Source organism: Pipistrellus hanaki (genome assembly GCF_964339955.1).
Source record: "Pipistrellus hanaki genome assembly, chromosome: 15".
Lineage (NCBI taxonomy): Eukaryota > Metazoa > Chordata > Mammalia > Chiroptera > Vespertilionidae > Pipistrellus > Pipistrellus hanaki.
The window spans coordinates 23768783-23840871 of NC_140517.1; the positions used below are offsets into that span (position 1 = coordinate 23768783).

Here is a 72089-nt window from a genome sequence, read left to right on the forward strand (position 1 = left end):
ACCAATGTTAAAATCTGGTCACCTTAGTGTAATCAATGGCACTGCTTTTGCCAGGCCTCAAGTGCGTTTGCTTGCTTGTTTTTCAGTATCCTCCAACTGTCAAGTAAAAGGCATGGCCCTTTTAGTGTAGAGTAGACTGTCAGTATTTGTGGAATGAATGAAAAGTGAGTAAGGGAATGAATGGATGGAAACGTGATCTTCATACACCAGAGGAGCCCTCTGGGTCTTCAGCGCTCCCTCCGGAGACCCTGGCCCAGGGAGACTCTGGGGCTGGGGCTGGGGCTGCGGCTCCCGGGCACCGGACGTCCCGAGTCCCGCCCCTCAACCACTTCAACAGCCTCCCACCAGGTGAGAGGCCGGGCCCACCTTGGTGCTTTTGATGTTTTCATCTCCCTCCCCTGCGCTTTGCCCCCTTCGGCCCTGCAGCGGGGCTCCGGCGGCTCCAGTGCAGATCCAGGAAAGGGTCGCATCCGCCCCACGGGCGCGGGCTCAGAGTCCACCCTGGGCCGGCGCCCGCCGCGCACGCCCACGCCCACGCCCACCTGTCCGCCGCGCAGGCGCAGCACGCGCCCGGCGCGCCCGGCCCCCCCGCGCCCCGCGGGGCGCCGCGAGTGCGCAGGCGCGGCGGCCGATGCGAGTGTCTATGTGCGGGCGAGAAGATGGCGGCGGCGGGGGAAGCAGCGTGAGCAGTCGGGCGAGCGACGAGGCTCATTGAAACGGGCCGCCATGGCCCTCCGCAGCCCACAGGTAGCTGCCGGCCCGTGCCCTCGGCTGGAAGGGGCCCCCGAGACGCGGCGGACGGGCAGCGGGGCGGGCGGCGGGCGAGCGCCCGCACCCGGCCCGGAGCGAGGCGTGTGGGAGTGGGGGAGGGCGCCGGGACACGCTGCCTGGGACTAGGCCCCGAGCCTCCCGCAGTCTCCGCGCCTCGGCCGCCCGCCCGCCGCCGCGGTCCGCCCCGCGCCGGAGCCGGCCGTGCTCCTGCCGGTAGGAAGCAGCGGGAAGAGGGCGTGGGGGGGGGGGCGAAGGGGTTAAACCTCCCGGGCTGGACCGCGCCGGCTATGGAAACGGGGCCCTTGTCACCCGGAGAGGCAGCCTGGGGGCTTCGGCAGGCCCCTTGGGCGGCGGAGCTCCAAGCACTCCCGTAGCCTCTCTGCCCCGAGCGAGCCACCAGGTGTGGGGATGCCCGGTTTCTCCCCGTCTCCAATAGCTTGATTGACCACGGGGGGGGGGGGGGGGGGGGAGGGGGCTTGGCTTGCTGGTTTACTAGTTTTTACACTCAAATTAAGGAGCATCCTTGGGTTACTGTATGGACCATGTTAAATTCATTAACAAGAAAACTAAAAATAAGTCTCCAGGACTGTACTCTTACCCGCGAGTGACATCTTTTGCACGAATCCATGTCAGCCTGCCTGACACTATGCACCCTGTCACAATAGTATCCACAGGTTAGGGATGTTTGTAATAATCCCAAAGAGGAAAGAAAGTAAAATGCACCTGTGTCGAGTTGAGTTCGAGTCACACTCCTCTCCCCCCCCCCCCATTACAGATACTTTGGATTAAAAAAAAAAAAATCGGCGTGTGTGATTATTTGTCAAATTTGCTGTAGACTGCTGATTTGTTAACATCTAATCCCTAGAAGTTACTGCACTTTTATACCGCCTCAATGTCCTTTTGTGTTAAGTATGGGGGAATGAAACAAAGTAGCCATTGGGTAAACTGGTGGCCGGTAAGTCCCAACCCTTTTCAAGTATTGGCTTTTGTTGCCTTTTTGGAAATGAAGTCGATTTTAATCACTGTTGTAATTAATGCGTGTTGTGGAATTTAAAACGTGAAAACCTTTAAAAAAAGTTAAATCCACAGAGTTGCAGTTTCGTTAAATTATTGGTACTGTAGTTAGTTTGCACTGGAAGTTTCTCCTTTTAACTTTTTGTTCATGTGTACAACTACTCTTTAGTATTTAGTATTGTACTTGGTACAAAAAAGAGACTTAGTAGTTGAACAATTTTTAAAATGTGTAATTAAAAGACTTTTAAGAGATTTGGTATTTGCTTTTTTCTCAACTTAAAATGTGCATGCAAATAGCTTCTTATAGTAAGTATGGACAGGTTCAAGGACATTGTGAACTGAGGTGTGATAGAATAGTCATGGTGTCTGACTTGTGTGGCTCAGTTGGTTGGGTGTCGCTGAACAGCCAAAGGTTACTGTGCTTCGATTCCTGGACCTGGTGATAAGAGTTTTCTCTGTCATCTATGTTACTATCTCTTCCTTTCTTTTTTTGAAATCAATAAAACAAAACAAAACTGTATTTTAAAAGAAAAAATATTCATAGTGATTTTGAAATGAAAAAAGAATGTCAGGCACAATTCACTGCCATTATTATAGGCACTAATCACAATGCAAAATTTATTGAAATGTTAATTAGCAGTGATAATATGTGAACCTAATTGTAATTTTGTTTTCATTCATTGTTCTAGTACTGTATTTATGTTTTATACAACAATATGGCCTATATACATCTTTATAAAATTGGAGTGGCAAAAGTTAGCTGAACATAAATGCTAGCAGCACTTTGGGTTATTCTCTTAAAGCAGTGTTTCCCAAACTTTTGACATATGTGTACCCCTTCTATAATTTTTGTAACGCTGAGTACCCCTCGTACTCATGAGAATGTAGAATTAGGCGCAGCTAAGCTCGGTGCAGTGCATATCCCCACCAAACTCCGGTGCAACGGGTACCCCCACCAAACTCTTCCCGTACCCTTGGGGGTACGCGTACCACACTTTGGGAAACACTGTAAAATTTAAAGTATGGTTTAAATGACATTAAGTTCTAGCATGGAGAATTTAGCAATGGAAATAGTATGATTTCTCTTTTAAAAAATTTTAAAAAATATATATTTTATTGATTTTTTACAGAGAGGAAGGGAGAGGGATTGAGAGTTATTGAAACATCGATGAGAGATAAACATTAATCAGCTGCCTCCGCACACTCCCTTTTGGGGATGTGCCCTTGACTGGAATCAAACCTGGGACCTTTCAGTCTGCAGGCTGACCTCTATCCAATGAGCCAAACCGATTTTGGCTTATTAGTAATTCTTGAAAGAGACATTTTTATTGGAGTCTTCCATAGGAGCAACTGAAGTATATAAAATTATTTATATATAGGATACTTGGAGATTCCTTTTTTCCTTTGCATACTGACAGCAAAATATTGAGACATATACTAAGACTAGTTATGCTATTTAAAGTTTGTGAGTTGATGGTTGTTGCCTCAGTGGTTTCTACAAAACAGCGGTGCAGGGGAATGGTATTCAGGGCCTTGCCCTCATGCTCTGGAGCCCATATTATTGGGACCAGAGTGAACTGAAATCATAGTGAATAATAAGTGGATCTGCCTTGTTCTAAACTCCTCTTAGAGCAAAAGTTAGGATATATATTCCAGACCTTTTTAAAAATGTGGAACTGGCATGATTTAGTAGTGCACACATAGGAAAACTTAAAGGAGAAAATGATTACAAAGCTTAATGGTTATTTACTGCCAAGCCTAGTGACACATTTATTTTATGCTTTCTTTGCTCAGAAGAGACTATTCAAATACTTGAGAAAAGTTGTATCTCTTCTCTACTTGAAGTAGTTACATCAAAGTTATTTTTGTTTGTTTTAGTGTTTTTACAGATTTCAGACATGTGAGTACTTGCTAATAATGGATCTGGTTTTTCAAGTGGCACATTAAAGGTGGTTGATGAGTACATTTCTTATTTTCTGATATACCAAGTAGAAAAATAGGAAGAGTTTGCTTTTGAGTTTGTAATTAGACTTATATTTCTATTAACTGCCACACATACAAAAATCACTGTGGCACAAAACAGGTAAATCTGTTAGCAATGGAATTTACTGGCCTTAGGCCATTGGATTACTGTCATTTGTCACGTTAGTGCTATTTCAGCAGTGTAGATGTTCATTTTCAAAGACTTACATGTGCGTGGACTGCAGTTTTCCTGTTTATTGAATTGATCTTCCAAAAAGTCTTTCTATGACCATTTCTGTCCACTGGCTGGATTAATAATTTGTGTAGGTATACTAGTAATAAAGGTTGTCTAAGGGGTATATTCATAGTGTTTGTTTCAAGACTCAAACATTGTAGAATCTATCATAAACCTAGATGTGGAGTCTTCAGAATGTAGACTTGTCACAAGCTGGCTACTTTCTATTTGAAAGCTCCTTCAGCCTTACCCCAATTTCAGCAGAAGACCTGAGAAACCAGAGGCTGTCAGCCGGTTTCAGCCGTGACATTACATTTAGTCCTTGACTTTCCCCCATATTTGATGATGGTGGATTTTTGTCTCCCCTTTTGTCTTTATGAAGAAAACATTAACGATTCAGTAATTGACATGTGGAGGATATTGTGCAATGTATAAACTACATGGTTTATAAAGTGCCATGGCTGGTTTGACCCTTGCAGCAACTCTATAACATATTATTACCGTTTTACACAAGTAAAGTGAGACTCAGAGAGGCTGTGACATGGCTTTTAAAGTGAGTAATCAAGGACTTAAAAGCAGGGCTTTGAACTTCTAAATTCTTTGCCTGTTTTACTTTACCAAGCTGCTTTTCTAGAAGAGATTGATAAAAGGATAACATTTCATATTATGACTTCCCATAGTAATTCCTCAATGAATGTTTATGATGGACAAATGAATGAAATGAAGATCTAGCCCTAGCTGGTTTGGCTCAGTGGACAGAGCGTTGGCCTACTGACTGAAGGGTCCCAGGTTCGATTCCGGTCAAGGACACATGCCGGTGTTGTGGGCTTGATCCTCAGTAGGGGATGTGCAGGAGGCAGCCAATCATTGATGTTTCTCTCTTTCCTTCTCCCTTCCTCTCTGAAATCAATAAAAAATTTAAATGTTTAAAGATGGAATATGTTACTAATATGTTAATAATTATTAATTACTAAATACTGTCAAGGGATGCATTTTGTTATAAATTCTTATTAAGGCATGCTAGTTCTAAAACATGCAAACAATATATAAGTATGTAAGTTAAAAAATATAAGTCAATCTCTTCCTCTCATCCTCATTCTTCAGTTTGATATGTATTTCTATGTTTTTTTCTGTTAGGACATTTATTTATTGGGTGATTGTTCTATTGTTCATCACACAGTTCTAAGCAGATAGTCATTGAACTGAGTTTTTTGGAGCAAATCTTATCTTTAAAATTACTGAAGGCACCTATTCAAATATAGTTTTCTTAGTTTTGCCCAATTTTGTCAGGGAATGAAGCAGATATACTGGAGGTAAAAGTGGCTCATTGGGACCCAGTATACTGAGGACTTTGGAAGTGCTATAGAAATTTCTGAGTAACAAAATGTCTAAACAATGTTTTTCTTTAAAAGAAAGGATATTTTGAAGACACTTAGCCCCTTAATTATAACAGTTATATTTGCCAGTTTTTCTGTTGTAAGAGAGGTCTGATTTAAATTCAAATTATTGTTGATGGGTCACCACCGCACTAGAAAAGATTACTGAGAGGACTAACCTTTTGTTGGAGAGATTGTAGGTCACCAGCCTGAGTGAATAGTGGGGAATTGGGTAATTACCTTGGGTATATTCCTATCTTCAAAATCAGGTTTTCTTCTCCTCTCCCTTTTGTTTTTATCAAAATAGCACAACGGCAAAAAAGAAAGCACTCTCCTCCCCCTCCCCACCTCAGGCCCACCTCCCCAGAGACAACTGTATTCAGCCATCCACTTCTGACTAATCAAATGCAAAACCAGGCCTTCTAAGGGTAGCATTCCATTTCATTTGGAATTAATTTTTAGGACATCAGACCCTTATTCAGAAGTACAAATGTATGTCTTGTGTGGTTGTTCAAAAATTTTTGGTGGCTGGGCATTAGCAATATAGAGTTGAAAAGGAGAGTTTCTGTGCTTTAGAAATTAACTGAATAGTGGGGAGAGAAATCGGGTAATTGATGAGTCCTGTTTAGGGTGGTAATTCCCGTAACAGAGGTGTGAACACCATAGTCAAGAGCATTCATTCATTCATTCATCACATAGTTATTGAGTGGCTCCTGTGTACCAGGCACTGAAGATGGAGTGATGAGCAAAAACAGTCATTGTCCCTCTTTCAGGGAGCTTGCTGTCTAGTGAGGGAGACAGTGCTCCTCAGATAATCACAGTAATGTGTGTATTATTCCTAACAGAAATGTGTCCAGAAGGAAGGGAACACAGTCTATTGGCATAGCCTGAGGAAGTCAAGAAATGATTTTCCCAGAATTGGTACCTTAGCCGAGAGCTTGAGACCATGGGAACAACATGTGCCTTGTCCCTGTGACTGGAGTGAGTTTGGAGCGTTTAAGGGTCTCAGAGAAAACCAGTGTGTCTTGAGCTCAGTGCTGAAGATGGGAAGTAGATAGCAACCTTGCATCCTTTCTTTTTTTAAATATATTTTATTGATTTTTTTTTTCTTTTTTTTTTTCTTTTCTTTTTTTTTTCTTTTACAGAGAGGAAGGGAGAGCGATAGAGAGTTAGAAACACCGATGAGAGAGAAACATCCATCAGCTGTCTCCTGCACACCTCCTACTGGGTATGAGCCTGCAACCAAGATACATGCCCTTGACCAGAATTGAACCAGGGGTCTTTCAGTCTGCATGCCGGTGCTCTCTCCACTGAGCCAAACTGGTTTCGGCCCTTGTATCCTTTCTTAGAAGATACTGTCTACCTTGAGAAAAACGTGAAGAAGGCATGGTACAGCACATGACTACAGAATCTCAAAATCGGATTGTATTTTGGCTTATACTCTCACTGCCCTATGTAGAATAGACTAGCAGGGTCACAGTATCAATAAGATCAGCAGGAGAATTTTTGCACTTTTGACTAGGGAGGTTGTAGTAGATAAAAATGGCATAATCTAAGAGATAATTGGGTGTATAGTAAAATGGTTTGAAAAAAGGAGAGTCTAACTGTAAGGAGAAGCTGGGAAGATGTTTCATCTTTTCCCACTTAATCTGTTGACCACTTTCTCATGAATGGGATTAACTAAATCATATTTTGAACAAAATTTTTTAAAATTTCTCCAATCTAGTTTAAGTGTGAACAACAACCAAGAATACAGGTTGTAACATTCTGAGAAGTGACATTATCTAATTTTAGCATTGAGTGGAATGAATTGTGGAAACAGAAGCAGCTGAAAAACTTGAAAGTTTTTGAAGATCCACCACATTGGATCTTCACAATGAGATTTTAGTTTTGTTGAAGTTCATTAACTAACTGATTAATTCCTTCTTATCAAACTCACTGTATGCTGTAGTGTTTGCTGGAGTGTTTGTTGGGGTTTGTAAGTTGTAAAACACAATTACAAAAATATACGTAAGGGTGAAAATGTTCCCCAAAGCTACAGATGCTTTACAGATGACTGCTGTGCTCCATATCATGAAACGGGCCTAATGATCAGCATGGGAGCAGCACAGACTCCACCACAGCTCATTTTAACAGTGACTGTCTAATGGCCCAGAGAGTCGGAACTAACTTTCTAATTCACTCTGAAGATGGGTTGGGTCAAAATCTCTTTGGGGATGTGTGTACATAGCCAGCCAATTTGCCATCAGAAGCTCTGCTGCTTTATTTGGTTACTGGTCATGAATTTATCAGCTTAAGAAATCTTTGCCTTCTAGTTTTTCACAAACTGGTGCTAAAAAAATAATTGCTCTTGATTCTTTTTTAAAAATATATTTTTAAATTGATTTCAGAGAGGAAGAGAGAGGGAGAGAGAGAAATAGAAGCATCTATGATGAGGGACTCATTGATTGGCTGCCTCCTCCACACCCCCTACTGGGGATCAAGCCTGCAACTCAAGCATGTGCCCTGACTGGAAATCGGGCTGTGACCTCCTGGCTCAACCACTGAGCCATGCTGGCTGGGCTGTTCTTGGTTCTTATAGAACTCTTGGCTTTTCCATGTAATAACTGCACAGTGTGAGGTAAAGTGCCAGGAATATAAACTTTTTTTTTTCATCTGTGACTAGAGTTCTGTTTAGTGAGAAAGGTAAGGGGGGAAAAAATCTTCTAGTTTTGGCTGGAAGCTTAGCTGAATATAACTTGAACTTGACACAATGATTCTGTAGCAGTATTCTAATAATCACCGCCCTTGTCCTCCAGCTTCCGCGCGCTTTGTGCTCGCAGGCTTTTTGTCTTCGCCGCGAGCACTCTCCACCCTCTTCCCGCGAAATCTGACCTTTTCGCTGAGCAGTGGGGCACTCCTGTGAGGCCAGGTGTTCGCACCGCCTGGGATCCGCGTTCTGGGGGTTTCAGCTGCTTGGTGGTCTCTGCGGCTGTGGATATTCAGGCCTCTGACACGATCCTATCTTCCTCTCAAGATGGCGAGGTTTCCCTGTCCAAGCCTTTAGGTAGCTCCGGGCAGGGAAGTAGCCCGCGTGGGTGCTTGCCTGTGAGGGGTACCTCCGTCAGCGGCCCCCCAGCAGTTTCTTCTGGTGTTCGCTGTCTCCCAGCTTGCTAATAAACACTCACAGCACAAGACCATCAGTTGCTCTCTCTTTCTGCTTCAGGAGAGGGCTCAGAATCCGCCCATGTATTCTTCCGCCATCTTACCTCCCAAGAGCTCCACTTTTGAGACTTGTAGCAGTATTCTAGCAATGATTAGACCTGGACACAGTTACCAGGACTGAGTTTGGAAAGAGTTTGCCTCTCATCCCAAGGTGCATGTTGAACAAATGAGTGTTTTTTTTTTTTTTTTTTTTAATATTTTTATTGATTTTAGAGAGGAAGAGAGAGGGAGAGCTAGAAGCATCAATAATGGAAGAGAATCATTGCTTGGCTGCCTCCTGTAAGTTCCACACTGGGGATCAAGCCTGCAACCCAGGCATGTGCCCTGACTGGGAATCGAACCATGACCTCCTGGTTCATAGGTCAATGCTCAACCACTGAGCCACACTGCCAGACCAAATAAGTTTTTTTACTTTTATTTTTTAAGGTGGAAGAAAGTTAAAGTACATTTTGTTTCTTTGCCATTGAATTCTTCTTGGGTGGTAGATTTGAGTTAGCTCTGTTAATTAGTTCATCACTTCTCTATGAAAAAGGAAAGGAATCCCATGTATGTGGCTTTGAGAGCCCTGTGGACTTTGATTCTGTAGGTGCTTCACCTTTTCTCCTGTGGTCAGTTGGCCATTCGAGGAGGCCTGGAGCCTGCTGGGCCTGTGTTGGCCCCGTGCCCGGGATGGTGAAAAGAAGACATGGCCCTGCTTGGTGAAGGTAACCGGACAGATGGTCATCTAACTAGAGCCCTGCAGGTGCCCTTAAGTAGGAGTTCAGGGGTCCTGAGGGTGATCTGATGGGCCCAGGAAGGCTTTTTTTTTTTAATTAAAAAAAAAAAAAAAAAAAAAAAAAAAAATATATATATATATATATATATATATATATATATATATATATATATAAAATTGATATTTTACAGAGAGGAAGGGAGAGAGATAGAGAGCTAGAAACGTCGATGAGAGAGAAACATCGACCAGCTGCCTCCTGCACACCCCCCACCGGGGACGTGCCCGCAACCCATGTACATGCCCTGGACTGGAATCGAACCTGGGATCTCTCAGTCCGCAGACCGATGCTCTACCACTGAGCCAAACCGGTTTCAGCAAGGCTTTTTTTTTTTTTTTTAATATGTGTGTTCTGGTTCTCCAGTGCTTCCACTGCCTAGCACAGCATCTTGTCTTAACTGTGTGTCAAATGGATAAGTTGACAGAGGGACCAGTTGAAGGAAATAAAACCTTTATTCAGTATGTTCGGGGCTGTATGTGAGTTTGTTTTGTTGTTTCTGGTTCTGGCAATGAAGAACAGGACCATAGCATACAGATCCATGATTAAGAAGAGGTGGGCTGCTAGTCTTATTTCAGATTGATGATAATTTCTGCAATAAGAATGCATGGGTGACCTCTAAGCTTCCTTTAAGATTTTTCAAGGATTCTCTGTATCTCTGTTACGTAGTTTCTTCAATCCAAGTGCCTGACCTGTATTTCAGATATATCTCTCTCTCTTGTTTCATTCTCTGGGCTGTTTTTTTTTTTTTTTTTTTTTTTTTTTTTTTAAAAAGGTAGTTCATAGGACAGTTATTGATGCAAATAAAATGTTTTTACCATAGCTTTCCCATGCCCAGTTGGTAGGCCATGGCAGTGATCCTTTGTTGACATGGCAAGAGCAAATGCCCTTATACCCTAAAATTGAGAGCCAAGGAGATGTCAGCCTTCAGGTAGAAAGCCTGTGTGTCAGTGATGAGCTTGGGAAGAGAACTTCAGTTGGCTCACCTGTTATTTTTATATTTGCCATCTTTTTCACCGTAAATATTCCAGCCAGTGTCGTCATTAATCCACTAGTGTGGTTTTTTTTTTGTTTTTTTTTAAAAATATTTCCTTTCATGTGTTTAAATTTTTAGTTAGTTTACATTCGGTATTATTTTGTGTTAGTTTTAGGTGTATGGATCCATTTTTTTAGTTGTTTCTGATTGTGAGTTGAATCTTTTCTCAGATCTAATTAAAACACAATAATAAATTGAAGGATAAATGTCTTTTAATTCATTAATTATTTTGGAGGCATAGCTGGAGTTATATTTTGCTAAGTAATATAGAAGAATAATTTGTATTAATTGAAAACACTACTTCCTGCTCTGGCCGGTGTGGTCCAGTTGGTTGGGCATCGTCCCATGCACTGAAAGGTCACTGGTTTGATTCCAGGTTGGCACATGCCCAGAGTTGGGGGCTCAATCCTAGGTAGAGGGAGTGTAGGAGGCAGCCAATCAATGATTTGCTCTCACATATATGTTTATCTCTTTTTTTCCCTCTTTCTAAAATAAGCAAAAAAAAATTTGAAATACTTCTATTGATATGTCAGAGTGACATGGCAAATCCTTAGCTCTCAGCATTCGTTTTGCATTCTTTATTTTAAACAGATAGTAATTTTGCATCTTTTACTGCTTCTAAGTAACTTTGGTTTTCATTAACAACCAAAGCATCTCATAAAGGGAACATTCTGTACTTCCTCCTTAAAATTGGAAGGAGAGGTGTGTATGTATAACTAACATAAATACTTCTTGTTAGGCATCTCTAGATTTTCCAAGGTATTTGAAGAGACCATTGGCAAGCAACTCAGAAGAAAATCATTTATGTAGAAGCTCTGATTCAGTGATGCACCTTCCTTTCTAGCAGGTGGCCTTCACAGCCAAGCTTTTGTTGGTTTGGTTCCAGCATATTTCATTAAGTGAGAAATCCTGTAGAACAGATGTGTTTACAAGTTTTTGCCCATGTAGCACTCTGTTTAATGAAACACTGGAGTTTTGATTCAGTGTTGTTGGCAGTAGTTGTACATGTGTGCAGTGTGGGGTTTGAGTAGGTGGTCAGGGGATTCAGGCAATTATAAAGGCTCAGCTACGTGCCAACGATCTGAGGTGGTAATTGAAAGATGATGACACAGAGGCTTAAATAAAGGCAGGCACCCTTATAGTGACAGCATGGAGCAAAATACAAATATGCACAGTAGTTCAGGTGGTGTTGTGTATCACTAGTAAGAATGTTTGGACTAAGGAACATGAAATCTTAAAAAATAAAAACAAACCCAAATCTGAGATCATAGGACAGTTATTACATGTTTGCAAATACAGAGCACTTAAGAATTCTATTTATGTAAATGAAAGATTAATTCTATGGTCATTGGTATTCAAGAGCTGTTTTATAATACAGCTTACCCTCATTTGTAGATCTTATTGTGTTACACTTTTACAATGAATGTACCCATTTTAAGCTTGCAGTTGATTTTTTAAAACATTTTTATTGGTTTTTGAGAGAAAGTGAGAGGGAAAGATATATACATCAATGATGAAAATCATTAATTGGCTGCCTCCTGCACACCCCTAGTGGGGATCAAGCCCACAACCCACATGTGCCCTTGACTGGAATTCTGCAGGCGGATGCTCTATCTACTGAGCCAAGCCGGCTAGGGCTAAAGTTTTCTTTAAAGCTAAATTTCCTTCATGATATTTAATTTAAAAATTAGATAAATATCTTAATTATATTTAAAGATTATACTTAAAAATGAAAACTTTGCTCCTGGCTGGAACTTCTTTGGTGATGGTTAAAAACATTAAAAACCAGTCAGAGCAGTCAAATTAAAATTTTGTCAGTCCAGTTATGACTTCTAAACTACCATTGTGAATATGAAAAGGTTATCATTCCTTATCCCTAGAACTTAATTTGTTGTGGTTTTTCTGTTTTCTTTTTCCTGAATTCATTTGTTCAACAAAGTATTTTAAGCACCCATTGGGGCTTGACAGGGTTGGTGCTGGCTGGGTCTGGATCTAGCCCAATGGGGGTGGGGCTGGCCAGGTTTGGGTCTCCCGAGATTTCAAGGCCCATGTGGGTGGGCAGGGACTTCACTCTGGTTCTCGTGACATGCCCCAGGCTCTGACAGGAGGAAGGTTTTCATATACATTTTACTAATTTTCTTTAATCTCTGACACTTCTATTACAGAGAAAGGGCAAATAGCAATATTAAAATATTTCCTCTAATCCCTTTTAATGTGCATGAATTTTGTGCACCGGTCACTAGTAATAGTATATGTCCGTGAATTTCACCCATTTAAAGTACATTGTTTGATGAGTTCTAACAAATGTATATGTGTAATTAAACTCCACAGTTAGGACAACCATTTTTACCATTTCCATCACTCCCAAAAGCTCCCCAAAGTTTCCCTTGTGCCCCCTTGCAATCTGTCTTCATTTGTCCTTGGCCCCAGCAAAGATAGAACCATGGTTGATCTTTGAATAACTCAGGGGTAGAGGCGCTGACTCCCATAGTAAAATTTTGCATATAATTTTTGACTCCCCAAAACTTAAGTTGTCTCTTGCCATCAGTCAGCCCTCGGCATTTGAGGACTTCCAACCAAGGATCAAAAACAGTACAGGTATTTATTTTTAAAAAAAAATTCATGTAAGTAGACCTCTGCAGCTCAAATCTGTGTTGTTCAAGGGTCATATGTATTTGTTTCGGTTTTCTTTTGTATTGACAGTCTTTTTTCTTTTTGCCCCTCCCCTCCTCCCTCTCCCTCACCCTCCCCTTTCCTCCACCCCCCTTTCCTTTTCTTCCCTTCCACTCCCTTCCCCTCCCCTAGTCTCATCTCTCCCCCTTACCCTATTTAGCACTTAGGTGTTTGTAATGGTTGTGAAAACAGATGGAATCTTCCCTAAAATTATCAGCTGTGTTCCATGTGATAAAAATTCTATATAGCAAGTTATTGAATAATGAGTGTTGTTTCTATTATCTTGCTGTTTAGTACTAGTTTAGCAAGTTAAAATTTAACTGTCATTGTGTAATATAACTAATTCAGACATGAGACTGGAAAGTTGGCTTTTTGTTAAATGAATCAGGTTCTCCAATTTGGAGATGCAGTCTAAAAACAAGTTTTAGCCCAGAATCTCCATGAAAGCGCTTAGAGTATATTAAAGCCAACCTATTAAAAATCCTACTTTGGAAGGTGAGAGGATATCTTCTGATAGGACTTTAAGGATATCTCCTGATGGGACTTTAATAGAATAAAATACACAAACCATGTGAAACTAGACACTAAATTGTAGTACTTTGACATTTGAATCCTAAGGAGGGTCGCTGTCTGTGGATGTGACTTCATTACACAATTTATCCATTTTTGGGACTTCTCTGCCCCAGGAAAGTAAAGCAGAATTCTGCTACTACCCAGTCGGTTGAGGAATAAGCCTTTCTCTGCCTCCCTCTTTCTTTTGTCTCTTTCTCTTTCTTTCCCTCCCTCCCTTTTTTCATTCCCATTTGTAACACTCATTGCAACTTGCAGTACACTTACTTGCACTGTTAGAAAACTAAATCACTGTGTCCTGAACCCTGTGTTTGTCTAATTCAAAGTTTATTCTCATAATTGAGTACATTTCACTGTGGATAGTTGGTGCTCAATACACATTGTTAAATCAACAAAATTCCTGCTGTGCTCTGACTGTTTAAACAATGTCATCCCCAGATGCCCTCAAAACCACCCACATAGCTTTCCAAATTGAAAGTGCCTTGTGACTGTTTAATAGCTACCAGTTAGTACCCATCAAGTATGGGACTGTGATCAATAACATTTAGTAAATAAGTTAAAATGTTTATTTTTATGCAAGTACTGACCTGATACTTTTTACTTTATTTATTTTGAGATATAACTCACATGTAATAGAATTCATATATTTAAATAAGTATACTAGTACATTTCAGTGGTTTTTAGTGTGTTTGAAGAGTTGTGCAACTATCATCACAATCAATTTCACTCCCAAAAACCCATACCTATTAGCAATGGATTCCCCTGCCTTTACCTCCCAGCTCCTGGCAACCACAATCTACTTTCTGTATCTAGGGATTTGCCTTTTCTGGACATTTTATATGAATGGAATTATACAACATGTGGTTCTTTGAGTCTGGCTTCTTTCACTCAGCATCATGCTTTCAGGGTCCATCGAGGGGGTAGCCTGAATTACCAGTAGTGTGAGAATATTTCCAAACCGGTGTTTCTTAGTCTTTGTTAGATCCAGGAGATCCTCTGGAACTGGGAAGGACTTTGGAGGTTGTCTAGTCCCGCATCCCCTCATTTTAGAGATTAAGGCGTTTATTACTCAAAATAGTTTATTAGTTTTTAATATTTCTTTTATCCCAAATTCAGTTTCCTTGGGTCCGGAAACCAGGGAGAAGACTGTATTTCCTTTTATCTGTGACTTGGTTCTGTCCTTTGACCCCGTGAGGCTTGACTTTGGGTCTGTACGCGGGAGTTGTTTCTGAATAGTCAGTCATCTGACTGTCGTGGAACCTGTGAAGTAGGATGCACATGCAGCCAACTGTGTATTGATCACTGCCTTTGTATCTTAATGTTTACCTCAGAGGCTGATCTCCTGTTTCCATGAGTTTTGGAAAACAGAGAACATTGATTGGGTAGCACCCTGCACATGCATTCACACTTCTAGAGACGAAGTTTTGGAAGCTTGATTGAAGACTTAGTATGCTGTACTGCAATGCCTCCTGGTGCCATGCTGTAGTGGTAGTCCTCTATTTCTACTTTCAGAAAGTGGTGTTTCCTGTGGATCTTAGGTCTGTGGAGAAATGCAGGGAAACAGCAAACACCTCTCTTCCTCCATTTTCCTTTGGCGGAAAAATCTTTGCATTTCCTTTAGCACAAACTGATATTTTCAGCTTTGCCCAGCCCTATCACTAGGGTTTATAGGGTTTATCACTGGGCCCAGGGGCTGTGCATCAGGGAGGTGTCTTGTTTCCATCCTAACTGTGTTGTGGACATGCCCTCTTTTTCTCAAGTATTTCTTACATATGTGTTTTTCATGTCCTCCTAGAAAGGATGAGAAAATAATAAGACATGAGAACAGTGGGAGTTCTGTAAGCCTGAGCTGGGGTCAGGTGAACGTGAGGGGAGCTTTCTTCCTTTTGGGGGTTGGTGGAGTGGGGAGAAGAGTTACTCTGCCTCCTAGGCGCACTTCCTTAAGGGGCGTGGAGAAGTTGGACGGCCTGGTGGTGTGTTCTCCTTTCCTGTGGGCGTCATGGCAGTTGGGAAAGGAACACTTGATGTAGCTTTCATGACTCCATTATTCACCTACCTCTGGTGGGAATTGCTTGAAATCTAGATCAATTTTCAGTTTTGCCTTACTTTATTTGGTGCAGCTATTAGAAGAGGAGCATTCCTGTAATGTGGTGTGACCAACAGAGGAGCTTCAGGCACTTCCTATTGTTTCATACTCACAGCACCCATTTGTTGAGCATCTGTGCTAGTTTGTGCTAAGTCCTGCACCAAGCTTTGGAAATGCACTTATTTGTTCCTCCTGTTTAGTTTCCCATGCAAACTTAATTGTCCTATGTTTTTTTTTTTTTGTTTTTTTTTTTAATATATATTTTTATTGATTTTTTTACAGAGAGGAAGAGAGAGGGATAGTTAGAAACATTGATGAGAGAGAATCATCGATCAGCTGCCTCTTGCACACCCCCCTAATGGGAATGTGCCCGCAACCAAGGTACATGTCCTTGACCAGAATCGAACCCGGGACCTTTCAGTCCGCAGGCTGACGCTCTATCCGCTGAGCCAAACCGGTTTCGGCAGTTGTCCTATGTTTTAACTCACTCTGCTCTTACAGGACAAACTGATTCATGTGGTCAGTGGCATTTTCTTCCCCACTGATTATAAATCCTGTAAAATCAGACACAGAATCATCTTCATTTTTTTTTTTTTACCCAAACAATATTTTCCCCCTAAAAATCAACTTTAAAAAATCCTCTAAAGGAAAGAGAATGTTTCACGCTTACATAAATAAGGAGATAAAGTTTTTCCTTGACAGTTTTCATGGCAAATTTCTGTATCTGTTTGAGTGACCAAAGGTCATGCTTCTTAAAACCCACTCCCTGGATGTTTTTGTGGACTTTTGTATGTATATGTAAATCATTATGTCAAGATGTTTTTGTTTTTTTAAAATATGTATTTACAGTTTTGGTAGCTACTGCAAGAGAGCCATCCAGAAATGTTTCCCCCAGAATATCAATGCATTCTTATCAATAGGCTGTGAGAGTTATTTATTCACATTTACAACAATAATGGGTAATATCCATTCATATAACACTTGATTGCTGGTTATTTTTGAATCACATGCTTGTAAATTTCCCTGTAAGTTATTAGATTGTCAGCTTTATTATAGCAGAGGATCTGTTTTTATCATTTTTATTCCTAGTACTGATTATGGTGCAAAGCACTTAGTAGGTGTTAGTTTCCAGTTAAATGAATGAGTAATCAGTGAGTGATTGTCTTTTGTAGAAATCCAGTCACATTTATTCTTATTAGTGATTTATTTCTTGGAGCTCCAGGGAGAGTATGAATTGCCATACACTTGTTAAACTTGCTTCCATGCAGTTTAACCATTTTTTTCCTTTGTGTGTGTTTCTTTTCTTTTTTTCTTCTTTTTAAACCATTTATTTTTACAGAAAGTCACATTCTGAATTCTATGCAGTGAAGTTACATAATTAGGTTTGTGTCTGTCAAGTAATGTTTATCTGTGCATCAAGTGTCAGTGGATTTTTAAAGATAAAAATTGCATACATACTCGTATTTTAAAAAATAATTTCGATCATTAGCATGTTCCTTTTTATTTTTATTTTTCTATCTTCCCATTTGAACCACATTTTCTGCTTTTCTTTAGTATGTATGGCAGAAAAAAAAAAAATGGAAGTGGTAACATGAGTCAGCAGAAAGGTAAATAGAACTCCAACTGGAAATGTTTGTGAATCAAAAAATTGTCCTGCAAGCAGGACTCTGCTTATGAGTTTGGTGTACAAAACTGACCTGTTTCAAAATAAGCATTAACCGTTTCAGAGTTTTCTTTGACAGTTTTGTAGAAAAGGCTAAGTCAGCGTTTTTCAACCGCTGTTCCGCGGCACACTAGTGTGCCGCGAGATGTTGCCTGGTGTGCCGTAGGTGCAGACAAGACAAGAATTTTATAATTTTTCACTATTTTGTTTACTTAATATTTCATAATAAAGTAATTATAAAATACTTTCTTTGTGTTTATTTGATTCCTATTCAAGAGAATTACTTTATATATAGTCAATATAGGCACAGAGTTAAATTTTTTAACATTTTCTAATGGTGGTGTGCCTCGTGATTTTTTTCATGAAACAAGTGTGCCTTTGCCCAAAAAAGGTTGAAAAACACTGAAGTAGTATTTTTCTTGTTTGTAATTGGAAAAATAGGACACCTAGAAATCTCACTTTATAGACCTTTGATTTAATGAAGGAAGGATCTTGGGCATTCTAGCCTGAATAAATCATAGAATTGTTTTAATATATGAAAGTATATAATTTATATAGTTTATGTGATCAGTAATTCTCTCCCTCGCTCTCCTTTCTCTCTCTCTCTTTTCCTTCAGTATATTTTTGGAGATTTTAGCCCTGATGAATTCAATCAATTCTTTGTGACTCCTCGATCTTCAGTTGAGGTAAGACAAAACTTTATTTTATTGAGTATATGTGTAGATGTAGTTAATGGTTATGTTTTAGTTTTGATTTTTTAATTTATGCTTTTTGATAAGGAATTCCAGGATACAGAAAAGTGCAGGAACTAATATGAGAAATGCCTGAATCCACCAACCAACCAAAAATAAACAAACAAACAACAAAAAAAACTAGTATACACACTTTGAATAATGATAAAGGAAGTGTTTATTAAAATAAATTGCATTTTAAAAATGTAATAGAATCAGGTGTTAAAATGTGTATCCATTTTTTTGGGACATCCTGCATTAACATTTAACTATATTTATAAATGGCAAAACATTACAGATAACAGTTGAAACTTCATTATACCCCTCTTTCATCTTAGTCCCCTATTCCCAGGAAAACGACTCTGCTGAAATTGATACCTATTGTTTTCTGACTGTGGTTTTTAACCATTTATTACATGTGCATGTTATCAACAGATAGTGCATTGTATTGTTTTATATGAAATGTCATATAAATGTTTCATACTATATTCATCATTTTATAGTTTGTTTATTTTAAGCTAATGTTCTTTAGATTTATCTATGCTGATGCATTTTGTTCTTGTTCTTTCATTTTAATTGCCAAATACCATTAATTGAACACATCACAGTTCTTCTTGTTGAGGACCCTTTAGGTCTTTAGGTCTTCTCACTATTACAAAAATGTTGCAATAACCGTATTTGTCATGTCTTTCATGCTCCTCTAGGTTACTCCAGCATATATTCTGGGAAGGACACTGCTGGGTTGTGCAAGTGATAAACATCTTTAGTTTTACTAGGGACTGCTTATCTGCTAAGTGGTTTTTTGTTTTGTTTTTAATCCTCATTCGAGGATCTCCCCCTCCTCCCCCCCCCCCCCCCCAATTGATTTTTCAGAGAGTAGAAGGGGAGTGAGGTAAGGTAGAAAGAGAGAGAAACATCAATGTAAGAGAGATACATCGATTGGTTGCCTGCCACAGGGGCTCTCTGACAGAGGCTGGGGTGAACTGAAACCTAGGTATGTGGCCTTGACCAGGAATTGAACCTGCGACTCTTCTGTGCATAGGCTGACACTAACCACTAAGGCATGCTGGCCAGGGCTCAGTGGTTTTAAATTTAACATCAGCTCATTTAAAAACAAAAAAATCTTGCCTAATTCTCAGTATAGGCATATTTAAGATTTTTGTTAGTAGATTTTAATTTGATGGATTATAAATAGGTTTTAATTTACATTTCCCAGATTACAAATAGTTGAGTGCTTTTTATTATTTTCATGTCTATTGATATATTTCTACTTCTGTGAATTACCTGATGTCTATCTCTTGTCGGTATTTTTTTATCAAGTGTTTTTTCTTTTTCTTATTGACTTATAGGGTTAATAATCTCGGTTCTGCATGTTACAGGTATCTCCTAGCATGAGGGCTTTTAAACTTCATATATGATGCATTCCCCCTCCCCCCGGGTAAAGAGAGCACACTTTTCACTTTAATGTCTTATATATTGACTTTTTTTCCTCATGGTTTATAGATTTTAGGTTTTCAAAAGAATATCTTTAAAGAAATTTTTTCCTTAAGGTAATAAAGACACTTGTTTTCTTCTAAACTCTTAAGGTTTTTGTTTTTACTTTAGCATGTAATACATCTTAAATTGAGGCATTGAATTTTGTATGTGTGTGAATCTAATTTTGTATGCGTGGGAATCTAATATGGCAATAGAAGTGGTCTCAGCACCATTACCTAGAACTTGGCCTTTAGATGTGTAGTACCACCCTGTCAAGTCACATCTCCACATATGCTAGGTTGATTCTGGGTCCCCTGTTCTGTTGGCCTTTTGCTTTGTCTCAATACCATGTTTTAATTGCTGAACCTTGACAGTCTTTCAGCAAGGCATACACCTTCTTATATTTACAAGTTATTTTGGCGTTCTTTCATTCTTAACTCTTCCTTAGGAATTTATGATCAGCACCTCAAATTCCATGAAAAATTCTATTGAAATTTCAATTGTAATTGTGTTAAAGTTGTGGATGAATTTGTAAGAGAATTAACATATTTATGATAATTTCCCTAAACATGATTGTGATATATTTCTCCATTTATTCAGCTTATGAATAACTATGCTAGGAACCCCAGTCATAATCATGTTATTGGTGTTCAAAATAGGGATAGGATGCTAATTCTTCTTGAAACTTCCGACACTCATCATTAGAGACAACACATAGACCTCAACCAGCTACTGAATAACAAGCCCATGATAGCATGGGGTAGGCTGTAGGTGCACAGCACATGCATGTGTGTGTGTGTGGGATGTTAGAATTAAGAGTTATTCTCAGTGGTTTGGTGTCTTAATATTTCAGAGGAGAGACTTAGGGTTTCTGAGGGTCTTTTAGACAGCAGAACAAATGGTGGCAGCACCAAAAATATTTTAAAATATTACCTTATCAAAGGTCCCAAGTCCTGTCTTCTAAGGTGATTTGATTGTATCTAATATAACTAGATTTTGGTTTTGCACATTGCTCAGTTTACTTTTGTGTGTGAGATTTTATGCTCTTTGGTTTTTATATTTTGTTTCTTATAAATAGCTATATAAAGAGGGAACTTTAAGCAAACAATTATTACAGTTTATTCTGCTTTGTATTTTTTAAAATATATTTTTATTAATTTCAGAGAGGAAGGGAAAGGGAGAGAGAGAGATAGAAACATCAGTGATGAGAGAGAATCATTGGTCAGCTGCATCCTGCATGCCCCCTGCTGGGGATTGAGCCCACAACCTGAGCATGTGCCCTTGCCCAGAATCGAACTTGGGACCCTTCAGTCTGCAGGCCAATGCTCTATCCACTGAGCCAAACTGGCCAGGGCTGTTCCTGCTGCGCATTTATTATACCCACTTTCCACAGACTGAAGGACTTCTTGTGAGTGGAGGAGGTTTTGTTGAATTAAAGGTTCCATGTGCCGCTAGAGTAAACAAAGAAACACACTTCTGCGCCCGAACTCATTCCAGCATTCAGTAATTCCCACAGTTACACTCTTAACCAGATTTGTATATATAATAGTAAGTGTTCTAACACACGAACAGAAAATGGCAGTATTGCCCTGGAGTCTGCGGGGCGATAGCTTTTCATATTCTGCTTCTACCATTTAACTAGATTCTGAAATACAGGGACATTAAAAAAAACACACACACAAGTTCTAGTGACTTAAAATTGTATCGATTTCTATCACCAGGGGGCACCCCAGTGTTGTTGGTAGAAAAAGGAAGGCATTCTGTGTCTGGGATTCTGTTAAACAACTTTTGTGGCTGCCGAGGAACATGACCCCTTTTCGTGGTTTCTTCACATGCACCTTTCTGCTCCTTATCTGCTCCTTAATGTTCGCGCCAGCGGTAAACGCTAGAGCATTTGGTGCGAGTGTTTGAATGGTGTGTGGAATGAATGGTCTTTGCACTTCAGGTACAAAGCCAGTGTAGCACATCTCTTGGTACAGAATGCTTTCTCCTTTTGTGTCAGTGTGAAGATTACTGGGGTGCCCCTGCATGGTGGAAATACATGCAGTTTTTAAATCCTGGAAGCAGTCATTTGCTTTTGAATAACACTGCGTTTTCTTAGCTTCTTATTTGTCATTAATTCTCTGGGGAGAGAACTTACTCAGTTACTTGGAGCGATAAGCTTTTATCTCTGATTATTGACTTGACTTCCTAAGAGTTAGTTGGAGAAATCAATTGAGGAAGCCACTTAAGCAGTAGTTCTCAGCAGTAGTGGGCATGGGAATCACCTGGGCGCCTCTGAGTATTGCAGACACATGGGGCCATTGTACTGCCAGTGCTGCAGCAAGCAGAGTTTGAGAAGCATTGTGATTTTTGTTCTTTTGTTCTGCCTTCCGGGAATAGTTATTCGTCTACTTCCTTTGCCATCTAAACTTTCTTATCTCAAACATACGCATTTGAAACATTTTCAGCTCTTAGATACTATGGAATAGCTGGGAAGGAGAAAAATTTGATGTATTTATAATACCTTTCTACAGACACTTGCCATTTTGCATGATCTTTTCCAAACAAGGAATGTGATTTCTAGCTATTAATTTGGTTATTTAAAGCATTGTACTAAAAGGAAGCCACAATTCACACTTTTCTTTCCCAGTGGGGCTGTCTCTATCCTCTGCCCATAGGCCTGGCGGTGCTTACATCTAGTGATAGCGCCCACGAAGTGCTGACTGTCACTAAGTCATCTTTACCAGTGGACAAAGATAAGTGGCAGTGGTATTTATGGACAGTCATTACATCCTGTGAAACAAAGGATATATTATAAGCATTTCATTGAAACAATTTACTTGTTAATTGGAGTTTTGTGGGCTTTCTTTTTGCCTCATTTTTGGATCTATTTAATAACAAATATTTTAAATTATACCTATGATATCCTTTTCTTAAATGAAGATGATTTACTTTTACTGTCTTTCCATGTGTATTATTTTGGTAAAAATGACATAAGTTACATGGATAAAAAGTTTTAATGAAGTAGCATGTGTTGGGTTTTAACATTTTGTTGAATTAAAATTATTTTGATTCCCCATGCAGCTTCCTCCATACAATGGATCAGTGCTGTGTGGCACACAGGCTGCAGGTGAACTACCCGATGGTAAGCTTGTTCTCCTTTATTTTCCCCGTGTGGATGGATTCTGGCCATATGTGCTCAGCCGGCATGTCACCTGGAAACAGGGTTTTCCTTTGTTCATGCTTTTTGAATAAACATTTCATTAAATCTTGATGTTTTGGCTATAAACTGGAGTAGATTTAATCACTGAACCACTTTGACTAGTCACTTTAATTTTATTCTATGCTTCATAGTGTCAGACATTCAAGGTTTAGTTAAGGAAGTAGTTGTTCAGTTCTCTTTTTTTCATTAGCAATTCATCATAACCAGTGCTTTTTGTCAGAGTTCTTTCAGTCTGGGTAAGAGGCTGCTGGGCCCCGAGCTGGCAAATCTCTGAGCATGTGCTCTGGGTATGGCTCAGTGGCAGTTTGAATCTGTTCCTGCAGTTTTACATTTATGACCCTGTCTGTCCAGAATGTTCTTGGAAATTCAGGTAATCTCTTTACCTTCTGGCTTATTAGTGTGTGTTTTTTTTGGTGCTTTTTTTTTTTGTTACATATTTTTGATCTCTGTAATAGACAATGAACTGATTCTGAAGATGGTGCTTGTTGAGATGTAGCGATTTTGTATTATGTGCCTGGTGTTCAAATAACAGCAGAACCCTTATTGCAGGCTACCATTGCACAGGTCAAATTTGTCTAGACCAATTTTCAGTTTGGTTCACGTCAAAGACTCTGGCTGACCTTAAGGAAGCTGAAAGCTAAACCTTTTCTTTTGTTCCCTGTTTTGTTAACAAGATCAGACCAGTGAAAGGAGTTTTAATTATAATTTAGGTTTAAATGTAAACATTGAAAAGGCTATGTAAACTCTTTATAGTAAAATCAGAAAGTGGTTATATCTAAAATTATCAGCAATTTTATAAGAAACAGTGATACAGGAAATCATGAGGGAAAGAGCAGTTCTAATGATGCCTTAGGTTGAGAATAAAGTAAATGAAGCTAGAGGGACCCAAAGGCCCTGGCCCTGCTGCCCAGCCTCTGGAGCAGTGTTTTTATCTGTTTCAGTTGGATTTCTCTGTGACGATATACTTTGCACATAGTGATCAAGCTGCAGATGTTTACTCGGTGCTTTAAATGGTTTCATTATTTTCCTTTCGTGTTATACCTTTGTCTCTAGTTCAGTTAGTGGTCCCACCATCTTCACAGTGGCATACGCTAGAGATCAGAGGCTTCACTGCGAATGCTGCAGTGATCAGACTTCGAGAAATACCATGTGAGGATGTAATTGTTTTCATTGAGCTGGGTTTCCTTCTCCCAATAATCCATGGCATTCCTGACCTGAGCATTGAGTTCCCATGTACCCATTATATTGACTGGATTGTTCAAAGAATTAGTTTGTAGGACTTCTTCCAGTCTTTCAGTTTGACAGGGCCTTGTCTAACCTCTCTGCCTTGCAGTGCAGTGTCCATGCTGAGAATTTCTGGGTAAGAAAAGGAACTGTTGCCCTGGTCAGGGGGCTTAGTTGGTTGGAGCGTCATCCTGTATACTAAAAGGTTGTGGGCTTGGTTCCCAGTCAGGGCGCATACCTAGGTTGTGGTTCCATCCTCAGCCAGAACATGTACAGGAGGCAACCCATCAATGTTTCTCTCCCTCTCCCTCTCCCTCTCCCTCTCCCTCTCCCTCTCCCTCTCCCTCTCCCTCTCCCTCTCCCTCTCCCTCTCCCTCTCCCTCTCCCTCTCCCTCTCCCTCCTTCTCCCCCCCTCTCATTCTCATTGGTGGCTTTATATGTAAGCTTGCTGTTAAATGTAATTATTGTCAGTAGTCATTTTTCAGAAACTTTTTGTTTTTGTGCAGGCCCCCTCCCACCCCAACCCCAAGGAAGGGGTGTTTTGTTAAAACAAATGAAGAATTAGGAGACTAGGTCCTGCCCGCACTTACTGGCATACAACTGGCTTCTCTCTTGGACTGTTTTTTCCTTCTATAAAAAGACTTCCAATATATTTAGTACTCTGTAACAAAACATAATTCTTTTGATACATATTAAGATTTTTTTCTTGAAATACATACCTTGAAAAAAGTTGGCCTCTTATGCTAGACTTAGAAAAATCTTCAGATATACACTAAAAATGAATTATAAGGCATGTGTTCTTTTCTTAACTGCAAAATTTATTTATAGCTATTTTATCAGTTATGAGCTTACATTGATGATGGTGTCAAAAGACACAATTGATTCTAAACCTAATTTCAGAAATAAGAACTATGAAAAAAAAAAAAAAAAACCACACACATCTTAGAGTAGATGATCTAGGATGTCAGCTGGGAAGAAGTATTAAAGGGTTCCAAAGAGATTTTTTAAAGTTCATGGACTGATTTTTATCTTTTGGTAATTTTGGAGATATCTTCATCACCCATGGCCAATATGAATTTATTTAGTGGACAATCAACATGCATTCATGCAGGCTATTTTCAGACTTCAATTAAGATTATCAATAGTGGAGTTCAGGAGAAGAATAATTTTAAAAAGTGCTTTTGAAATATACCTTTATGTAGAGGATGAATTCTTGGTATAGTTTATGCTTTTTGAATTATTAACTTACACTAACTAGAGAAGCCATATATGGGGGGGGGGGGGCGGATTTTAAGTCTCAAGTTAGTCGTGATTTTCTTTTATTTATTTAAAAAAATTCTCACCTGAGGACATGCCGTGGTGGGGTACGGGGGAGGAGGAGGGCAGTCAATGTGAAAGAGAAACATGGATCAGTTGCCTTCCCTCGGGACTGAACCTGCAACTCAGGTATGTGCCCTGAACGGGGATCAACCATTGGTGACCTTTTGGTGCACAGGATGATGCTGAACCAGCTGAGCAACTCTGGCTGGGTGTGTGTGATTTTTTTTCTTTTCTTTTTTTTTGGGGGGGTGGAGGGGTGTGTGATTTTCTTTTAATTGTCTAAAAAGCTTATACCTTACTCTCAGGTATAAAGAAAGCTAGTCTTGAGGGATGTTTATAGATAGGCATAATATTATTTGTTTTATTTTTATTTCCCCCCCCTTTTTTTTTTAAATTTATTAAGGTATTCTATGAGTACATATCTTACCATTGCCCCCACCCCCACCCCCATACATGCCCTCCCTCCCCAGAGTTTTGTGTCCATTGGTTGTGCTTATATGCATGCATGCAAGTCCTTTGGTTGTATTTGCTTTATATTATAATTTTAATTTCTATCCTCTGGAAGTCCCCATTAGCTACTCTGAGAGTAGAAGATAAATTCAAGCTGTTTTTCATATCCCCAAATTAAATATAATCTTATAACAAATTATTTATTCAGCAGAGAAATAAAATGTCAGCGTTGTTCATTAGAAGACTTTAGTGTTTCAGTTTTCAAAGAGAAAATAAATAATTATTGGCATTTTTTATAGTTTGTATAACTGTATTCGTAACTAATGGGATGTTTACTGACTCTTTTCTTTCTAAATAGGACAAGAATATCAGAGAATTGAGTTTGGTGTTAACGAAGTAATTGAATCCAATGACACTTTGCAGAGAACACCCAACTACAGTATTTCAAGCACATTGAACCCTCAGGCCCCTGAATTTATTCTTAGTTGCACAACTTCCAAAAAGACCCCTGATGACATAAATAAAGAAGCCAACTACAGCTCCATTGACTGCCAGTACCCAGGCTCTGCCCTTGATCTGGATGGCAGTTCCAATGCAGAAGCAGAAGTTTTGGAAAACGATGGCACCTCGGGTGGTCTTGGACAAAGGGAGCGGAAAAAGAAGAAAAAACGTCCACCTGGATATTATAGTTACTTGAAAGATGGCTGCGAGGGTAATATTTCCACGGAAGCCCTGGTCAATGGCCATGCCAGTTTAACCATCCTGAACAGAATATGCACAGAGGATGTAGAGTTGATGAGCAGTATGCCCTTGCTGAGAACACCCAGGACTTGTAGCAGCCCTCAGGACTCCACAGACTTCGTCAGTGGTGCTGTGCCTGGAGGTTCTTTCCCTGGGGCCCTGGACAGCGATGCTAGGACTGAAGGGCAACCTGAGGGCTGCCAGGGGCCTGACTTTGAACAGTCCTGCCTTCCTGCAGAGGCTGACAGGGACAGCCTGTTGAGGACAGCTGTGGCTCACCCTTATGTTGGGACTGATACTACTGAAAACCTTGGCGTTACTAATGGACAAATACTTGAATCCTTGGGTGAGGGCTCAGCTGCCAACGGGATGGAGTTGCACACTGTGGAAAGCACGGACTCGGACCCAGCTAAGGCCGAGAGCACTTCCCCTCCCACCGAGGCCCTGGCCTCTGTGGTGGGCACCACTCCTGTCAGTCAGCCTAAGTCATGGGCCAGTCTTTTCCATGATTCTAAGCCCTCTTCCTCCTCACCTGTGGCTTCTGTGGAAACTAAGTATTCCCTTCCTGCCACATCTCCCCTGGTCTCTGAAAAGCAGGCTGAAATCAAGGAAGGGCTTGTTCCAGTTTCAGAGGATCCTGTAGCCATAAAGATTGCAGGTATAGTTCAAAAGATACAGATCGAAAGTGAAGAGGGGAGCAGATCTCATCACCTGTTGAGTGAGAAGTTTTCAACAGTCTGGGCTTACGAACTGTGGTGATAGATTGTTACCCAGAGCAATAGTAGGTTATCTGTTTGTTAATAGGAGTTTCTGTAGAATGCCTGTGCCTTACATGTTATCTAAAATAATATATAAACAAAATGAGAGGGGGCTGTCATAGCTTTATGTTAATTGAAAAATCTGTCTGTTACCAGTCCTTTTCTATTGGCAAATACATTTCCATTTCTTGCCCTTTGATCAAGTATTTCGGTTCCATTGTGACTTGTCCTGTCTGTTACATCTATTGTACACCTTTGGTATAATTCACTTTGCATTGTTTTTATATTTTTTAGATACAAGAAAGTATTTGGGGTTTTTTTTGTTTGTTTTTTTTAAATGCCTGTTTTGAGTAAATGGATTTTACTTAGTTTTAACACATCAAAGTTAGCTCTTGACACAAAAAGAAAATCTAACAGCTTGACTCAAAGTTAAGGTTTTATTTTGAAGTGGTAAGGCTTAAAAGTGAACCAATTCAAAATAAAAATGTAAAGCTGCATAGTTTGCAACTTTTTAAATTAAGGTAGGAAGTCGTAAATACAGAGGAGCATCTATGTTATATATATCTAGGAAGCCAGAGCTATTTCTTCAGGTTTCATCATACCATGCTTAGTAGCCTATTCAGCTTCCTATTCCATTAGCCGAGTTAAAATAACCTGTCTTACTGAGGCTTCATGTGATACCTTCTGATTTAACATTTTGGAGCACCTAGCAGCATTACCAGGGATGAGGAAGAATGCAGTAGCAAGCTCTAAAATGTATACCCTTTTATGAATGGTCAGAATTCCGTCAACTATAACCATTCTTTTTTGATGGTCAGAATTACATCAAATATAAAACATTCTTTTGATGGCAGTAAGATGACAGCAATCAATACTTTTTATTTTAAGTGAGCATTTTATTCCTTATACAAAAATACATTATTTACTCTTGATGTCTGCAGTTCTCTTAAAATAAGGAGATAATTGATAGTCAGTCATCATTTTGGATTTCATACTTATTTTTAAAAGCCAGGTGATTTTTTTTTTATTATAACTTTTAGAAATTATTCATTGCAAGGGAATGCTGTTAACAGGATAACACTATAAATTTGTATAGATTAAGTTAAAAGCTTATTTTAACCTTTAATGATAAGTGCATAGTAGGATGCTTTTAAAAATGTGCATTCTAAGTTGAAAGTCTTGAAGTCATTGTAGTTATACTTTTATTCCTAAAAATTACTTCACAAAGGAAAACCTCTCATTCCTGGGGAATTTTCTTAATCTTTAGTTACAATACGAAAGGAAAGCTTTATTTCAAATGTTTTAAAACATTATAGGCATATAACTTTAAATGTGGTTTGATACATAGTTTGCTTTGTTCTACTTGTGTTAAAGTCTACTTAACTTGCTAAATCTAATGTTAACCTGCTTTGTAAACTGCTGTGTATGTAGGAGCTCTTAGTTACTGTATCAGTGGAGAGCATTGCTACAATCCAAGTAATTATTTTTGAATGAATGTGATGTGTCTCTTTCCCATTGCTCCCCCATTTAATTTCTTAATACTATTTTGATTAGGCCAGTTACAAAGATGAATTAATTATCTGAGCAAAAGTTTAGTTCCTTTAAAAATATTTTATTCTTTTGAGTCTGTTTATTGAGCCTTAGAAATGTAGAACATGGTTTGCTGACTGTTCTCAGTATTACTTTCTGTAAGATAATGCAGTGGTAGTAGTCACATTAAATAACACTTGGAATCATATAGAGCTTAGGTAAAGTGGTATTGTTTGGGATATTTTTCCCTTTGTCATAATCTCCTACTTACAGATTTACTTTATAAAAATGATAAAAAAAAAATGCATTCAATTTGCCATGTCAGATTCACTGTCACAAACTGGCCTTCCATGGGCACGCCTTTAAGCCTAGTCCCACTATTGTAAGCAGCATTTAACTGACATTCTAGCTCCATTAAAATATCTGTTGATTTTGGTTATCATAGCATTTGCTGTACATTAGCATCTAACTGATTCTACTGAGAGAGTAATTTTATGTCTATCATTATACTTACTGGCTTTTGGGAAAGAGGGAGAAGAGAACAGTTCAAACATTGTCAGCTGTTTTGAATTCTTCACATTTCTGGATCATCAGCCCTGTCATTAAGTCTCTGTTTAAAATGCCAATTAACTTTTGTATAATCACAAGTGAGATACTATCGTAATAATTAGGATACTAATTAAGATCACATATAAGGACTTTTGAAGTGGAATATAACCAAGTCTTGATTATTCGTAAACTGCCTTAACCATTACATTAATGGGTTCTGCTTTCAACTTCTTGGTGGCAGGGCTATCTTCACAGTGTAGATTATTTGTGAACATTTTGTTCCATTGGCTGTTTCTTAAATATAAACTCTGTGTTACAAGGAGATAGAAGGAAAGAACACTTCAACTGAAACACCAGTAATGGAGAGAGCAAGAAAATTACTACAAGTTGAATGTGCTCAGGAAAATGAATTTCTGGGTCCATATTTAATTGAAATGTAAACACAAATTTAGCCTTTTATTGACCTTTGTTTTGTGGTTTGTAAATCATATTTATATTCACCAACTTCCCCTTAGGAAATGTTTTCTTAAGTAGTTTGCATTTTCTCTTCAGATTCTCCAAAGTAGCGGTAATATAGCATACCCTAAGCTAAAAAGAGTTATAGTACTTGATGGCAGGAATCCACCTTGTGGGTTGAAAGTTCAATCCATATCTGATTCGATATGTATATGTCCTCACTGATATTTATCATGTGTCTCTATTTTATAGAACTAAACTGAGAGAGCCCTTCCACTAAATAAAAACATAAGCCAATCTGTAATCAGTGGTACATTTGGGTTGCTTTGCTGTCCTCCACATGATGAGATGTATTCTTCCATAGTGATGTAATGAGGAAAAGAGAAACTTTTGGATAATGTTCTGGACCCATGGTTGGCAAACTGCAGCTCACGAGCCACATGCTGCTCTTTGGCCCGTTGAGTGTGGCTCTTCTACAAAATACCATGGCCTGGGCAAGTCTGTTTTGAAAAGGTGGCATTAGAAGTTTAAGTTTAAAAAATTTGGCCCTCAAAAGAAATTTTAATCGTTGTGCTGTTGATATTTGGCTCTGTTGACTAATGAGTTTACCGACTACTGTTCTGAACAATTAGGAAGATGTCAGAAAAATAGGTCAACATATCAGAATGTCAATTATGGGGCAATTATTGAGTGACTCAATGACAGTTCTGCACCTTGCATTTTCATGGATTATAAATGGTGGTATGACCTCTAAATCCTAATTTTAGGAAAACAAAATTTGATGTGTAAAATGTGTCGGAATAATCATAGCTTATATTGACTTAAATGTTTACGATGCTAGTATTGCCACTGAGTTTATAAATCATTTCATTTAAATGGTATGTTGCAGCATGCAAGCTCCTGTATATGTCTTGTAAAATACAAGAAACTATATTAACCACTCATTTTTTTGTATGCCAGATTTCACAAAGTTGAACTTTAATCCAGCCATTTAGTGTTTGAGCTATTACAAACGTGAAGACATCAGTTCCAATTCCTCATCTCCTATGTGATACGGAGTCCTTCTGGCATTCGTTCCGCTCCAGTAACATTGTTTTGGGGAGGCCCAACAACTGCTGGGGGAAAGGTGGGCTGGGAAGCCATTTAGGAAAGGTGCTCTCTGACGGGGTCTGAGGAGTAAATGACACCAACAGTGATGATTGAAAAGAAGGGAAAAGTTTGGCATTACAGTAAGCTTGTGATTATTTGCTAAAAAAGAAGGGAAAATGGCTTACTAAGAGTGCTGACTTGGGACTGCATGCCAGATTTAAAGTTTCAGTTTCAGGAAATAACTTTGCCCTCTCTCTTTTATGATTGTCTTTTTGATTTATTTATTTATTTATTTTTTATAATTGTAGTGCTTATTAGACTTTAGACTAGGAATGAAATAGTGAAGGAAATGGTGATATTGTTAGGAAAGGAACTTAATTAAATAGAGCCACAAGTTATATGAAAAAATTAAAAGCAGCATTCATACTGGCTTGTCTGCAAGTCATGAATAATTGACTTTGACTTTTGAATTATAGAAATAGGATTCATTCATTTTAATACGATTCAATAATAGTGACAGGTGACTATAGGAATTAGAATGGTTTTGCATTTGTGCTATTTTATGAGGAGGGAGAAGAGGAGAAGCGCACCGACGAACTTCATCAGAAGTTAGTGTGTCTCAGTTTGGGGTTATTGAAATTATTTGGGGCAAAATGCTCAATGTGCAATATGTTACCAAAATGAACCTTTAAATTATTTAGATATTTGGATTTAAGAGAATCCTAATAAGAAAATTGTAATTTTTTACAATATTGCAATCTTTTTGAAATGGAACTTTAAAACAACTTTAAGGAATTTAAGCTAACATTTCTTCTTGGAGTACTGAAAATTATACTTTAAAACTCTTCCATAAATTAATATTAGTGCTTTATCCTGTATAATAAAACCCTAATGTGCAAATTGACCGAACAGCAGAATGACCAGTCACTATGACATGTACTGACCACCAGGGGGCAAGAGCTCAACTCAGGAGCTTCCTTTGGGATATCAGTGTGCTCCCATTGGTCAGCCAGAAGCCAGGCTCATGGCTGGTGCAGTGGCAGGAGCCTCTCCCACCTCTGAGGCAGCACTAAGGAGCAGTGAGCCTGGTTTCTGGCTGGCGAGCACAGCAGTGGTGGTGGTGGTGGTGGGAGCCTCTCCTGCCTCTGCAGCAGCACTAAGGACCTCTCGAGGGATGTCCACCTGCCGACTTAGGCCTACTACCTGTAGAGTGGGCTTAAGCTGGCAGGTGTACATCCCCTGAGGGATCCTGGACTGTGAGAGGGCTCTGGCCAGGCTGAATTCTTAGTTTTATAATAAGGATTATGGAGTGTCTGTAATGAGCTGACAACCCTGCTAGGAGTTTTCTGTACATGTATTACATTATCACACAGTAGCCTCCCCACGTCTGATCGTAGTGTAGTCTGTTACAGGTGAGGAAAGAGTGAAGTCATCTGCTCCATAGTGTGAAATGAAGTGGCAGAGCCAGGGTGTGAACCCAAGTGTCTGGTTTGTCTTCCTGGACCCTTGCCCTTGCCTTTGCCTGCTTTTTCCTTCAGCCTCTCCTGGAGGCTTACTGAACTATGTGATAGAATGACCTTTGAAGTTTACTGGGTCATTTCTGTCCAATCTGAATGCAGCCATTTACCATAACCAATAACTTTAGTCTCCAGATGGTTAATTCATCCCATGCTACTGTCTAATACAAGGGTGGGGAACGTCCAACCCAGGTGCCATATAAGGCCCATGAAATCTGGCTTGGCCCTGCCAAGGCATTAGGGGTGAGTTAATTAAATGTTAATTAATTATAGCAGGCTAATTTTTAAATTTTGTATGGCCCGTGAATGGTGTGATAAGTAACCACATGACTCTTGGCAGAAAAACGGTTCCCCATTCCTGGTCTAATATGTACTTACAGTATGCCATTCACTAGGTCAGTAAGTACCAATTGTCATTGCCTTGACAGTTGTCTACGGAATAAGGTAGGAAAGGAACAGATGGCAGCTCTTATTTGCAGAAAGAGAAGGAATCATTTGCAGAAGACGAGACTTGATGTAGCCAATAGAGATGACGCTATCAGGCTAGTGACAATCGAAGTCCTGTTACCCAAGACAGGGAAGACTCGGCCTAGTACTTAGCCGTGTGAAGGTGTTGTCTATAAAGAGCTGCCTATTAAGGGAAGGAGCTACACCCTCCTGATACAAGGTAACCAGTGATAGTGTCTGTTGCTTGGGAGATACATTGGGTCACTTAGATTGAAGTAAGTTACAATTTTAAGGAAGACTGTTTCCAATTGTTAATTTTACTTTGAGAGTAGTGTTTAGAATCTTTGGAAGATAGTAACAGAATGGTTATGTAGTTTAGTTTATGGAAGACTTGCCACAGTAGAGAAAATTTTTCTAGAATAAGAGCTTAATCATTAAGGAAACTCTAGATTGTTCAGTGTCTCTATTTCCTAAATCTGTAAAGACTTATTAATCTACATTTATGGAAATTGTACCAGAAGGCTCTTTCAAAGAATGCTCAAGACTTAAAAATAAGCTTGTTTTGTACATTTGATAATGAATCCTTTGGTTCTACATTGTTTCAGAGTTTTTGCCTTTTTAATTTTATAGATATAGTAGAGGCCCAATTCACAGATTCAGGCACTGGTGGGGTCCCTTGGCCTGGCTTGTATCCCCTCGCAATCCAGGACCCTTTGGGGAATGTTGGAGAGTCATTTTCGGCCCAATCCCCCCAGACCAGGCTGAGGGATCCCACAGGGCTTCCAAGTATGCTTATAAGATTTTTGGTTAATCTCTTCCTGCCCCCTCCCCCTTTCCTCTGAGATTCATCACTCTGTTCCATGTCTGCATGCCTGTGTGTTGAGCGTCAGCCCCCTGGTGGTCAGTGCGTGTCATAGTGCATGTCATAGCAAACAGTAAAACGGTCACTTAGGCTTTTATATACAGTATATAGACTAGAGACCTGGTGCACAGATTTGTGCACCAGTGGGGTCCCTCGGCTTGGCCTGTGGGGATTGGGCCGAAACTGGCTCTCCGACATTCCCTGAGGGGTCCTGGATTGTGAGAGGGTGCAGGCCAGGCCAAGGGACCCCACTGGTGCACAATTGGGGCCAGAGAGGGACTGCAGAGGGCTCCAGGGAGTGTCCACCCTTCTTGCCCAGTCCCAATCAGCTGGACCCCAGCAGCAAGCTAACCTACTGGTTGGAGCATCTGCCCTCTGGTGCCATTATAGCTACTGGTCGAACAGTTGCTTAGGCTTTTATATATATATATAGGTGTCTGCTTGGAATGTTCTGTTGCAGTTATTGAAGAAACCACTAGGTGATGCTAAGAGACTTGAATTTCAGATTGTGGAAGATCAACAGTGAAATGGCATTTTTACCTGCTTGCTCCTTAAAATACACAAACCAAAAGTAATGGCCAGAAGTTGGCATCCATTCAAAGAGAGGGTTGATTAGAAACTAAAGATTTCTGTCTAACCAATGCATGCTGTTTCCCAGCTGAATGTTGGAAAGAAGTCAGTCAATTTTAAGTTGGATCTGTTCTCTAAATTCCAGAGGGTTTAAATGTTTCATTCTTCAGGGGTGCAGATTATTCTGGGCGTGGAGCTTAGTTAAGCATATAAGAGGAGATGACTTTTCAGTGGATCTTAGAGCAGTTCATTCTTGATGTTTTTGTATCTGCTTTTTCAGAGTGGAGTTAGCCTTGTAAATTATTTTTTTGTTTAATGATATGAATTTAAAGTGCTTTTGGTTATCTATAAATATATTGGTTATTTTGTGTTTTGAGTCTATTAAAACAGCTGACATGGAAGGGAGTTTTAGATCTTTTATACATGTCCCTGGCCATTTCTTTCCATTTCCCCCCCAGTGTCTATATTGAACAGGAATTAATGTCATCAAGCCCCTTCTCCACCTCCCTCTTGGACCTTCACCCCAAACCCTCACCCTAAAAGACTTTGCCTCCTATGCCCTTGAGACCCTGAAACCTGCTTCTGTCCCCACTACTAGTTTAAATTCCCTGTCCTTCTGGATCACTGTCACAGATTCTGGCCTGTCCCGGAGACATGGTGCTCCTTAGGATTCCATTTCTGAGCCATTGCTTCTCTTGCTGCATGTGTTGTCCAAATGCACACTTCCAGCCCTAGCTGCAGGGGCCTGGTGTATGTTAAGTGTAGATAGTATGTACTTGCTGATCTGTGATCTGTGGCGTCATCTGGGTACCTCTTCTCAGCACCTCTAAAAAGTAAACTCATTATCTCATCACAGTACAGACGAAAAGTAATCCACTCATCTTGTTATATTTCTTCTGTGGATAGAAGGCACTGTTACCCCAGCTGGGGATGGGCTTCTGGTGTCAGCTGCCGTTCGTTGTCATCAGCTCTGGCTGCCTCAGGGTTTATCCAGTCCTTAAATTGGGCTGAGCATCCCTTCCATCGATCCCTTTCAGCTTCACCTGCCCTGTGATGTCCCTTCCTCACTGGCTGCAAGCTCTCCTGCGGCAGGGCCGGGCTCAGCCACTTCCACCCATCTCCGTGCCTCCAGCAGCTGGTGCCCATCATGGCTCTGCAAAGGGCAGCATGTCGTTTAGCAGAGGTCCTGTGTTAGGAAGGCGGTTGATTTTGAGTTTTATATTCCGTAAAAACTTAATTGGTTCTAGATATAAAAGTACCATGACGAAGATTTATAGGTGTCCTGCTGGGTGCTATTTGGGATTGATGCTTATTTGAAATTGCAGGGGGTTTTGTAGTGTTTGTGTTAACTAATTGCCCTTCTTGGCACACATTGGAAAATAAGACTTGTGATAATATGGCTCTCAGACAAGATGGGAAAATCTGTTGTAAGTAGATCTTGGAGAAGAGTTAATATCTGAAACCTTAGGATTTTAAAGTGGAACCCGTTGTCTCCTGAGAAGAAAAAGCCCAGCTTCTGGAGTCAGGCAGACCCAGGTTCACGTGTCAGTTCAGTTATGTGACCACCAATTACCTGACTCCTCGACCTCAGTTTTCTCACCTGTAAAATTGGAGTGATACTGCTGTTTGCTGATAGGGTTAAGATGATTATGAAAAATACAGATAAAACAGCACAGTGCCTGCTGCATGACCGCTACTGTCTGTGCTGGGTGTTATCTCATGGAGACTCCTGGTTCAGTTCTGTAAATGACCCAGTACTCATCGAAGGCACAGTACTGTTCCTTGTAGTAAGAGAGGTAAGAGGAGTTTTGCAAGCTTAGTCCAATTGAATAGATTGCATTGGATTCTCTTGAGCCTATAATGTTTTCCTTTTTTATAAATGGGAAAATTATTCCCTGTTCTTCCTCAATTAGAGGAAAGAGGGCGTTCACTCTCACAGGAGAACCTGGTGGAGTGGGTTGATGTTAGAATTTTGCAAATTAGTTCCTTCATTTAATGCTTAAGTCTGGGACCAGCCAGAAAAGGCTTCTTTTGTTTGAGCAATGCCTTGGAAGGATGCTGCCATTAAATGTATGCTCACCTAGTGCTGCTTTCCCAGCGCACAATGTAAAAGTGAAGGGAGGCTGTGTGGTCTGGCCACACACAGACTGCATTTCAGGTGCTGGGTGTGCTACCTTGCTCCTGTGTGATCACAAGCAACTATTTAACCTTCCAGGGCCTCGATTTCCCTATTGGTGCAAGGGGAAAGGAATGGTACTCCTGGATTAATAAGGATTAGGTACAGCCAGTTAACATGTAAATTGTAAAGCACTTGCTAAGTGTAGACAGTGTCTATAAATTGTAGCTGTTACTATTACAAGTTTTGAAATGACATTTCTGAAAAATTTAAAGTATTTAATTTTAAAAATCATTACAGCATTGTATAAGGATGGCATTTAAAGCTATTTTAAGACTATGAAGCAGGGACATGTCCATGGGTGAAACCCAAAGATAAGAAGTTTGTTTCTAAATGGGATAAGGGAATTCCGGTGAACAAAACAGTCCTAAACTCGACTTCTAATGAAAAATATAGTTTGGTTTGTAGAAGATAGTAGTCTCCCAAAAACAGTCGTTGAGCACCCATTGTGAGGTGTTGTGTGCTGGAGTAGTTGCTGGTGGTTCGTTCAGACATGGAGGAGGCTCAGACTCTGCACGGAACCCCTTAATAGCCAGCGTCTCCAAAACCATGCTGCTACCAAGGCAGGCCTAGCTCTCAGTCTTTAAGAGGAAAGGCTGTGTTTTTTTAAACCCTCTTAATACTAACATTTGTTCCTTATTAAAATAGTTATCATGCTTCCTAGTTATATTCCCACAAGAAGACAAATGTTGGTGTTTGGGAGAACTGTTTAAGAATTTTAATCATTAAGTAATGTACATGATGTTGAATGGAGTGAAGCTTTAACTCCATATGCCTTTCCTTTGGATATGTGCTTTATTGGAGGGGTTTTGAACACTCTCCCGGATAGAGCATAAGAATTTGCTTCAGTGTTACTCACTAGATGTCATTAACTTCTTACATATGCTTCTTTACTCTTTCAGAGTTACTGGAGAATGTAACCCTAATTCATAAACCAGTTTCATTGCAACCCCGTGGACTGATCAACAAAGGAAACTGGTGCTACATTAATGCTGTATCCTTCTTAGATGCTGTTCCAAGACCGACTTACTAGAGTTTTCTCATCCTCAGCCTCCATGGGGCATCTACCCTAACATTTGAATCCAGAAACGTGGTTCCTTAGTTTGCCTACCTTGCCTCTAAACAGTGTTATTCTTCATGCTCCAGAAAGATTTGTTAATCTGGTAACGACAGAATCAGGCAAGTTTTCTTAATAGAGTGGTCCCAAATACTAAGGCAGAGTGACCATTTACAAATGGAAATTTTGTTTTCATTGATTTATCTTGGTCGAGTCAAGTTCTTGTATGTAAACTGCTGATTGCAGAGTAAACCCTTAAGTGGGTATCAAAAGGCAGTTATTTGGTTTATTCCCTTTTGTGTTTACATATCTAAGTTGTTCAGTGTCCTTGGCTTACTTAGTTTTATGTGCTCTTGTGCCTGATGTGCCTTTTGGAAAGTCGGTGTGCCTGTTTCCTTTCCTTTACACTTCCTTACTGCCAATATTTAGACACTGCAGGCACTAGTTGCTTGCCCTCCGATGTATCACCTGATGAAGTTCATTCCTCTGTATTCAAAAGTGCAAAGACCTTATACGTCAACACCCATGATAGACAGCTTGTAAGTAAGGTGCTTAAAAATGTATTGAAGGGGAATGGGATTTTCCCCCTCTGATTATTAGAATTCAAATAGTTTAGCAAAGTGTTGATTTCCTGCAAATGAGTCCTATGTTATTTTTAAAAAATGTAGTATTCATGATTTTGTATGGAAGCTAACCAGAAACGGAATTGGAGCATTATTTATCTGTTTTCTTTAGATTCTGTGGAATAAATTTTAGTGTTTACCAGTTTATCACTTAAAATATACCAAAAACTTACATAGAAAAGATTTAAGAACTCACTAGTTATAGCATTTGTTGTCTAAAATTTGCTGTCTTCATACTAATTAATATTCTGCTTAGCCATCAAGACTATTTAATAAGAGCATTTCTTATAAAATATGTACTTCTAACCTTCCTCCCCCTCATGTTTAGTGTTCGGCTAATGAATGAGTTTACTAATATGCCAGTACCTCCAAAGCCCAGACAAGGTGAGTACAATGAGCTCTTCTGATGTATTACATATTGGGAGTTTGAACTCAGATACTAAATTTGATAAATTCAGTCTTATTGGGAGGAAAAAATTTTTAAAATAGATGTTACTATACCTATGCTATTTTCAGCATTGGGTGGATGTGGGAGGGAGTTTTGATGATTTTGCTTTTTGTCATTTTTAGGCTTCCTTTTTGTTATGAAAATCTATGTTCTGTTTCTGTTGCAGCTCTTGGGGATAAAATCGTGAGGGATATCCGCCCTGGAGCTGCCTTTGAACCCACATATATTTATAGACTCCTGACAGTCATCAAGTCGAGCCTGTCTGAAAAGGTTTGGGATTCCTCTAACATAGCCGCTGGAGTGTTGCCTTTTACTCCATTTTATGCCTTAACTATTGCTTATTCAGGGCTTGCCCTCTTTGTAAGTGCTGTGATGGGTGGGTGTGTTCCGTAGATTTAGGCTTGTTATGGAGTAAGTTGGTTGGATTCATTTAACGAGGTTGGTGATAATCATAATTAGAACCAACGTATCATTTACTGTGCACCAAATATTGTAAGTTCTTTTGTATATTAACTCACTTAACCCGGTGAGGAGCGTATGATTATTCTCTCCTTGTTATGCTTGAGAAGAGTGAAGTCACTGCTTAAGGTCACACAGCTTATACATGGGCAGAGCACAGCTTTAGCTTCAGCTCCTTAATCCCTGCCCTGAGCTGCCTTTGGGTCCAAAGGAGGCATTTGTGGCTGCTGATCTCAGGACTCCCAGCGTGAATGAAAACCCGGGGCTTGTGTAGGGAGGTGGCCCCAAACAGCGAGTTCTTGTTCTCCTATTTGATTTAACAAAACACCAACTTTGAAATAACTTTTCTTATAAAGGCAATGCATATTTATTGTAGAAAATTTCATAAATACAGAAAAGCATAATTAAAAAAACCCCATTAGTTCTATCATTTGGATATACCTGTTTAATTTGTCTCTCCTTTCCTCCGTCCTCCCCTCCCCTTCCCCATCTCAGCTGTCCAAAGAAAAACTCAAATGTTTGGGGGAGGAGGGGAAATACTTTACATGAGAATGTGTTGAAAATTTAAGAGGAAGCATAGTTTGAACATGCAGGTAGTTACATTCCCTGCAGGTCTTAGATAGTGATCATAGGAGTCAGTTGGAATTAATGTGGTCATATTTGCCCTTTTCAGGGTCGACAAGAAGATGCCGAGGAATACTTGGGCTTCATTCTAAATGGACTTCATGAGGAAATGTTGAACCTGAAGAAACTTCTCTCACCAAATAATGATAGTAGGTTATGATGTATTTGCAACAAAAATGTGTGAGGATATTTTCTTAAGAATTATTTATTTTGCCCTAGCTGGTTTGGCTCAGTAGATAGAGCATCAGCCTGCAGACTGAAGGGTCTCAGGTTTGATTCCGGTCAAGGGCACATGCCCGGTTTTGGGCTTGATCCCCATTAGGGGACTTGCAGGAGGCAGCCAATCAATGATTCTCTTTCATTATTGATGTTTCTATCTCTCTTTCCCTCTTCCTTCCTCTCTGAAATCAATGAAGATATATTAAAAAAAAGAAAAAGAAAAAAAGAATTATTTTTATTTTTAATTCTCACCCAAGGGTAGTTTTTTTTTCATTGATTTTTTGAGAGAGAGAGTGGGAGGAAGGGGTTGGGGAGAAATAGAAAGATACATGGATTAGTTGCTTCCTGTATGCAGTCCAGCCGGGGCTGGGAATTGAACCTGCAACCCAGGTAAATGCCCATGATCAGGAATTGAACTCTGACTTCCTGGTGCATAGGTCCACACTCTATCACTGAGCGCACTGCCCGGGCCATTGTGTTTGTTCTTGGTGTAGAGTCTTAATGCAGAACACACCCTGATTTTGTTCATAAGACTATAAATGACAAATCTCTGTAGGTGATGTATGTTGAACTTTTTTTATTTTAATGTTTTTGCTGTTATTGTGAAGAGTATCCTAAGCAGACTGTCTGTTTTCCAGAACTTCCCATTTCCAATGGACCCAAAAGCTACTCAGTGAATGAGGAAGAGCAGGAAGAACCAGGTGAAGGAAGTGAGGACGAATGGGAGCAAGTGGGCCCCAGAAATAAGACTTCAGTCACTCGCCAGGCGGACTTCATTCAGACCCCAATCACTGGCATTTTTGGGGGACACATCAGGTTCATGTTTTTCTGGAATATTTTAGTATTTGCCTTTTTCAAGGTTTTGAGATTTTGCTAAAGGGGGGAGGTATAAGACTTGTCCTAAGACATTTTGACTTTGCTGGTTTCCCTCTACACTTCTGTGTACTCTTCTCTTGGACTTCTAATAGTTCTCTTGCCAGCTGCCACTGCTTTCATGCTACCCATTGTGGCTTTTCGGTAGAGGGCGCTGTACCCATGGAACCTGTCTGCTACCCCCCCCTCCCCATTCCTAACTCCCCTCCATCAACATTTACATTCCCTCAGCCCAACTGTTCACAGCTAGATTGGAAGGGAAGAGAAGAAATTATGTATCTCATTGGAGGAATTGTAGGCACTGGACCAAGTGAGTTAAAAGTTAAGGGAATGCCGAAACCGGTTTTGCTCAGTGGATAGCACATCAGCCTGCAGACTGAAAGGTCCCAGGTTTGATTCCGGTCAAGGGCATGTACCTTGGTTGTGGGCACATCCCCAGTAGGGGGTGTGCAAGAGGCAGCTGGTCGATGATTCTCTCTCATCGATGTTTCTAACTCTCTATCCCTCTCTCTTCCTCTCTGTAAAAAAATCAATAAAATATATTAGAAAAAAAAAAAAAGTTAAGGGAATGTGGGAGAACTGCTTGTACATGAGGAGGACATGTGACCTCGCCTGGAGTACCTGGCACCTCCTGTACCCCAGTTTCCTAAGCCAGCTGCTTTACATGCATTCACCAAATCCCCCTAAAAGGCTTTTATTTATATAATTCAGCCATTGAGTACTGCCATGATGTTGAATGAGGGAGATTTACTCATCTGGTCTGAAAGGTTCTCATTATAGCACATTTCCTCCCTGAAGGCCTCACAACAGAGCCTACCAGGGTGGTGTATTAGTGAGACTCTCAGCATTTCGTTGCCCCAAATATTGTGTATCCACAAGAAATAATACCCTCTACAGGGTATTATTCAATAGGTTTAGTTCAATCCCTGCTCTAAAACAACTTATTGATAGATTGAGTACCTTTTCAACAGGCTAATGAAAAGCTCAGAAAATGTGCACTGACTTCTCACAAACTAGTCAGGGATGCTGGAGGACTGGATTTAGAAGCCAGTTGTGCCATGTGACCTTGAACAAGTCACTTCTGTGCCCTTTGCTGTGAATTACTTCCTGGGCCCCTTTCTATTCTGGAGTCTCCCGTGTCAGCCTGTGGTCAGGCGTGCTCTGGGGAATGCCCAACCTCCGATCGCTGCCGCTGTAACTTGTTTTTCCAGATATGGCTCCTTGGGTTGGGCCATGTTGGGAGGAGAGAGCAGGGGTCCAGGCCTGTGAACAGCAGTGAGAAGGGGCTGAGTGTATCCTGGGCTCTCCAATGGACCAGCAGCCTGATGGGGCACTCACTAAGGGATGGGAGAGAAGGTGATGTGTAGACAGAGCATCATATTTTTGCCCAGGTGTAGTGTCAGAATCATGGCTACTGTTGGCCAACATACCCAGGTTCCCGAATTCATCTGAGAATGACCCATGGAAAAGCCACAATCCACTTTGTGGCATGTCTGGCTTGGCCTGAATGGCTCTGCCATGGTCCCTCGCCTCAGCCTCTGGGTTCTTTGTGTTGAAATTGGTTGTTGATATGTCTTTTTTAAAAATGGCAAAAGAAAGGAAAGGAGTTGCTTCTTATAATTTAGGAACTATTCTTTGCATGGTAGCTATTGTTAAGTATGATTCTCTCTTCAAACAAGTGGAAAGGCTTTCTTCTAAAATTCCCCCTGTTGTGGTGGCTTTTCAGTTTCCACAGAAAGAATCTTTATTTGTTTGTTTTTTAAATCTTTAGTGTTGAAAGTTTTACATATATTCCCTCAGAAAGAATCTCTCTCCACTCTTTCCCTCCAGGATGCTTTTGATTAACTCTAGGCCCTTTGAACCAAGAGGACCACTTCTTGATTTCTTCCCCAACTTCAATTAGTGGTTTTCCCACTACTCTTTGGAACCAAGGGAGGGGATGAGTGTGGACATGCTTCCTCAGACTGTGTTGGGAAAGCAGGGTATGAAAATCAAACCCTAAGCAGAAAAGCTTTCAGCTCACTCTTCATGTGTCTGCTCTAAGAAGTCTGAATATCTAGCCACACCCGTTTTATTCCATCTACAAACTAGGTCACTCAGGCTGCAGAAATAGAATCCCTTGTTGAACTCTTGGAATATTTCCTTGCTGAGGCTAAGTGACAGATGGGCCCAACACACAAGTTTTACTCAGAAAAACTTAGAAAAAGAAAAATGAAATGAGAAACCAGCTAAGAAAACAAGGTTGAATTGGCATCCTTCTTCTTGAGGGAGGTAGCCCTGTTTCCTGGAATGTTAACTTGTTTTTTATTATACGCACCCTGCTCCTCTTCTTTGTAAGTCATTTTTATAGGGGAAAATGCCATTAAAAATATTCTGTTTACCTTGAGGTTTCCTCTCTTTTATTAGCGCAGGCTGCGATACTTTGAGAAAATGAAATGTGTCAGCATTTTGAGGCCATTTTAGATAGTCACATTTATTAACTGGTGTATTAAATAAAATGTGGAGTGGAAGTGAAGGAGTTTGAAGGTGAAATATGCTTTCTTCAGAGCCCTTCAATAGGAAATTGTCAACTGCTGGATTTAGTTGCTAGAAATACTTAGGCGTGGCAATCAGAAGAATTATAATTTTTTTTTGTTGTTAATCCTCATCCGAGGATATTTTTTCATTGATTTTAAGAGAGAATGGAATGGAGGGGGAGAGAAACATTGATGTGGGAGTGATACATTGATATATTGCCTCCTTCATACACCTGACCAGGGCTGGGGATCAAGTGGCAACCAGTAGGTGCCCTTGACCAGAATCGAACCAGGCACCTTTCAGTCCATGGGGTGACGCTCTATTCTTTAAGCCAAATTGACTAGGGCCAGAATTATTTTTAAATTCAGTATATTTTTGGCTTTTCTGTTCTCGCTGGTCTTCTGAAGGTGATTTTGAATAATCTTATTTTCAGTGTTTATTCCTCTTCTCCTGTTGGATAATCTTAAGAGAAAGTGGGAAGGAGTGGTCTCTTAAAGTTTTTTGTTTTTGTTTTTTCAATTTTTAGGTCCGTGGTTTACCAGCAGAGTTCAAAAGAATCTGCCACCTTGCAGCCATTTTTCACGTTGCAGTTGGATATCCAGTCTGACAAGATCCGTACTGTCCAGGATGCATTGGAAAGCTTGGTGGCAAGAGAATCTGTCCAAGGTTATACCACAAAAACCAAACAAGAGGTATATTCACGGTTGATCTTGAACCTGTCTACTGAGGCACTTGAGTATGGTGGAAAGAACACAGAATTAGGAATGAGGACAGGTGGATTTGAGTTCAGCCTCTTAAATCAGTTGCTTAACTTTTTTGGACTGAGATTTTTCACATTTTTAGATGAAATGGTTGAAACAGTTGATTCTAACAATCTCCTTTAGCTCTGAGTCACATAGCACAAGGGAACAGTCTTGGGGATTATTTATCCTGAGTTGCATTTAACTTTCTGGCTATCTAATCATGGGATCACGAAGTCAGTGCTACCCCTATCAGAGGCTGGTGGCTTGTTTATATTCCTGATATCATAGAGCACAGTTTCATGAGATTACTCAGGACATAAAAGAGATTCATAGCACATCTGTTTTGCATTTGATTGTAGATCTTCCAGGATTGTTCTAGTGCCTTTTGCCCTTTGATTTGATCTGGAAAAGATAAAAGTCTTTCAGCCTTCAGGAGTGGAGACACAGATTGTAACTTAGTGTGGTGCACCTGTCAGCTCAATCTGGAGAGAGGGGTAGATTCTGCTCTTTGAGAGCTTCCTAGTTCCTGGCTGCCCAGATGTACCAGTTTATGCCTGTTTCCAGCTCTTCAGTTGAGAATGTCTTCTCCATTCTCCTAAATTGTGGCAGTGAATTTATACACATCTATTGGGAAATGAGTGCAAGTTAGTGATGGGCAGTGCTTTTTTGAACAGTTTGTAGTATTCCTGTGAAGCTTGATTGAAATAATAGTGTGCAGTGACTGCAAAGTGAAGAATGACGTCCCAGTGTAGAAAACATGTCAGCTCCCTACATAGCTGAGGTGGACATAGCCTTGCCTTGTGACTCGTGACCTGAGTGAAGAACAAAAGTAGGATGTGTTCCTCTGGGGACTTCAGTGCATCTGGGGTCTCCTGCATTGGATTGGTGAAGCCAGCTCTTGGGGATTTGCAGAAACTATGCCTAATTCTCCACCATATTTTCTGATTCCTTCTCCTGGGCAGTTTTGCTTAAAATTTAAAAATGGTGGAAGCCAGTGTCAGAATCTTGGCAGTTGGCTTTGTGAATAGGCTAAGCAGATTCTAGGGGTGGGACTTAATGGAAGAGAAAGCTAGTGGGCACTTGTTTCAGGGAGGTGCTTTGTGTGGCAGGAATGTGAACTTGGTTGTGGGGCTCTCCACAGCTTGTTCTCTGGCAGCTGTGACTCCAGAGGTGGATGCACTGTGTTGGCCACGGGGGCACTCTTCGTGCGCTCTGAGCCAGCTGTGCAGGGCCGCCTACTCGTCCTGCTGCGGAGGCAGTCCCTGGGCTGTCGGGAAAGCCCTTTGTGATGTATCTATTGTTCCCGCTGTTGCTTCTGCTGCAGTTAAACTTGGAGTTTGGGGAGGAGGTGGAATGGGAGGTTCGGATTGAGATAGAGGTGGTTATTGGACTATTGTCAGAGAGTGCTAAGGAAAGATGATTTGTTCTTGGTGGCTGACTGAGAGAAAAGATTCAAGAAAGAAGTGGATTTTTGGCAGAGCTTTGAAGATTAAAAAGAACAATTCTAACTGTTCTAGCTCCATGGTCATGATGGTTATGTGGTTATCAGATAAGAGAATACTCAGAAAAGCAGATACTTGAGGAAGGGACATTTTGGACAACTTGTGATATCTGTAAAGAGCAAATAACACAATTTCTGTAATGTGGTTTTTTAAAAAAAACTTTAAAAAATACCAAGTTTTTTTTTTGTTTTTTTTTAAAATGTTTTTATTGATTTTAGAGGGGGCGGGGGAGAGGGAGAGGAAGAGAAACATCGATGGCACATCAGTTGGCTTCCTCCTGAATGCTGGCACTGGGGATTGAGCCTGCGACCTGGGCATGTGCCCTGACCATGAATTGAACTGGTGACTTTTTGGTCCATGGGATGACACTCAACCAACTGAGCCATTCTGGCGAAGCCCAAGTTTAATTTTATTATACTTTTAGGTCAAGTGTGTGTGTGTGTGTGTGTGTGTGTGTGTGTGTGTGTGTACATAGGATGATGGTTCATGGGACAGTGTGATTGGGGTCTGCTTTTGCTGAGTAATAAGAAAGTGTGCCTCCATTTGTCTAGAAATCCAAAAACACATTTAAGAATTTCCGATTAGCCATCTAGTGAACTGCTTGAGGTTTAACCAGTGAACTGCCAAGCATCCAAAATGGAAACCATCCCCACACGACATGATTTAAAAAAACATTCCTTTAAAATATATTTTTATTGATTTCAGAGAGGAAGGGAGAGGGGACAGAAACATCAGTGATGAGAGAGAATCACTGATTGGCTGCCTCCTGAATGTCCCCTACTGGGATCAAGCCCTGCAACTCGGGCATGTGCCCTTGTCTGGAATCAAACCTGGGACCTTTCATTCCGCAAGCCAACACACTATTCACAAAGCAAAACCAGCTAGGGCACACCACGATATTTTGAATTTAATTGCATCTATAGATGCTTATGGCGTACAAAAGGTTAAGGTAAGAATGACAGGTCTCTACACTGAGAAGCATCCCAGAGATACTTCAATCCAGCTCTCCCAATTCTCAGGTGAGGAACACGGAGCCATCATTCCTAGTTTCATGCTTTTCATTCAGTCACAAACTTTCATTCAGTCACAGATTCTGTTAGATACAGAAACACTTGAATATAAAGACACGGTGGGCATGTTACCTTTTCTTAAAGAGTTTATACATATAGAGAACAATAAAGGAATGAAGCATTGTTTGTGAGTTTGCATTTTAATAAGCACTCATTAGATTTGTGAAAGTATTAAGTTGCATTTAATAAAAAGCATTTATTAGAAGCTATGAAAGGGTTAGAATAAGTAGTTTTAGTGTTAAAGCATCTAATTCAAGAAACATATCAGCCTCAGTTTTATCAATACTGTGAGTTATTAAAAAACAAGCTAATAAATATATAACTCAAGATACCACTTAGTTAGCTTTTTTACAGTTATGCCAATTTGTCATTAGTGCCACAGAGCAAAGATTGCTAGCATGAGTTCACAGTGGGCTCAGGCGCCCCAGGGATCCTCTGCAGTTGTGTTTACAGGTATACATGCATTTTTCTGAGAAGGATGCCAGTGGCTTTCTAAGGTGTTGAAAAGATCTCACAACCCTGGAAAGGTCCAGAAGCTCTGCCATGCACTATAAGGAGCCGGCCCTTGAGGTCTTTGAGGGGAAGGGGCATGGCCTCTGCCTCCTGGAGTCAGATGGCCGCTGGACCTGTGTGCTTTGTGTCCCAGGTCGAGATTAGTCGGAGGGTGACCCTGGAAAAGCTTCCTCCTGTCCTTGTGCTGCACCTGAAGCGATTTGTTTACGAGAAGACTGGCGGATGTCAGAAGCTTATAAAAAATATTGAATATCCTGTGGACTTGGAAATTAGTAAAGGTGAGAACTATGTAAGGCAACAGCGTTTATGGTGACAGTACTCCTGGAAACCAGTGGGCATTTGACACATGAGCATTTCTGTAGAAGGTCAAGATTAAGGAATTTCTTGACTTTTAATAGACCTTTTGTCAAATTCATTAAAATGGCTTTTTAAAAATAAAGGCAAAAATAAAACATATACTCTTACTAGATTAGAAAAAAAATAGGTTTTATCCATCAAAATGAGTATCAATTTATAGATTAATGGTACAGAATAATTTTTCTTATACTACATATTAACAACTGTATGGATCAGCCTGATTAAATGGACTTTTTTTTTTAGTGAATTGGGAATGTTCTCTATAGACCACAGGGGGTTTCTTTGACCCAGTTGCATAACATACCTGTTAAGTTTGTGTGTTGCCACGAGTTTCCATCAGGTAACCTGGGCTTAGCAGCGGTGGCACATTCTGGCAAAATCACCAAGTTCGGGTTGTCTTGCTATAAGTACAGCTTGAAGTGGCTTTCCTTGAAAGCTTCAGAATTTGTGAAAAATGTTTTCTGATAATGAAGCTTGAGGGGGAGCAACACAAGTTAGAGGTGATTCTCCCAATAATCAGAGTGTCTGGAAAACAGGAAAGAGGACAGGGGATGGTGTCTCTGGGTTGGGTAGAGCCCTGGGTCCCTGTCACCTTCCCCGCCTCCCCTCCCTCCCCACAGCACGGCACCCACTCGCCCAGCCTTTTGGGCCAGTGACTCAGGAACTGGTGGGTGGCAGCCTGTGCTTATGCTCGGCTTCTATACCCCAGAGATGTTCCTTTTCTTCCTGTGGCTGAAAATGGACTCCTGTGCCAGTTTATGGTCCTCCCCTCCTCCGATAGTGAGCTGCTCCATTCTCAGGCAGCATGCTTTTCTGGTCCCATCTGAGGACCAGAACAAGGAAGAAACTCCAGCCGAGAATCACATATTGGGTCATCGTCCCAGTCTGCACGGCTTTCAGGAAACAGCACGCCAACAGTGACCCACTCTTGCACCTCTCCTCGCCCCCAAATTAACCACCTCGTTGGACTGACTTGTGTGGTTTCTTACAGACACTATTTGCATGGCTTTTCTCGTTACATGTATTTTTATATCAGCTGCCACCTCAGATTCTTTCTAGAAAGAGAAATGACAGAGCTGAGAAATAGAGAAGGAGCCAGTAATCTCCAGGTGAACTCTTCCCAGTATCGGAGTATGCTTCTGTAAAGGGGAACTTTGTGCTTTAAGGACGAGGGGGTCTGGCCTGCTCCAGCTGGCAGTCGGACCTCTTTGGAGAAGCCATATCACTGTTGTGTAATTGAAGCTTTGTGTCCTGGCTCCCATGTAAAATATTTTATTACTGCCCAGGTTTTTAAGACTGTTAAGAGGGCATCCCCCCACACACACTTTTTTAGAGCATCTGCTTTTAAGGGGTTTCTAGCATGAGCTTAATAGTTTCAGTATGTTACTCATACTTCTTTGATGGATTGATTGCTGATTATGTCTTTTACTATACTGCACAGCTAATTTTCTTTGTGGGTCACTTTTTATGCAAATAAGGGAATAGAGTTTTGTTCACCAGGTATTTCTGTGAGCGGAGACTTGTTAGTTTTTTGCTTCTGTTACTCTGAGACTCTCTGTAAGTGCTTTTATAGATTGGAGCTGTTGATATTTTGTTTTTCAGAGCTGCTTTCTCCAGGAGTTAAAAATAAGAATTTTAAATGTCATAGAACCTATAGACTATTTGCAGGTAAGTAAATTTGTACACTAATTCCCCATTAAAGCAATGATAAAAGAGTTTCTACTCAGGCAAATTTTGCCATAATGCCACTTAACATAAAGAAAAGATTTCACTATCGGTATTGCTATGGAATTTTAAGTCAGGCAATCATTTGAAAATGTGTGTTTTACCTGAAATTTGGTGCTTAGAATTTGACAAAATAACCCTCTTGGCTCTAAACTGAGCCCAACGTAAGACCATAAGACCTTGTTTGACATGATCATTTCTGTCTCTGAGACAGAAGAGAAGGTTTCAGCCGCCAGGCTGGCCCTTTGAGAGTGACCTTTTCCTGCTGCCGTGTGGTACCTGTAGTACATGGTGCTTGGAGTGGCTGTGACACGGAGTCACCCAGCTGGTTACAAGTCTCAAACTGTTCATATGGCCCTGAGGGTGTGTGTGAGAAGGTGGCCTGAGGTCACATGCTTCTCAGTCAGTCATGGGAATCCCCCTCTGGGGTGGGTGAGAGGGGTGCTGGACAACCCTGTCCCAGAACCAGGAGTCTGGAGCTCCCTGTGGTTCCAGCTTGTCTTCTAGGCCTTTCCCCCCATTCTTTCTATTCTATAGCCTGAGTCTCTTGTGCCTTGAAGCTGTAATCTCTTTTGATAGTTATTTGCAACAATTGAGTTTGCTCTTCTGGCTGTCTTTATTAGCATTTTCTAGCTTCTTTGTCATCCTTCCTTCTGTGTTGCCTTCGGTGAGGTAGATGCTGTGAGTCATCATAGAAGACGTTTCGTAGAATACTTAGGATTCTCATTTTTTCATGTAATATAGCATATTCCTATATCACAATCAGTTCCATGAAAAATCACTTATCCTTTATAATAAAAAGCTAATATGCAAATTGGCCAAATAGCAGAACGACTGGTTGCTATGATGTGTATTGACCACCAGGGGGCAGATGCTCAACGCAGGAGCTGCCCCCTAGCGGCCAGTGCACTCCCACAGGAGTGCTCAGCCAGAAGCAGGCTTATGGTTGTGGGCAGTGGTGGGGGCCTCTCCCGCCTCTGCTGCAGTCAGACATCCCTTAAGGCTCCTGGACTGGTTGAGGGCACAGGCTGAACTGAGCACCGCCTCCTCCTACCTTCCTCCCCCCCCCTCACAAATTTCGTGCACCAGGCCTCTAATTGTAATATAATTCATTAATTCCTTCTAGTGGGTATTTAGGTTCTTCCATTTTTTCATTGTTATAATATCTGTGTCTAAGATCCTGATACTCTCTTTTAGAACAGTCTCGAAGTGGACTTGGCTAGATCAAGGGCATGAACTTTTTGTAGGTCTCTGGGTGTTTTTTCAGATGTTGATTATTTTTTTAAAAATTTAAAAATATATATATTTTATTGATTTTTTACAGAGAAGAAGAGAGAGGGATAGAGAGTTAGAAACATCGATGAGAGAGAATCATCAAATCAGCTGCCTCTTACACACCCCCTACTGAGGATGTGCCCGCAACCAAGGTACATGCCCTTGACCGGAATTGAACCTAGGACCTTTCAGTCCGCAGGCTGATCCTCTATCCACTGAGCCAAACCGGTTTCGGCTGATGTTGATTACTTTATACTGTGGCTCTGTGGGGATGTCTTTCATGTTCTAATTTCCAGTGTTCTCTCTAAAGTATTAAATATTTAGAATATTCATCTGGCTGATAACCCTTGCCTAAAGGGCTGACACATGGAACAACCTTATTTTATCAGCATTTTGTTTTATTGTTTGTGATGTATTAAACATTTAAAGGATGTTAAGATGTATGTGTATACCTTTTTATTGTAAATTGTTTAAGGTCTTTGTGTTTGAATAAACTGCCTGTGTTATTAAGTTCTCTCTCTCCCACCTATTTGGTAAGTGTCTCACAAGACAGACAGCTTTTTGGAGGCAGTCAGGCGGTGTGTGTAAGCTGTTGGTGTGCAGTGCTTGTCTCACTGGGCCCCCCCCCGTTGGGCCTCTCTTCCAGTGGTCTACCATCATGGCAGCAGTGCGACGGGTGGTCACTATACTACCGACGTCTTCCAGATTGGTCTGAACGGCTGGCTGCGCATCGATGACCAGATGGTCAAGGTGATTAACCAGTACCAGGTGGTGAAGCCCGCTGCAGACCGCACAGCCTACCTCCTCTACTACCGCCGAGTGGACCTGCTGTAACAGCCGTGTGCTGTGTGCCCACACCTGCTTGTAGAACACCAACTCTCACTCACTTCCTTCCTCTCTCTAGTGGCTCTTTAGAGAGAGACTCTTCCTCCCTTTTGCAAAAACGGGCTAGAATGCAAAGGAGATGCCTTGGGTTTGTGCACAACATAGTTTATGGTGTCTTCTAACTTCCAAATCAAAATCACTTGGTTGAAATAGACTGTCGCTTGATTTAAGAAAATACACAAAAATCCATAATTTTGAAATAATGCTGATTCCTGAGTTGGAAAGGAACTTGCATTTGATTCCAAGTCTGATTGCTTTAGTAGGATGAATTCTGCACCAGCAATGACACTTGTAAATTTGTGAAAATGAATTTTATCTTTACTTAAAAAATGAATTTTTTAATCCATCACACTTTCTTCCCCCCACCCTTTAGTTTTTGATAAATGATAAAAATGAGCCAGTTATTGGAGAAGAAACAGATCTTCAAAAGAAATAAACACAAAAAAATGAGTTGCTGGTTCCAAATAGGAAAAAAATACATTTTAATAATTGTGTGACGAGAAACTGCTTACGTACACATTACAGATCAAACATTTGGAGTTAAGGTGTTAGTCACATAGATGGGTGATTGTAACTTTATTGCCATTAAAAGATTTCAAATTGCATTCATGCTCCTGTGTACACATAATGAAATACAGGCAAAATGATGACGATTGATCTTAAGTCCACTCTGTTTACTTTTGCTGCCTGCTCTCCTCTAATGCTGCGTCTCCAGTTGTACACAGTTAGTGATGCCTAGGATATCAAGTTGTTGCCCATCAATAAAAATCACTAAGTTGGTCTAACACTGTGTGTTTCTTTGCCTGAGTGCCTTTTCCAGCGCCTGGGATGCAGGCTGCTGGGTCAGCTGGCGGGTGTGAGAGCGCCGCACCAGGACTCAGGCTGCTCTTGTTTGATGTTTCCCAAGTGAGAACGGGAGTGATTTGGGTAAATGGGTTTGAATCTCCAAATAGCAGAGAAGGGAAGTGAAGTCTTCCTCAGTTGTTTCTGTGCCGAATCTAACTCCCTCGGCCCCCTCCTCCGTTCCCCTTCCCTCTCCCACATTATCAAAGTGGTGGGTTTTGATGGGCCTAGCATCTCTTGTGTGCCACTGGGGCATCCTGGCCCCGGACGCTACCCTGGCATTGCGGAAAGGAAGCCTTCCTGGACTGAAGAGGAGGTGGAGAGGAGGGACAGCCACACTCGGGCCACCCCCGTGGCTCTTGTGCCACTAGTGCCCCGCTTTGGCTCATGCAGACAATTCATTGACATGTCCTTGGACCTCCAGAGAAACAGTTGTACTTGGTCTGAGCTGCTTCCCAAGCTCTTCCTCCTGCCACCTGGTGCTCCCTGTGCGCCTCCCACATTCAAGCTCACAGTCCCGTCACTGGCCACGGGCCTCCTCACCCTGTTGTAACATTGCTCCGATTCACTCAGCCAGCTTACAGGTCATGTAATAATTAGCTTCTCATTAAAATAACGTGCACGTGTTTGGAAGCCAAATTAACTGTGGGGGAAGCAACCCACACAGCAATAACTTGGCTGAAGATGAAATGCAACCCATTTCTGAAGCACTTCATTGAGCTCAAGGCTGTCGTGCTGTGAGCCAGGTCCTGCCTCTCCTGTTGGGAACGCTTACCCGCCCTGAGCATGCACTCGGCCTCCATCGGTGGTGCCGGCCATCCCCTTGCAGCAGGATGACGTGGCTCTTCAGATGTGAAGTTACTAGACTAACCCCCTCTCCAGATTGCCCTCTGACCCGGATGCCTGTCACAGGAATCGAACAAGAGGCCAAGAGAAGGCTGTTATTGCTACACAACCTGCTTCCAAGTATTAAAACACATCCTGTGTACTTATTTTTACTTTTTTTTAAAAAAAATAAATGTTTATTGATTTCAGAGAGGAAGGGTGAGGGAGAGAGCGAGGAACATCAAAAACATCAATGATGAGAGACAATCACTGACCGGCTCCCCCTTGCATGCCCCCCTTGGGGACCGAGCCTGCAACCCAGGTATGTGCGCCAACCAAAGTTGAACCCAGGACCTTTCAGTCTGTAGGCAGACGCTCTATCCACTGTGCCAAACAAACTAGGACACATCCTGTGTATTTAGATGAGAAAATTTCCCTCAAATAGGGGTTTCTACATAAGTTTTAAATTGCTAAGGTGTATATTGTGAAAATCCCAAAATGCGATGGAAATGACTGAGGTAATGAGAAACTTTGAAAGGTCTCAGGTATCTCAAAAGTGGTCGAGATGAACTAAGCCCAGTGGGACATTCAGTGTCGGTCAACATGTGCTGTGCAGTGACACTGATCCACTCTTTTTTTTTAAACTCCAATTTTGTGGACATTTTTAATATCCACTTTCAGAGTTCCACCTGAATCCACAAACTCATTTCTTTCTCTTTTTCTTTAATATATTTTTATTGATTTCAGAGGGAGGGAGGGAGGGAGAGAAAAAAAATCAGTGATAAGAGAAAATCATTGATTGGCTGCCTCCTGCATGTGCCTTTGACCGGAATTGAATCTGGGATCTTTTAGTCCTGACGTTCTATCCCCTGAGCCACACCAGCTAGGGCTGATCCACCCCTGAATTGCTGTCCCCACTGGTACGCCCAGACTGCTAAAGTCAGCCCTGTGGTAGCCAGCAAAGGGCTCCACTGTTACCTGTACGTGAGGATGCTGAGTTTGAGAGGTGAAAGGTAGCTTTGTTTGAAAGAGGGCCTGCATACCATCTAAAAACTCCAATTGTATTTAGATGTAGTTTCCCAATGTTGCTTAAGCTGGATCAGCACACCCAGCTGCAGACAGAAGTGCGTATCTCAGGAAGGGACAAAATACATAGCAAGGAGATGTGGGCCGTGGAGTAAGAATTATCTGCATCTGGCCAAAACTGATTTGGCTCAGTGGTAGAGCATCGGTCTGCGGACTGAAGGGTCCCAGGTTCGATTCTGGTCAAGGGCATGTACATTGGTTGCGGGCACATCCCCAGTAGGGGGTGTGCAAGAGGCAGCTGGTTGATGTTTCTCTCTCATCGACATTTCTAGCTCTCTATCCCTCTCTCCTCCTCTCTGTAAAAAATCAATAAATATATTAAAAAAAAAAAAAAAAAGATCTGCATCTGGTCCCTGGAGTGAATGGCTCGTGGACAGAGAATCAGATGCTAATAAAACCAGCCTTTTCTAGGGTCCCAACGGAATGGTGGGCTTCCCCATGTTACCCATTCTTAAAACTTTGAACTCAATGTTTAGTATTTTGTGCTGCAATGTGTAGGGTTTTTTGTTATTTGTTTTTTAACATATTTTATTGATTTTTTACAGAGAGGAAGAGAGAGGGATAGAGAGTTAGAAACATCGATGAGAGAGAATCATCAATCAGCTGCCTCCTGCACACCCCCTACTGGGGATGTGCCCGCAACCAAGGTACATGCCCTTGACTGGAGTCGAACCTGGGACCTTTCAGTCCATAGGCCAATGCTCTATCCACTGAGCCAAACCGGTTTCGGCAATGTGTAGGTTTTTATAAGTTTCATAGACTTTCTCTGGCTTTAGGTCATTTACATGTAGAACTTTGCCCATTAACCTTGGCGTTGCTGATATAAATTTAATTATTTTCCTTTATTAGCATTTGATATGTCCTTATAGATAGCTCTTAAACTAATATGAATGCTGAGTTATTGTCAGAAGTATATTATAGAGAGATTTTTCTTTAATATGTCATTTATTACAAGACTGGGAAGAATGTAATGAGGTTTATCTGATTGGTGTATTGTTTGTCCAATAACCAAGAAAGTGGGTGAACTACTCTGGGTTCCATTCAGAATTAAAAATGGCAGTCATGCCCTGGCCCTTGTGGCTCAGTCAGTGGTTAGAGTGTCAGCCCTCAAACCAAAGAGTCACAGGTTTGATTCCTGGTCAAAGGTATGTATCTGGGATGCAGGCTCGATCCCTGGCACTGGTCTAGGCACATGCAGAGACAGCCAATCGGTATTTCTCACATCAATGTTTCGCTCTCCCTCTCCCCCTCTTTTGGTCCCTTCTATTCTGTCTAAATCCAGTGGGGGGAAACGGCAGTCATTTCATTGTCCTATTCGAATAACGGTAGTTCAGCTGCCCAAGTGGCTCAGAGCAGCGTTGTGCTTTTATTTTCAGTGTAGTCACCTCATCATGATCTAATGTGTGGGCGACATGAGCAGGAACTTTGTAATCAGCAGTTGCACCATTAATGCCTTTTCCTTAGTGGAAATTTCCTAGGCTCTCACCGGCTGCTTGTACTTGACCAGGCCAAATGGTTAGAAAACTGAGATTGCCATGGAAGTCAGTTGCTTTGAATTGACCAATTAAACTAGTGGGTCTGATACTGTACAGCTCCCAGCTAGCTTGCAGGAATTGGTGATCATCGGTTGTGTGGTCTGGCCGATGATCCCACGGCTTTTCTAACACTTCTCCAGCTCAGCAAAGAAAACAGCCCAGTGGGCTGTCCCAGTGAGGGCAGCTTGTCCATTACACCAGTTTCCTGCGGGGCAGGGGACTTAGAAAACATGAGACACAATCTGAGTGGTTTAGAAACAGTTCCTGTCTGGCAAGGCCACCCATGAACGTTGTGTTTCTCCTTTACGTTTAACCATCGCAGGCATGCCTTTTCCTCGGCAAACGCTTCCTCTTGGTTCCTAGGATTTTTTATTTATTTTTTATTAAGTGTTGTTACTCATCTTCTGGTCTGACCATTCCCATCTTATTTCTACCTTTTGGAGGAAAATTTATTTGCTTGAAAAGTGAAATTCACTTCCTAGCCCCTCGCTTCACCTTGTGATAATGTTTGTGTTTTTCAGGAATGAACCAGTGAACAAATGCTTGGTCCTCTGTTCCGGTCTTTCTCTTTCCTCCCCTCCTCACCCCCTTTATGCGAAAGGGTATATTGTTTTATAGCAAGTGTGGGCTCCTTGAGTGGGATTTAATTGTGAGTTTATTTCTCCCTAGTACTTGCATTTCGCGTCACACATTTGGTCAGGTCTCCCGCTGCACGCTCACTGATTGCAATTAGGTATAATTGACTGCAGATTTGCTCAGCGTTTTGTCAAGTGGTCTTTCCTCCGAGTCACGGGAAGTGAGCTGCTAAGTCACTGTCTTTGATGAAAGGAAAACAACGCAATCCTGGCTGCTGTGGTTCCAGGGAGGTATTTTGGTTTCACGCTGATGTCGTCTGAAATATTTTCATTTTCTTGTAAACTCCATTTTATAATAGACTCCACCTATGTCTTCCTTATCGCTCATGGTTTGTTTCCTAACAAGTGAAATGTTGAGGCAGCTGCACGTCATCCACCAGATGGCTCGGGAGAGGGCTTGGGTAGGCTTCGGGCATGTGGGAACGGACAAGCCTCACCCCTGCGTCTCTGATTTGTGTGTTGTTTCCTAATAGAAGTCTGTTGTTGTTATTGTTTTGTGGTTTTTTGCTTGTTTGTTTCTAACATCCAAACCCATCTGGAATGTGTTTTCTGTTTTCTGTTGTGGGCCATCTGCGTGGTTTTCAAAGTGTTGGTGGTCCTGGGATTACCGGGTTGGGTCTGGTGATCCTGACCTTGGGTTTCCCATCTGTCCTTCAAAGACAGCAACTCTCGCCAAAAACGGTTTGGCTCAATGGACAGAGCGTCGGCCTGCGGACTCAAGGGTCCCGGGTTCGATTCCGGTCAAGGGCATGTACCTTGGTTGCGGGCACATCCCCAGTAGGGGATGTGCAGGAGGCAGCTGATCAATGTTCCTCTCTCATCGATGTTTCTAACTTTCTATCCCTCTCCCTTCCTCTCTGTAAAAAATCAATAAAATATATTATAAAAAAAAAAGACAGCAACTCTTTTCATATGTTTTATGAATGTTTTGGGATTTTGAGGATGTTTTCCATTGATTTTTTTTTTTTTTTTTTTTTTTTTTAAGAGAGAGTGGAGGGGAGAGGGAAAGACAGAGAGAAACACATTGATTGGTTGCCTCCTATTCGAGCTCTGACCAGGACCCAGGCCAGGGAGGAGCCTGCAACTGAGGTACTTGCCCCTGACTGGAATTGAACCTGGGACTGTTTGGTCCACAGGCTGATGCTCTATCCACTGAGCAAAACTGGCTAGGGCTCTGTGATTTAAGAAAAAAGCATTGCTCTGCTTTGAAAAAATGATTGGAAGTCTCTTGTAAGATGTGGACTTCCTGATGTGAGGATTGGTTCTTCATCCTCCTTCCTTTTCCATCCTGTCAGTGGAGCCGGCTCTGGACTCGGTGTTGTTGGTGAGTCTGTCTCCTTTGCACAGGCAATTTCTTACTGCTGCCTAGGTAGCTGCTGCGACCTTGGGCTGGGTTTGTGTCCCTGCCCTTTTCATCGCATGCAGCCTAAAGTGGTGCCCCTGTGCCTCCCACGTGCCAGCATATGCCCACCTTTGAGTCCTCCTGGGGGTGCTGCAGTGACATGAGCTTTGTTCTGTTTTTGGAAAGGTGTTAATTAACTTTGCCATGAAGACATCCCCTGTGTCTTGTGGTTTCTAGTGCCCCTTGCATTGCAGGGCCCTCCCTCCCAGCGAGAGAAGCACAGGCTCCAATGGCTCCTCTACCCGGGGTTCGTGACCCGGAGCATGTCCATGGGTGTTGGCACCAGTGACTCACGGCAGTCGGCCCTCTGTGGCCACCTTTGGGGTGCTCCCCTGGCCGCCACCCTCAGCTTCTCTGGCTTCCCCGCCTCCTGTCTGCTCTCAGGGACATCATTTCTGCTTTGGCTTAGGGCTTGGCATGTATTCTTTTTAAGATGTCCACAGTGGCTAATACCTAGGCTTCCTACAGCCCTGGCCGGTGTGGCTCAGTTGGTTGGGTGTCATCCTGTGTACCAAAAGGTTGCTGGTTTGATTCCCCATCAGAGCACATACCCAGGCTGCAGGTTTGATTCCCAGTTGTGGTGCGTGTAGGAAGCAACCGATGGATGTTTCTATCCCATTGATGTTTTTCTCTCTCTCCCTCACTCTAAAAAATCAATTAAAAATGTTTAAAATGAAAAAGCAGGACTTCCTACAGACCAGGCCAACTCCTGAGCTCCTTACAGGCCTTGTCCTGTGTGCAGCTGGGAATGGGTGGTGGCTTCAGTCTGCTCGGAGCCCTGACCCTGCTGGGGAGGTGCTCACCCTGCACTCCAGGGCCTGCCTGCTCGCCCCTTTCAGCTCCTGGTCCTGGGGAGTAGACTGGAATGGCAGATGGGCTGGTGGGTATTGCAGAGAACAGAAGGGGGAAGATCTGGGTGAGCTGCTAATGTAGCATTAAAAAAAAGGCTACCTGAAATGATGAAAAACTGGGTGCAGAAGCCACCCAGCCTGTGTTCCAAACTCCTCTGCAGTCATCAGCCATGTGACCTTGGAGCAGTGGCCCAGAGTCCATAAAAAGGCTGGAGGTGGCACTGCCCTGCCGGATCGGACAGGATTAGGCTAGAGAAGGGGTATGATCTGTTGGCAGCACAGTGTTGGGGCTCAGTGAGCCCTGGAAACTGGTGGATCCTTTGGTGTCATCACTGGGCCTGGGGCTGGGGCCTTATTGCTGGCAACTCACCTTTTGAATTTTTTTCCTGCCTTGACCTTTGACCTTGCTTGCCCGTCCGCTCCTTGTCCCCTCATTTGAATTTCTGTCATCTTGGTAGCCCTGGATGTTTCTGTTCAATTCAGACAGCTGGGCTTTGTCTCTTGCCTGGTCAGGGCCACCAGAGGAGAGAGATGTTTGCTACTGGCTGAATTTCCACTAAAAAGCAGGTGTGCCTGGGCGGTGGGTGACCCGGCAGGACTGCCACCGGCGCGCTCCTGACTACCCAGAGGACCTCACTCCTCCCACTGTCTTCCTTTGGTCCAGCTGCATGACCTGGGGCGGCCGCGCCACACGCCTGCTTTTCTGTTACTGCTCTTCTCGGCTGCAATGGGTCTTCAATTAAAAACTAAAGCCACTGGTGCAAGGACAGACAAACCGGTCACAGTCAGGTCCGACCCAAGACTGCATCCAACCCAAGATCCGGAGCAGCCTAGCTAGGTTTGTTTTCAAAGAAATAGAAATATAAAACTTCAGCTGAAACTGGTTTGCTCAGTGGACAGAGCATCGACCTGCAGACTGAAGGGTCCCAGGTTCGATTCCAGTCAAGGGCATGTACCTTGGTTGCAGGCACATCCCCAGTGGGGTTGTGCAAGAGGCAGCTGATTGATGTTTCTAGCTTTCTATTCCTCTCTCTTCCTCTCTGTAAAAACTCAATTAAAAAAAAAAAAAATATATATATATATATATATATATATATATATATATATATAAAGAAATATAAAACTTCAACACACAGTACAACTGAGAAGAAAGCTCACACTTAACTTAGTAAATAGAGCCAACGACACGAAGCTTCAGTTCTGTGTCGTGACCAGCGAAGAGCACAGAGGGTAAAGGAGAAGGAGGAGAAAGGGCCGGACGGGCCCGGGGAGCCCTGCGGTCTAGCCTGGTCCTCCCGGGGACACAGCGCAAACCGAGACAGGGCCTCGGAGCACCAGGCCGGCCTGGGTCGCCGCAGGCCACTGAACAGCGTCACTAACACCAACCCTCACCTCCCCAGGAGTTCTGTCTCTCCCCAGACAGTGATGACGGCGGTTCTGAAGGTCTCAGTTACTTCTGTATGGTTTGAGTTTTAGAAATTCGTTTTGGGAATTTGGAGTTGTCTGTCAATGCGGGTCGCCCTACTTCTCGGGGTAGGTCCACAGGGCTCGGCGCTGGCACTGTGAACCCACATCTATGCTGACTTGTGAGCCGTGTTCTTCTGAAACTGAATCTATTTCAGAGTTTCGGTCCTGCTCATCCTACTGGCGACAGTGTCTAATTTGAATCAAAGGGAAAAGAAGATTCACTGTAAAAAAATAGAATAAAAACGTGGACAGTTCTTCAAGGCTTGGCTCCAAGCCTCAGAGCTCACCCTTCCTGGAGCTAGAGCCGCAGCACGGTATTGTGGCCTGGTCTGGCCACAGCGTCACTTCCACGCAGCTCTGGATGGAGTGAAGTCGTGGTTCAGAAAGTGGTTCAGAACTTGAGCACAAGCCAGCTGACCTCCTGGCCCACTGAGCAGGTGACCCATGGGTCTTTGAACACCCAGAAATGCTGAGAGTCCCCTCACCACCACCCCTCTAGCAGGTTTGCGGTTGATGGAGCAAGAAGGAGTGGGCCAGGTCCTGCCCCCTTTTCATGGAAATGATGAGCTCTCGGAGCCGGGGTGCCAGAGCAATAAAACCTGGGGTGGGCGGGGCTGTGATCTCCAGATGCTGTGTGCGGTGGTTTGGAAAATATTGTGAAAGAAAAAAAAGCGAAGTGGCTACCATGAGTCTGCACGTTCATATGGTTCATATTTGACTTGGAATACCCGAAAACCAAACCCTTTAATTTCCCCTGAGCAAAAGTGATCCATGGACTAAAATGTCTCGTCCCACTTAAGTGGGAGCCGCGGCGAGCACGATGATGTAAAACGCTTACCCAGGAGTCGTGACTGCGCTGGGTTTGGGTCCAGGGGTGTCGGTATGACTTACATACGGGGAAGCACACACATCATAAATATTAGCGCTGTGGGTTTTGTGTATTTATCCATGTACATGTGTAAAGCATGTCCAGCACCCCGGGCCCCCGAGCTCCCTCCCTGTCACTACCCCCATCCGTAAGGGTGACCGGTCCTGGGCATTGTTATACATCAGTTTCTCACCCTCAGCCCCGTGGACGTCTGGGGCCAATAATTCCACGTGTGTGTGTGTGTGTGTGTGTGTTGGGGGGGTGTTGCTCCCTGAATTGCAGGTTGTTAGCAGCATCGTCTTGACTATCTGGAACTTCGTGCAAACGGCACCACCCAGTATGCACTCTTCGTGTCTTCCATGCAGAATTGTCTCTCTGGAACCCACCCAGGGGTGATTTGTCCCAGTCGTTTGTTCTTTTTCCTTGCTGAGCAGCACTCCACGGTATTTACAGATGGCAGCGTGTGGAGGCATCCTGTTGCGGACGGACCCTGTCGCTCCCAGGTGGGGCTGTGATGAGTAAGCCATGAAGGTTCTCCCGCTTGTCTCTGGTGCACACGCGCCCTTGTTTCTCTTGGGTGCACATTAGTAGACTCTGCCACACAGTTTTCCAAAGTAGCTGTTTCCACTCCCACCAGCCCGGGGAGGGGATGCCAGCCACGGGGCCCGGTCAGGATGAATGCAGTCCTTTTGATGTCTGTCCTCCGCGTCACTCTGTGTTGAAATTCACAAAAAGGGGATTCAGGTTCACAGAGATATATGCAGAGTTTGCCAGTGTTAATAGCCGTGTATCCACGAATAAATTATTTTCAAAATTATAAATCTCAACAGCTGGTTAATCTCACAGCTGCACCTTTCATAGTTTGGAACGATGCAAAGCCCCGTTCTTCCTGTTATCATTTATTAACTGCCAGGCAGGTGACATGGAGTCTTGTCACAACAATATTTTCCTAATCCTCGCCAGAATCATACGAGTGGGGGGCTGTGTGTGTGGGGGTGGTGGTGGTCTCATGTATAAATCAGGAAATGGGAGCTTAGCTAGTAGTTTGCCATCCCCACGTTTTGCCCACAACCCTCTCTCCCCTAATTTGCCCCCGTTTTTACAACCTCTGTGAGATGGGCAGATATGGGTGCCCACATTTTCTGGAGGAAGTATGTGTGCGTGACAGGTGCATCTGACAGGAATCCTGATCCTGGTCTCCAAGTCCTGCCCTCTGGCTTGCTCCTCCTCACCTGCTGCCCAACAGGAGGGCTGCCCAGCCGTCTCAGGGCCTGAAGCTTCCCCTGGAGCTTTGCTGATTCATTTCGCAGTCCCCCTTCCATGTCAGTCACACATCTGCCACCTGGAAGCCAATTCCCAAAGCCCCGGGCAGAAAACCTGAGCGCAGATACCCTCAGCTGAAACACCACTGGGGGTCGTCTCTGTAGGTTATCCTCTCTCGTTCTTTCCGGTCTTCCTGTTTGTATATTGCAACTTTTCAACAACGGGCATTTTTTAAATCTGCATTTAGAAATATTTTCTCCCTTCTGTCTTCCCTGCTTGGTGTTGCCAGCCCAGGGAGCTGCTGGAGGCCCCCCTCCCCAAGGGTCCTGGGTTCCCTAAGGCCCGCACTTCGGTCCTGTTGCAAGTCAAGGAAGGGCTTATCTCGATTCCAATAACTGAGGGACACGTCTGCCAAGTCTGTTCCCTCTTGGAATCCAAGTGCTGGTTGTAGAATGTGAGATCCAGTTGCGTGCACCCGAAATGCAAGTATCTAATTCCCCTTTTAAAATACAGAGAGCGCAGGCCGCCGCGGCATCGCGCGCCATTCCATCGCAATGAGTTCATCGCTCAGACCCTGAACCTAAGGATTAAATTCTCTCTTAAATATGTACGGTTTCCAGCTTCTGGGAAAGTATGCCTGGGAAAAATGTCTTTGGGGTTTCATCAAACACTTGGAAAATAATCTGAAAACATTTTTCCAAACCCCGAGTGGTTCCAGCCTGACTCCTAATTGATACTTAATAAGCACGTCCATAGGACCTCCTCAGCCGGTCCTGTTGCTGTAAATAGCGAAGGAGACCTCTCCGGGCCGAGGATGTCTCACCAGGAACGCGGCTCCGGCCAGTCTGTCGCCGCCATCACAAAACAGCCTTGTCTCTCTCCCCGCCTCGGGGAAGTACTGCTCCAAGTTCGCTATTAATCGTTACCAGGATCCGATCTTGGGTCCATTTCAAGTGTATTTATTCATTTGTTAGACTGTCGTTGAGCATGCAACTACAAGAAAAAACCTCGGTGCCAGATTTTTCTTGTAGTTGCAGGGAGATATAAAAAAATGGGAGGAGGTGAGAACTTTGACAAGCCCGGTGGAGTTCACTGTCAGCGGAAGAGAGCAGGGCCCAGCTACAGCAATACTGTGGGGTTACAGGACTTGCCAAGCAAAACACACAGATCATGCACACGTTCTGTTAGGTTTATACCTGTAGTATTTCATTTCAGGGGAGCTAGTATAACCAGTATTATTTTAAAATGTTCACTTACCAGTTGTTTATTGCTCATATAAAGAAATACGATTGATTTCTGCATGTTGGCCTTGCAGCCTGAGACCTTGCTGAATTCATTATTTCTATAAGCTTCTTTTATAGGCTCCTTAAGCTTTTCTACGTAGACAATGATGTATGCAAAGAAGGATAGTACTATTTCTTCCTTTTCAGTCCTAATGCCTTTAAATTCCTTTTCTTGTAACATTTCACTGGCTTCCAATAAAATGTGTTATTGGAATGGTAAGAATGTATATGCTTGCCTTGTTTCTGATCCTAAGGGGAGGCATTTAGTCTCACACCAACATTCTACTGACATTCATTGAGTAGAATGCTAGCTGTGGAATTTTTATAGATATGCTTTAGCAGATTAAGGAAGTTCCCTTCTACTCTGTTTTATTATTATTATTATTATTATTATTATTATTATTATTATTATTATTTTATCCTCACTGTTTTTATTGACCCTGAGAGAGAGTTTTTATCACGTATGGATGTTGACGTTTGTCAAATGCTTTTCTGTACCAATTAATAGGATTATATGTTTTCTTCTTCTTCAGTCTATTAATATGGTGGATGGCATTGATTGATTTCTTTAATACTCCATCAGCCTTGCATTCATGGGATAAGCTCCATTAAGCCTGGTATAATATATTCTTTATATAGAGCTGGATTCAATTTGCTAATACTTGTTAGAGATTTTTGGGTCTAGGTTTATGTTGTGCTCTGGTCCGTACACATTTCTCTTACTATCATCCCATGACTTGGGTCTCAGAATAATACTGGCCTCAGTATTTGGTAAGTATTTCCTCCTCTTTTATTTTCTGAGAGACACTGTGTAGGATTGGTGTTATTCTTCTTTATATGTTTGGTAGAATCCACCAGCCTGAGGATTTCTTATGGGGAGTGGTGGTTTTTAACTATGTGTTTAATTTCCTTCCTAGATAAAGGGCTGTCGGATAATCTCTTTCATCTTAGAAGAGTTTTGGTCATCTGGCTTTTCAGGAATAGTTCTAATTCATCCGTGTTGTTGAGTTTATGTTCATGGAGGTGCTCAATGTGTCTGCTTATTCTCCTTTTAGTGTCTGTGTGGGCTTCTCTGGGGGTAGCATCTTTTTATTCTGGATAGTGATCGTTTGTGTCCTCTCTCTGTCAGTCTTGCTAGAGGTTTGTCCAGTTGGATTGCTCTTTTCAAAGTGTCAGATTCTGGTTTCATTGATTTATCTATTTTTTTCTGTTCTCAGTGTCATTGATTTTTGCCTTCATCTTTATTATTTCCTTTTGCTGGCTTTGGGTATATTTTACTCTTATTTTTCTGGGTTCTCAAAGTGGGATTGTGGGTTACGATTTAATTGGAGGGTTAAGATTTCATAGGAATACCTATTCTTTCTTAATTTTTTTTCAAGTGCTGTAAATTTTCCTATAAGCATGGCTTTTGCTGCATCTCACCAATTTTGATACTCGGTATTTTCACGTTCAGTTCAACACCGTTTTCTAATATCGCTTGAGACTTCCATGCATGTGCAGCTCAGGGGTGAGGCTGGGAGTCTGTGTACCACTTCCTTGGGGTCACTTTCTTGAGTGCCTTCCCCTCCCCATCTCCCCTAACAGATGTCCTCTTTCCCCCTTCCAGGGCCAGAGGGTGGGGCCTGGTGCCCTGCCCTGCTATGTTCTTCCTGCCACCGTCTGCCCCCAGGGCCCAGTGGCAGAGCACAGAGTGTGAGAAAAGCTACCAGCCCGCATAGTCTCGGGACAGCAGATTTGTGATTAGAAAGGAGCCTTCCACTCTTTGAAGTCTCAGGTGCCTGTCTGCCCAAGGCCAAGTTCACTATCTCCCTGCCTCATTCTGTGGGAAAGACAGCAGGAAGGAAAAATAACCGAGGGCATCCCCTCTCTGACTCATCGGACTCTCCCTTTGGTGGTGCCTGGCGCACAGGCAGAGGGTTCTGTTGGAGCTTGCTCTGCCTCCCTTGGTGCGCGGTTCACGCGGAGGTGAGGGTGGGCTCAGCACCGCTGAGTCGGGTTCCCTCCGGTGTGTCTGCCTCCCTGTGTTTCTCAGAGTCCCCCTGAGGGGCCCTGCATGCCTCAGGGGTCGCAACTGCTTCCTTTGGAAGAGCCAGGAGGGACCCTGCTCATCCATCTTGAGAACCCACTCCTGTGCGGGTTCATTTTCAGTAAGGACAGCCTGTGGGAGGCCGGGCCGCCGCGGGCGTGGGGGTCTCAGCGCATCCTGCTCGCAGGGACCCGGGAAGTCCATCACGCTGAACCCTCGAAAGCCGCTTTCCTTTACCAAGTGCACGTTTCCGCCCAGGCTCCAGCGTCTCCGGGCACCTGTGTCCTCAGCCTGATGCCACATTTTGCACGTTGAGCTGAATGTTCTGCCTTTTTTCTTTTTAAACATATTTTATTGATTTTTTACAGAGAGAAAGAGAGAGGGATAGAGAGTTAGAAACATCTATGAGAGAGAATCATCGATCAGCTGCCTCTTGCACACCCCCTACTGGGGATGTGCCTGCAACCAAGGTGCATGCCCTTGACTGGAATCGAACCCAGGACCTTTCAGTCCACAGGCCAACGCTCTAGCCACTGAGCCAAACCGGTTTCAGCTGAATGTTCTGCTCTTCGCTGGAAAAGGGGAGACGGAGGGAAGAGTTCTGAGAGAGCTTGTCAGGTCCTGTCCTGTTCCAAATGGAGACACCGAGGGGCAGGGAGGGACCGGGGCAGAGCCGGACGACCCCTGCCTCCCGGGCCCTGCTGTGATGTCACCGGGCAGCAGTGTGCACGAACCCCCGCTGACCCGAGGGCCGCTGTGTGCAGGGCCTGGGTCTTGGCTCATGGCCAAGACGGTGATTCATCTAAATCTAAATCAGGTCAAGTACACACAGCCGAGTCTATCATTTGAACATGAAAAAGAAGAGCTGCCATTTCTTACATACTGACTGTTAAACACCGATGACTAAGCACATCATAATCCCCTCCTTTCTCTCTCCCCTAGGAGGTAGACTGTGCTAACCACTCTCCTTTAAAAAAAAAAATCAATATATATATTATTGATTTTTTTACAGAGAGGAAGAGAGAGGGGTAGAGAGAGAAACATCGATGAGAGAGAATCATTGATCAGCTGCCTCTTGCACACACACACCCCCCCACCGGGGATGTGCCCGCAACCAAGGTACATGCCATTGACCGGAATCGAACCTGGGACCTTTCAGTTTGCAGACCAACGCTTTATCCACTGAGCCAAACCGGCCTCGGCTAACCACGCTCCTTTAGAGATGAGAGGAGTGAGGCCCACGAAGGGAGCCCACTTTCCCAAGGGCACACACACGGAAGTGCGATGGCCAGGATTCGAACCCGGGCCCATTTCATGGTGGGTTTTAGCCAGTCCTTCCAGGCAAGCACAGGGGGCTGGCTTGTCTTTCAGCCAGGTGCTTTCAGGATTTCAGTCTTCTGCGGATCACAGCTTCCCGAGCAAGAGCCTGCCCGGCAGCCACGGTGCCAGCCAGTGCTCCTCACAGGGACCTCATCACGCGGCTCCGGAGTCAGCGCTCGCTCAGATGACTCTAATTTATTGGTGGGAAATGTTAGCAAAGAACAGTTACCCTCGAAAGGTCTGTGCGTTTATGGCGTTCTGTTTTGATTAAGGATTCTGGGAAGCCGGAGACGGCTTTCTGCGAAGAGAGCTGCCATTTCCCTGCCAGCCCTGGCTCCTCCTCAGACGGAGCCAGAGCACGTCACTCGTGGGGACTCTGTGACCTTCCCTTCCACTGACCCGTTCCCGGCCCGGTCAGCAGGGCTGACTCAGAGGTCCGGACTCCTGCCCCTTCCTTCGCGCTTGTGAGGAGGCGGAATCTCCCCAGTTCCCCATCACTTTGATTAATCTCAGAAACAGGCCACAGGGGCGCTACCCTGGGGCCCCATTCTGGCCGTGGGTGTACACCCAAAACACGTCATCCTGGGACGCTCGTGTGGCTGCGAGAGGTAGGTTTGGTGGCAGTTGTCAGTGACTAAGCAGGTAGCAATAGCTCATCTACCCTCAGTGCATAATGAGGCACAGCATTCAGCGATAGGTGTGCACTGTTTCACAGGCACGCTCCTTCTCCACGTCCACAGGTCGCCCTGTTCTCTCAAGTCCTCTGGCAGCCAGCCCCTGTCCCACCTTGGACAGAGCCCGAGAGGCTGGGGGAAGCTGGGGGCTTACAGGATCCTCTCTGCTCTACAGGATTCTCCATCAGATGTGATTCCTTCCTCTTCTTTCAAATATTTCTTTCTTGTTTTGTTTTTTAATATATTTTATTGATTTTACACAGAAAGGAATTGAGAGGGACAGAGAGTTAGAAATGTTGATGAGAGAGAAACATCGACCAGCTGCCTCCACTGGGGATGTGCCCGCAACCAAGGTACATGCCCTTGACCGGAATCGAACCCGGGACCTTTTAGTCCGCACGCCGACGCTCTATCCACTGAGCCAAACCGGTCCCGGCTCTTTCTTGTTCTTGTTGTGCACATTTCCCCCTAGAGTAATACATGCTCATTCTAAACATTTTTGATAGGCAGGGAATAGTAGGGAAAAAACAAAACAAAAACCCATCAGCTCATCATTCACATTTGTACATATTTATTTTTTGTCCTTTTTATATTCCCATCTTTATTTTTTTTTTAAAAAATACTTTTATTGATTTTTAGAAGGAAAGGAAGGGAGAGGGAGAAAGAAACATCGGCGTGAGAACGGAACATAGATGGGACGATGCCCAACCGAGCACACTGGCCAGCTCGCCCTTCTTTTTTTTATATGTTCGGCACTGGACCCTGATCCGGTGCTGCTTTCTTCAGCTTTTGCTCCGCGTATTTCCCCAGGCAAACACTGTCACTCTTAGTGGTTGTTCTTTAACTTATCACATCCTATCGAAAGTTAATATTAAATTACTTCCGGAAAATAAAGGACCCTTGCAACAATCTATTTCCACTTACTCCTCCCCCCTACTAAACGTTGTTGTGGTCACATATATTTCATTTCTAGACGCAGTGTACACCCAGTAACTCAGTGTTATAATGTTTGTTTTAAACAATCCAGTTTATCGTTTTGTTCTTGTGCTTTTGACATTGTATCAAAGAAATCCTTGCCTAACTCAAGGTCACAAAGAGTTTCTCCTATGTTTTCTTGTACAAGTTTTATGGTTTTCGGTTTTACATTTAGGTCTATGATGTGATTGAGTTGATTTTTGTACATGGTGCAAGGTATAGAACAAAGGTGATTTTTTGCATAAGAATGCAAATTTTGCTACCACCTTTTGTTAAAGATACTTGTCTTTCCCCATCGAATTTGCCTTTGCACCTTCCCAGAAACAATTCGATGTTTATGTGGGTTTATTTCTAGACTCTATTCTGTTTTTTATTGACCTATTTGTCTCTCTTGATACCAATAGCACACGACTTTGCTTTGTTTTCTAGTGACAATCTTGAACAGGAATGTAAATCTAATTTTGTTCTTTTTCAAAGTTTTTTTTTTTTATATTCTTTGTATTTTCATATGCATTTTAGGACCTGCTTGTTAATTTCTAACAAAAAGAAAAGATTTCTGGGATTTTGATTGAGATTGCACTTAATTTGAAGAAATGCTCAAATTATGGTTCATGAATACAATGTATTTCTCCCTTTATTTAGGTCTGTAATTTCTTTCAGGAACGTTTGTAGTTTTTAATGTGTAGGTTTTGCTCATATTCTGTCAGATTAAAGCCTTGTATTTCATATTTTGTATACTATTATAAATGGTATTTAAATTTTTAATTTTAATTTTTTAACATATAGAAACACAATTGATTTTTGTATTTGATCTTGTATCTTGCAATCTTGCTACACTTACTTATTAGTTAGGGCCTTTTTGTAGCTTCCATAGAATTTTCTACATAGGTGATCATGTTGCCTGAAAATAGAGTCCTACTTTTCCTTTTTCAATTTGGATGGCTTTTACTTCTTTTTCTTGCCTTATTACACTAGCTAGCATCTCCATTACAGTGTTGCATAGTATTGGTGAAGTGGACATCCTAATCTGTTTCCAGTTGTTAGATGGAAACATTGAGACTTTTATTGTTAATTATGATGTTAAATGTAGATTTTTATTCAAAAGTGGACTATTATGCAAAGTGGACTATTATGTTGAGGCAGTTTCCCTCTATTTCTTGTTTACTGAGAGTTTTTATCATGCTTGAATATCGAATTTTGTCAGATGCTCAATCTATTGAAATGATCATCTGGTTTTTCTTCTTTAGTCATTGGTTATCATGAATTATATTGATTTATTTTAATAAATTTTTAACCTGAAAAACTTATTTAGATTTTAGATTTTACAGAAAAGTTGAAAGATAGTTCAGAGTTCCACTATACTTTTTGGATTATATTCTAATGCTACCTAATTTTTTTTTCCGTATCATTACAGCTTTGGTCATAAAGTCTTTGAAATTGTTACTGTGTCCATTGTGGACATGCCCCTATCCTTTCCCCTCCCCCACAACATAGCAATATGTTTTAAACTTAGTCTTTTTATCATTATGATGAATTCCTCTTTATCCCTGGAAATATTCCTTATACTGAAGTCTACTTTATCTGGTATTAATATCACCACTATAGCTTTCTTTTGACTAGTATGTGTTAATGTATACATTTTCCCATCCCTTTACTTTTAACCTATTTATATCTTTACATCTAAGATAGTGGAGCCTTGCTTTTTTTATACTATCTGACAACCTCTGTGTTTGAATAGGCATGTTTAGGCCATTTATGTCCAATATCAATATCAATATAGCTGGGTTAAAACCTAGAATTTTGCTATTTGTTTTTAATTTTTCTTATCTCTTCTTTGTTGTCCCCTCCCCATTTTTCTTGCCTTCTTTTAGGTTAATTGAGCAGCTTGTATTATCAGTGGAAAAGGACTGGGACTGAGGCAGGTCTGCCCTGGTATGGTCTGGAATGTGTGTGTTCTTGACTTTGTGCAGGAAAAATTTCACGATACAAGTCCAGGTGATTTTGAGAGTATGTTTATGAAAGCTGGGGCAGTCAAAGCAAGGAATGGTTTAAGATCAAAGAGGCAAGACCGTAGCAACAGGAGTGAGCCTAGGTGAGGCTGCCTTGGCCCTTTAGGAGAAAGTCACAGAGGCAGAAGAAGTGAGCCAGCTGGGCTGTGTGGACTCAGGAAGCAAGTTACAGAGGCAAAAGGAGGGCCTTTGGAGACAGGTTTAGGGGTAAACTTGGGATGAGCTGCTGCTGCCTACTGCTCCCCTGAATGCAAGTCTGCTGGGAAAGTAAAGATACATGCCTGAGGAAAGAAGGGGTGGGGTGGGTGGGGAGAGGAAGGTGCCATGCCTTAGTCTTAAGGGTTTTTATTTGTTTTCTAAAGGCAGAAATTCTAGAGAAGATCTCAGTGGGGCATCTCTAGAATATTCATCAGCTTTTCAGATGTGTCCTTTCCAAATGATGTGCTGATTCATCAAAATAAGCATATAGAGTCAGGGTCATTCTCTGGTGAGTTTAGACTATAATCCTATCTAACGAAGTGGGAATATGCAAATTGACTGTTACTCCATCACAAAGATGGCAGTGCCCATAGCAACAAGATGGCAGCTCTTAGTCCTCTCAGCCCCGCCAGAGCCCCCAGTCCTGAAGCGGCAGCTGCTGAGAGCGAGCAGTGAATGGCCTGGTCACCATGGTGATGAGGCAGGCATTCCACCCCAGCCACGGAGGGACTCTAGGTAGCGGCATGGAGTGGCTGGGGGTGGGGGTGGGGGAAAACACTTGCATTGTCACCCCGATAATGAGGCAAGTGTTCTGTGCCTGGCCGAGGAGGGCCTCTGGCCAGGCCTGGCACAGAATGATTGAGTCATTGCAGACCGGGCTGAGGGACCCCCTCCCCCTGCCCCCATGCACGAATTTCATGCATCAGGCCTCTAGTGTGTGTGTGTGTGTGTGTGTGTGTGTGTGTGTGTGTGTATTTACTACAAGCATATAGTATATATATGTACTATATATGTGTGTGTGTGTGTGTGTGTGTGTGTGTGTGTATTTACTACAAGCATATAGTATATATATGTACTATATATGTGTGTGTGTGTGTGTGTGTGTGTGTGTGTGTGTGTGTAGTAAAACATTCCTTACTACAAGTATATATATACTTGTAGTAAGGAATGTTTTAGAGCATGAAATATGCAGCTCTAGAGAGACAAGAAAGAGTGTCACCGAAGAGGGACTGGAACTGAGGCAGATCTGCCCCAGCATGGTCTGGAATGTGTGAACTATTCGCTCCTACGTATCCTTGGTTACTTAGGGAAGATAAGACCTTGCAATTTATCTGGCTGTAAATCGCTCAGCTGTTTAACTATCTGTCTCGGTTTTCTTCGTTCCACTTGTCAAGGAATTTTCCCAGCTTCTTATTCCAATTCCTGCCTTATTCTGATTCCAGTTTATCTTTTTTATTTGCTTGCAGGTACTTAAAAAGTGAAAATTCCCTTATGGATGTATAGAAAGTAGAGGTTTTTCCTAAAGTAATGAGAGCCATCACAAGATGACTGGTTAAGGAAAAGGCTGAGAACAAGGATGCACATTTGAATTTGCCTGTGTTTACCAGTAGAAAACAGGAAATCTACCCCAGAAGCTGAGTGCATGTAATCCCCTAAATCACAGTTGTGTTGTCTCTGACTCGAATCCTCAGAGGAGC

At 42.1% G+C, this 72089-nt stretch overlaps 1 protein-coding gene across 1 annotated transcript; it reads left to right on the forward strand.

Annotated features, from left to right (window-relative positions):
* Positions 1–624: 624 nt before the first annotated feature.
* On the forward strand, positions 625–52136 carry USP10 (ubiquitin specific peptidase 10). Its single transcript, XM_084905561.1, is given in 15 exon segments — positions 625–689; positions 692–747; positions 17978–18046; positions 22634–22694; positions 26125–27165; positions 37364–37455; positions 37948–38057; positions 38470–38525; positions 38756–38859; positions 39722–39821; positions 40530–40707; positions 43808–43973; positions 47243–47387; positions 49069–49134; positions 51113–52136. Coding segments are annotated over 15 exon segments (2490 nt in total). The 5' UTR covers positions 625–631; the 3' UTR covers positions 51301–52136.
* The last annotated feature ends 19953 nt before the right edge of the window (positions 52137–72089 follow it).